Source organism: Oncorhynchus keta, chromosome 36 (genome assembly GCF_023373465.1).
Source record: "Oncorhynchus keta strain PuntledgeMale-10-30-2019 chromosome 36, Oket_V2, whole genome shotgun sequence".
Lineage (NCBI taxonomy): Eukaryota > Metazoa > Chordata > Actinopteri > Salmoniformes > Salmonidae > Oncorhynchus > Oncorhynchus keta.
Genome location: NC_068456.1, coordinates 9,574,845 through 9,646,933, shown reverse-complemented (window position 1 = coordinate 9,646,933; position 72,089 = coordinate 9,574,845). Strand labels below are relative to the sequence as shown.

General features: G+C 43.1%; 1 protein-coding gene and 1 long non-coding RNA gene across 2 annotated transcripts in view; one reads left to right on the top strand and one right to left on the bottom strand.

Moving 5' to 3' along the window:
- Positions 1 to 9,048, bottom strand: part of LOC118369883 (uncharacterized) — a 9,206-nt gene extending 158 nt beyond the window's left edge. Inside the window, exons 1-4 of the long non-coding RNA XR_008095004.1 lie at positions 8,917 to 9,048; positions 2,242 to 2,313; positions 1,914 to 2,138; positions 1 to 1,655 (exon numbers count right to left, since the gene is read on the bottom strand). The exon at positions 1 to 1,655 is cut by the window's left edge and continues 158 nt beyond it. This is a non-coding gene — a long non-coding RNA (uncharacterized LOC118369883). The remainder of the gene's footprint in view (positions 1,656 to 1,913; positions 2,139 to 2,241; positions 2,314 to 8,916) is intronic.
- Positions 9,049 to 29,762: 20,714 nt separating this feature from the next.
- pkdcca (protein kinase domain containing, cytoplasmic a) lies at positions 29,763 to 66,735 on the top strand. Its single transcript, XM_035754071.1, has 7 exons — positions 29,763 to 30,801; positions 46,955 to 47,077; positions 50,948 to 51,222; positions 51,610 to 51,689; positions 53,883 to 53,990; positions 64,277 to 64,450; positions 64,932 to 66,735. Exons 1-7 carry the CDS (start codon positions 30,001 to 30,003, stop codon positions 65,015 to 65,017), a joined length of 1,647 nt encoding a protein of 548 aa, XP_035609964.1. The 5' UTR covers positions 29,763 to 30,000; the 3' UTR covers positions 65,018 to 66,735.
- The last annotated feature ends 5,354 nt before the right edge of the window (positions 66,736 to 72,089 follow it).

Below are 72,089 nucleotides of genomic sequence, written 5' to 3'. Positions count from 1 at the left end.
GTTTAGTTGCTTAATAAAGTGTAAGGCTGGTGAAGTCCCAGCCACATACAGATGGATACATACAGAGGGCGGCTGGTGTTCTAGTGGTTAGAGCATTGGGCCAGTAACCGAATAGTTGCTGGTTCGAATACCTGAGCCGACAAGGTGAATAATCTGCCGACGTGCCCTTGAGCAAGGTACTTAACCCTAATGTTCTCCATTTGCGCTGTACTACTATGGCTGAACCCTGTAAAACAACACATCACTATAAAACATCTAGTTTTAGGGACCCCATAATGACCCCAGTAGACAATAAGCCAATATGAAGTCAAGTTTGGTATTTATGGAACCACGTGGATGGGGCTTAGAGATGAAGAAGAGACGGAAGAGTCATGAAGGAATATGCGGTCAACCAAATGACTAAAGAGATTCATCAAGACTTCTAATGCAGGGATAAGCAGTTGAGACAATAATAATGAAGAGTTCTCCGCACCGCTGTCACAGTAAAAAGCTGTGAGGGATGGGTCTGGAGAAATCGAACCGCTCTCAAATGTATAGACAGAGCCATGGATACAAGGACTGACCATCCATGATGTTATGGTTTTATAATTCTAGTTTTAGCCATGTTTTAAGGCTATATAGTGTTTAAACGCATTGGAGTAAAACAAGCTTATATTTGGGGTTCTGATGGTGTTTAGAACATATATTCTTCAAGAATCAATGGGTACATATTTATAAGTCCAAAACTGGACGTAGAAAATGCAGATTCCCCTTTTAAATGTAAAATGTACAAAAAGAATGAAGAACATCAAGCCAGTGTACAAGGGTGTGACTAAACAGGTGTGTGTTGCTGTATGTTGTGTGTGTGTGTGTGTGTGTGTGTGTGTGTGTGTGTGTGTGTGTGTGTGTGTGTGTGTGTGTGTGTGTGTGTGTGTGTGTGTGTGTGTGTGTGTGTGTGTGTGTGTGTGTGTGTGTGTGTGTGTGTGTGTGTGTGTGTGTGTGTGTGTGTGTGTGTGTGTGTGTGTGTGTGTGTGTGTGTGTGTGCTGCCGGCTGTGTGATTGCTCCACACCCGTGTAATTACGCTCACATGGACCTGAGCGTCGTTGCTGCGTTGCGGTTGGGTTGGGGGCGGTGTCGGGTTCCCCTCTGTCACTCTCATATTTACAACCGTCCACTTAGCAAGAGAAGGCCGTGCCAGGGCTGATGCTGATAGCTTTACCAGGAGCTCCCAGAGCCTCGAGGCATCCAGTGGAAATGCGCCGCTGGCGATTTTCACAGGAGCTACAGTCATTAAAGAGCTGTCTGCTTGGAGGATACCAGGAGCCCCACTGCACTAGCCAGGAACGTTCAGGGAGCGCAGAGAGAACGTTGTGGGGAACGGCTCAGGGACTCAGAGATGCAGTGTTTAGGGAATAGACTGTGAGCATTTCTACTCATGTTCCCACTATGTGAGATGTGGAGACCAAACATTGCTAATAGGGTCAGAGGTATGGGCACTGTACACCTCCCATAAGTTCATAACAAGTGATCTCTTTTAAAACCAGACAGACGTTCATAATTTGACCTGCAGCTCTTACAAACTCAGGCTAAGCAAACTGTAACACAGTCTCCCTTGCTCCAGCAGAGCTCAGGTTAAAGGTGACTCTTCCCAGAGGCAAACACCTGAAAGGCCAACCTGTAAAAAAATAGAGACATTTTTGGTTCACTAGCACAGTAGGCTACATGTCCACACACTCAGAAACCCATTGACTAGCAATCCTATACTCTCACACACACACACACACACACACACACACACACACACACACACACACACACACACACACACACACACACACACACACACACACACACACACACACACACACACACACACACACACAGTCTCTGAGGTTGTCTCTTAGAGCCACAGTAGATCAGAGCTGATGGATACCTGTCAGTCAGTGCAGGAGGGCCCTTCCTGTTGTGCTGGCCACGCCCTTTGACTCTTCCAACCCAAACAGACAGCAGGGGTCCCAGAGGCCCTGACAGCCCAGCTTCCTGGAGCCCTGGGCTGGACTGACCCCAGACTGACCCCCCCCCAGCCCTGAACACCCTCCTGGGGGAATGGAGAGTAGGGTGTACCCTCCTGACACGCTGAGGTGGGGGGGTAATGATGCTGTGAAAATAAGGCTTTGAGTTTAGACTGGCAGAAAGTTGAAAGATGAATAGTTCACTTACAATGGCCATCATCAAGAGTTCAACATCCCCAGCCAACTCACCATATTCTCTTTGTCCACATACTCCTTGTCAGGATCTTTGGACACGGTCTCGTCACGGCACCCACATGGGACCTGAGTGTGAAATGTGATGCATCCCTTCAAGTGTGTGTCTGCGCATGTGTGTGTATGTGTGCCTGATGCGTTTGTGTGAGCTGCACAGTGCTGTTACAGACCTGCTTGCATAAACACAGACAGAGCCCTGTGTCTGAGCTGCCAGATTGATATCGTGTTTGCTTTGGGTTGTCTTGTCTGTTTGAATGTCACTAGTTTTAGAAGCACTCATAAAAGTGATGAAAAGTCCAACAAATGCTCCTGGGCAGAAACACATGAATGATAAATGATATATATATATATATATAATGACATGAATGATATATACAGGTACCCCCTGTATAAAGCCTCGTTATTGTTATTTTATTGTGTTACTTTTTACTTTAGTTTATCTCGTAAACATTTTTTAAACTCTATTTCTTGAACTGCATTGTTGGTTAAGGGCTTGTAACTAAGCATTTCACAGTAAGGTCTACACTTGTTGTATTCATGTGCATGCAACAAATAGAATTTGATCTGATTTGATTGTGTGACAGAAGAGAAAGAGAGTGTGGGCCACCAACCCCACCACCTGGAGCCAGCAACTAGTGTGGGCCACCAACCCCACCACCTGGAGCCAGCAACTAGTGTGGGTCGAATATGCCGAATATCAGCATGCCCACGGACCAGATGTTTGTCCGCCGCTGTCATTGTACCTGGAAGGCTCTTCTTAAGACCACCTCCAGGTATCGACAACAAGCGGACCGCCACTGGACCCCGGCTCCCCTATATCGTCTCGGGAAGAGGGTATGGCTGTCCACTCGAGACCTGCCCCTTCGGGAGGAGCCCCGTAAACTTTCCCCCGGGTTCATCGGCCCTTTCCCCATCTCCTATGTTTTTCGCCCCTCTGCTGTTTGTCTTCTGTTACCCCGTACCCTCTGTATACAGCCCACTTTTCATGTGTCTAGGATAAAACCCATGTCTCACAGCCCTTTGTCTCCTGACTGTGAAAAGACCCCTGGTGGCATGTCTGGTGGGTTAAGTGTGTGTGTCGGAGCTTATAAAAAGAAGGGATGCAGTCAGTCTCTCCTCAACTCTTAGCCAAGAGAGACTGGCATGCATAGTATTTACAGTACATTAGCCCTCTGATTAAAATAAAGAGCAAGACGTGCAACTCTGTTCTGTTCCAGCTAGAACTTAACTAGAGCTGTGTTAAAATACCCATGCTAACATACTGTATACTATATACTTAATGGGTATACACCACATACTATATACTATTTGTTCGTTTTAGTATACTGTAAACAGAACAGTAGCCTTTCAGTTGAGCGTACTAGCTCTTTGCCGGTCTACTGGAAGTTGATGCTGTTGCTATGCAACCTCTTGCTAGCTAGTTAGCATAACAAATGACTAGTTAGACATTTTACGACTTCGGGTGTGTTCTTAAATTCAATCTGGAATGCCAAAGTGCGCTCGTAAATTCAGAGCGTTGTCAGATTGTCCTTTGTTAATTCAGAGCGCTTCGCTCTCGGAGCGCACACTGGACACTAGGTCGGAGGAGTAGGTTTGATTTTAGCGTTATGACCTTACAACGGCAGTCAAGCACCCAAGCTAACTTTGGCTAGCTTGCTAGCTACTTCCAGACACAAATGAGAGTGACCACTCTAACCATTTTCCTCACCCTAGCAGAGCTGGTTAGGCAGTTTTCATGTTATCCAGAGCGTTAGCGACTATTTTGCTGGCAACAATTTAATTACGCTCTTTTGCCAACGTTAACTGGCACCAGCCACATTCAACCAGTGTTGAGCATTTGTAAATTCATTATTCTGCGCTCTGGTACACTCAGACGAGAGTGCCCTGAAATCGGAGTAGGTAGCCAGAGCGAATTTACGAAAGCACCCGAATGTTAATTGAAAATGCACAATGACTATACCATTTAGCTAAGCTAAGAATGACGGGAATAATCAAGTCAATAACCGTTGTGTATTTAGTTAGATAACATATAGTTAATATGCTGGCAAGCTTGATATATAAGTAGCCAACTAACGTTAGGGAGCTAGCTAACATACTGCTGTAATGATATGCTATGTGGTTCGTGAGGACAGTGTAGCTAACAAATAGTCAGCCAACAACGTGTAAGGTAATGTATTTGAAAATTAATTATTACATCGCTCAACATTTTGTTAACATGTCTCAAAGTTAGTTAAAGCAATGAATTTGTATCCGCTATTGTTGGACTTCAGCTGCATATTTTCCGCCATTTCCTGAAGCACATTTCCTGAATAAATGCATTATGGGCCATAAAGTACAGAAATAGTGTCCTCTGTTTGTATACTTCATATTTTGGCGAATTTAGTACGACATCCGGGAACTTTTGGCATACTAACTCTATCCATACTATGACCAATTGTCACACCCTGACCATAGTTTGCTTTGTATGTTTCTATGTTTTGTTTGGTCAGGTTGTGATCTGAGTGGGCATTCTATGTTATATGTCTAGTTTGTCTATTTCTATGTTTGGCCTGATATGGTTCTCAATCAGAGGCCGGTGTTAGTCATTGTCTCTGATTGGGAACCATATTTAGATAGCCTGGTTTGTGTTGGGTTTTGTGGGTGGTTGTCTCCTGTGTCAGTGTTTGTACCACACGGGACTGTATCGGGTTTTCACGTTGCTTGTTTTTTGTAGTTTATTCATGTATGGTTTCATTATTAAATAACCATGAATTATAACCACGCTGCATTTTGGCATACTATATACTCATTCACGTCACAAATAGTTTGGTTAGTGTGGGTTGTATGAGTATTCGAACACCGCTTAGGTCTTTCCTTGCAGCACTCTACCACACGACTGGACAATAATCAAGATAAGACAAACCTAGAGTCTGCAGGACTTACTTTTTGGAGTGTGGTGTCAAAAAAGCAGAGCTTCTCTTTCTTAGGGATGGACCTCTCCCCATCTTTACAACCATTGAATGTATATGTTCTGACCGTGACAGTTTACAATCTAAGGTAACACCTAGTCTTTTAGTCTCCTCAACTTGTTCAACAGCCACACCATTCATTACCAGATTCAGCTGAGGTCTAGAACTTTGGTAATGATTTGTACCAAATACAATGCTCTTAGTTGTAGAGATGTTCAGGACCAGTTTATTACTGGCCACCCATTCCAAAACAGACTGCAACTCTTCGTTAAGGGTTTCAGTGACTTCATTAGCTGTGGTTGCTGATGCATATATGGTTGAATCATCAGCATACACGGACACACATGCTTTGTTTAATGCCAGTGGCAGGCCATTTGAAAAATAAAAAAAGATGTCTATGCTTTCTATGCCAGCTAAACCCCATTGTATCTGAGGGGCCTCTTAGTCACGGACAGAGAAACCCTTTGGCCCCTGGTCCTAGAGCAGCAGTAGACAGTAGAGTGATGGAGGCGGACAGGGATTGGCACAGAGGTGGGAAACGGGAGCAGTGCAGGGAGGGAGGGAGAATCACTGTGGTAGTAAATTTCAGCAGCCTGTTTACGCAGACAGGGCACACTGCTCCCACCACCTCTGGAATTCTCCCTCTCAGCTTCACATAGCAGCCATGGAAATGCAGTGGAGAAGTGCTTTAGTTTCCGCTATTGATCGACCTTTTTTCTCTCACATGCAAACGCACATACTGTATGCATTCCCAGATGTACACACACACACACACACACACACACACACACACACACACACACACACACACACACACACACACACACACACAGTCTTGTACAGCTACACTTTTGGGGACACATAATTCAGTTCTATTCAAAATCCTATTTTCCCTAATCCCTAACCTTAAACATAACCCTAGCTCTTAACCCTAAAATTAACCCTAGCTCATAACCCTGACCAACATAATTCTAACCCTAACACTAATTCTAACCTTAACCCTAAACCCCTTAGAAATAGCATTTGACCTTGTGGGGACTAACAAAATGTCCCCAGTTTGTCAAATTGTTGTTAGTTTGCTATTCTTGTGGGGACTTCTGGTCCCCACAAGAATAGTTAAACACGTCCACGCAGAACACATTGTGTGTATAACAACCCAAGGGGGAGTGATTCTTTGTGATTCACACAGTATTTTACGATCTGGTTGATGAGACATAGCAATGGAATTACATGCCTTGTTACTGCACTTGTCAAAACCCCCTGAGTGCTTTAGTCAGCAGCTTTCAAAAGATCCAGTCCTATAGATATCTCAGTAAATCATCAGGGAATGCAGACCTTTCTTAGTGGTTCAGACATCACACAGATTGTGGGTACATAAAATGCAGCTGCACCTTCATCTTGATGATCAATCATAGACTTGGTAAGGCTTTAATAAAGAAAAGAGTACTGTAAACCACAACAAAAGCCAAAGGCCTTTTAACTGTAGGATATGAACCCACCTCATTGCAGCTCATTGATTCTTGGTTTGATGTACACTACCATTCAAATGTTTGGGGTCACTTAGAAATGTCCTTGTTTTTGAAAGAAAAGCATTTTTTCGTCCATTAAAATAACATCAAATTGATCAGAAATACAGTGTAGACATTGTTCATGTTGTAAATGACTATTGTAGCTGGAAACGGCTGATATTTTATGGAATATATACATAGGCATGCACATTATCAGCAACCATCACTCCTGTGTTCCAATGGCACGTTGTGTTAGCTAATCCAAGTTAATAATTTTAAAAGCCTATTTGGTCATTAGAAAACCCTTTTGCAATTATGTTAGCACAGCTGAAAACTGTTGTCCTGATTAAAGAAGCAATAAAACTGGCCTTCTTTAGACCAGTTGAGTATCTGGAGCGTCCGCATTTGTGGTTTCAAAATGGCCAGTAACAAATAACTTTCTTCATAAACTCCTCAGTCTATTCTTGTTCTGAGAAATAAAGGCTATTCCATGCGGAGGCTCTTCCAAGGCGAAGGCTATTCCAAGAAACTGAAGATCTCGTACAACGCTGTTTACTACTCCCATCACAGAACAGCGCAAACAGGCTCTAACCAGAATAGAAAGAGGAATGGGAGGCCCCGGTGCACAACTGAGCAAAAGAACAAGTACATTACAGAGTCTAGTTTGAGAAACAGATGCCTCACAAAGTCTTCAACTGGCAGCTTCATTAAATAGTACCTGCATAACACCAGTCTCAATGTCAACAGTGAAGAGGCGACTCTGGGTTGCTGGCGTTTTAGGCAGAGTTTCTCTGTGTTCTTTTGCCCATCTTGGTCTTTTATTTTTATTTTTAAGTTATGGCTTTTTCTTTGCAACTCTGGAAGGCCAGCATGGAGGCCAGCATCCCGGGGTTGGCCATGTCATGGGCAGGTATCTTATCTACTACCTCTAGCAATCTCTTTGACTTCACCTCATGTTAACGTACAGTCTGCCTCTTTCCATTAGGTCAGTCTGGGAGATAACTGGGCTTTAATGTGGACCAGCAGTTTATGATTGGCCTGGATTCAATCCATACTAGAATCTGGCTTCCATCCACCACCAGAAAGAGTATGTGCATGTCATTTTATCTCCTATAGGCCTACATGTTATGAATTCAGGTTTTTCTTAAAGCTGAATTTGTCTATAGGTAGTGTGTGTGTGTGTGTTCGAATTTGAGAGTGTGTGTGAGTATATGTACAGCATACAGTGTGAGTGTGTGTCAGTGGGTGCCTACTGCAGTGACCCGGCGGGGTGGGACTCCATGTGGGGTGTTGGTTATCCATCACAGCCTTCTGCTCTTTGGTAGCCGTATGCTTAAACAGAGCGTGTAATTTCACCCCCCTGGGCCCGACCCGGAGTCGACAGTCAGAGAGCAGCCATCACTCTCAAACCCTTGCCCCATCACACCCTCACCCCTCTGCCCCAGCTGTGCCACATCCATCTCTGTCCCCCTTACTGCTTCGCCGAAAGGAAAACCCCCACTGGAAGCAGTAGGGGAAATCGGGGTTGGTTGTCACACTTTTAACTCTTGCGTGTATTTCTCAACACCAGTCTACCTTACAAGACTCTTTTCAATATTGAAATGGGGGCCCTTTTTTACATTTACATTACATTTAAGTCATTTAGCAGACGCTCTTATCCTCAGATCTTATTCTTTCATGGGATTGGATGTCACACCATATGGGGTTGGTTGTCACAATGTTTGCTAGCAGCTTATTCCTTTTTGTAACAGGAAGTGAAGCAATATGCCAAACCTTTCTTTGATCAAACGAGGTTCCTATCAAAATTCTGCATTTTATGCCTTGAGAATAACATATTTAATATTTTGTACATTTGTGTGTGTGTACGCTTATGTTTGCACATATACAATATGTGTGTGTGAGAGAGGCAAGGAAGGGAGCTCTTTATAGCACAAGCACAATGGAGCTTGGGATTTATTTTATACTGGTAGTGGCAATGTTGATAATGACAACCAACCCCACATTCCATTTTACAACCCTCCCCAACCGACCCATGGTAATTAAGATATAGTTACCACATGAGTTGATCTAAGTAACTCTGAAATATGTTTGACATATAGTTCTCCCTTTCCAACAAACATATTTGTTCATGGATACTGCCATAATTCAAACATTTACAAAGAGAACACCAATAATTGATTTTATGTTAATCTATGAAACACACAAATTCCTCTCACCTCATTGTTTTGTCATGCTGACATTAATTGACCAGGTGGATGAGTTCTTTCAAAGAATTCACACATTTTACACAGCACCATTTAGATTGGTAGTAGTTAACACCGTAATAGTGGTGCCCGAGTCAGCTGTTTTGCTCATCAGCACCCACCTGCAATTGCTAATACCCCATCCGCCTCCGCCCAACTATATGTGATAAAGTGAATATCTGAGGCCCACACCCGAACCTAACCAGCTAATATAGAAAATGTGTTGTAGGCTACAGTCCGTTTTCTGCTTATAATTCCTGACATTTTGGTAGACTGTTAGTCAACTAGTCTATAATTAGATACATGCAGCTTCTCTTTTGTCATTATATGTTGCCCTAGAATACTAAATAAACACATGCGCACCAGAATGTCAGAAATCGAAAGAATGAATGCCTAAATCTAGTTGACGGTAAAGTTCTGTCATCTCTGCTTCTTTCGCAGAGCAAAGACTTTAGGGACCAGTGAGAAAATGCAAAAATATGCAAATGTCATCAGCTTGACCGGTTGTAATGAAATAGAAAGCTGTGAAAATGACCCAACATGTTTCTGTTAAGATTTCAGTTCAGCGTGGATGCAGATTTGTGGTTGAAATAATATCAGCTTCTATGTTGCTGATAAAGATAGCACCTTTACAGACGGTCCCTAACTGCATTCTTTCAAGATGCTGTGAGAAAAACCACATTTCTCCACTACTGTTCCCGAGTAAAAAATGTAGCCGACATTTGGTGTACCATTTTACTGCAATAAATCGTTCATTCTATGTGAGGTACTAGACCTACCGTCAGTGTCCAAATGTCAGTTTTCATTTAACGCATTTGAACAGTAGGCTACAGTTCCCTTGACGTGCCATAGGCCTATTTGAATTAGTCTTGTGACTGACGAATTTGTTTAGCGCCTCATTATCATCAAACATAACCGGCACTGCTAGCAATCTTTTTACCTCTTCGGCAAATCAACGTTTGTCACGTTGGCATGAAGGATAGGGAGACAGCTATTGTGCATTCCTGCGCCTTTTTTAAAATGTTTTATTATACCCCAAATTACGGCGTGCCGTGTAAAGGCACGGGGATGAAGACCAAACAAACACGTAACAAAAACACAGGGTTGAAACCCAAACAAAAGAGCGAGGAGTACCTCGAATAAATAACAAGCGCAGAATGATTAACCCACGGGACGAGACCCGTAATCATCTGCACAAGGGCACGAAAACCACAGGTGCTCACACGCACAAATGGACATTGTAACAATAATCAACCCCCAATGGAAACCAAAGTGCACATATATACAAATACTAATCAGTGGGAATAGGGGACAGGTGTGCGTGATGAAAGTTCCGGACGGATCCGTGACGACATTACTTTTCTGGCTCCCCCTTCTCTTTATTTTCAATTCTCCATTTTGCAGCTTTTCTCTTATTGAATTAAACAATGACATTGTCCTTTTTGCCACCATGGATCAACTAACTTTTTCATCCCGTTTTCAAAAGCATTTGGCGATTGGCGTGTAGACTATTTGGTGCGCATAGCCTACAGATAAAGCTTTTACGCACTAATGCCAGATAGCCTAAAATAATGACTCGAAAAACCTCAGTCTAGACTATAGATTTAAATTCCACAAGAATTATACATTTATGTCATTTTTAAGGTAATATTTTCTCTTTATTCAACCCGCCCTTCATCCACACAATATTTAATGACCCTAAACCCGCCTGCTCCTAACTGCGGGGACTGCGGGTTAAGAGTCCAGGTTGCAGGGTCAACCCACGCATCATCACACTGTGACAACCAACCCATGAGACAACCAATCCCGGTCTCCCCTACAGGTTCTTAAACTCTGATTGACAGACAGTTGAGTCACGAGAAAAGCCCTTGTGTTGTCTGAGCTGAGAACCTGGTGTGTCACGCAGTCTGCAAACACTACAGTAGAGTACATTCGATCTCTGGTGCCATCCCAACAGCTGAGCCTGCACAGTGGGGAAGCCCACTCTCCCATATCATCTCACTTCCCTGACCTCCTCAGCCCAGCACATCTATACTGAGCAAAAAATATAAACACACCATGCAACAATTTCAAAGATTTTTACTGAGTTACAGTTCATATAAGGAAATCAGTCAATTGAAATAAATGCATTAGGCCCTAATCTATGGATTTCAAATGACTGGGAATACAGATATGCATATTTTGGCCACATTTTAGAGTGGCCTTTTAATGTTCCCAGCACAAGATGCACCTGTGTAATGGTCATGGTGTTTAATCAGCTTCCTGATATGCCACACTTGTCAGGTGGATGGATTATCTCGGCAAAGGAGAAATGCTCACTAACAGGGATGTAAAAAAAATTGTGCACACACTTTGAGAGAAATACGCTTTTTGTGTATGTATGGAACATTTGTTCAGTATAGTAAGGCAGGAGTGGAGAGGAGGGAAAAGGAGAGGAGAGAGGCGTCTCTGTCTCTGTCTCCGTCTCTGTGTCTGTCTCTGACCTGTAAACTGAGCCCAGTTCTGGCATTAAGCATTTCAGCCACTCTTCTGATGAATGGCGAGATGGAGACAGACTGTATTGGGCATGCAAGGGGGGGTTGGCGTCGCGCTGGGCGCCCTGACAGCTCACACTACGGTGGCTTAGGCTGATTTGGGCACCATGTTGTTGCCAGATGTGCAGCCAGCTAGTACTGGCCTCAAACTGAGATGCCTGTTCACGCATACATCCAGGGCCTGGTGACTGGGGTGCAAACCATGCAGAGGTTTTGTGGGTAAATTCAGCCATTGAGGTGCAGTGCCTTTCATGACCTGAATGTATCATACAAATAGTGATAGGAAAAAATGCATTGAGAATAAACATACACAAGAACTAGTCATTTATGGGGACATAATGTGTCTTTTTGGCCTTGCAATGCACACCACAGATCTCTAGAACTCACATGGTAAACTAACCCCTGCACCATGGCTCCAGTGTGTGCATGTGTGCTTGTGTGTGTGCGAGTGTGCGTACATGCATATCTTTCAGTGTGTGTGTGTGTGTGTGTGTGTGTGTGTGTGTGTGTGTGTGTGTGTGTGTGTGTGTGTGTGTGTGTGTGTGTGTGTGTGTGTGTGTGTGTGTGTGTGTGTGTGTGTGTGTGTGTGTGTGTGTGTGTGTGTGTGTGTGTGTGTGTGTGTGTGTGTGTGTGTGTGTGTGTTTGTGCATGTGCGTGTGTGTGTGTGTGCCATTTCAGAGCCTCCAGCTTCTAGCCATGAAGTGGAACCACAGCCATACTCATATGACCAGCACGTCTTAATGAGGGACATTCCTCCAGGAATTCTGAGGGCCAGACAAAGAGGCTGAGAGACAGTGGTGCAGTGGGGCAGAGATGGGGAGGAATGGGGGGAGGAGAAAGAAGAGGTGGGGGGGGGGGGTGAGAGATCAAACTCCCCCTGAGCACCTGTGTTCCCCAACTCCAAGAGCCCAGCTAGCACATTTGGTTCCTTGAAAGTTGTGGGAAAGTATGTTATTAGTTTCACATTGGTAATGGGAATGATGTCATACGTTTCCTGACTACTAAACATTTTCTGTTCTGGGGAGGTTTATTTTTGGGTTGCAGGGAGGTTCTGAGAATGTTTTACTCTGGTTCCGTGAAAGATTTCCTGGTAGGTTTTTATTAACGCTCTGAGAACTACTCTCGAATAACTTCCTTAAAACATTCAGACAATTTGAGAACATTACTTTAGTTTATCAGGATCCCTATCAGCTACCGCACATGCAGCAGCTACTCGTCCTGGGGTCCACATAAAACATTCAAATACATGACCAAGTACAGAACAGTAGCAGACAAGAACAACGTAAGATATGACATTAAATAAATAAATAAACATATATATATATATATATATATATATATATATATATATATATATATATATATATAAAAGAGTACATACAGTACCAGTCAAAAGTTTGGACATCTTCTCGTTCGAGGGTTTTTCTTTATTTTTGCTATTTTATGCATTGTAGAATATATATATATATATCTTCACAAAGGCAAAAAGGTCATTTTTAAACAATGGATGGGCTTTTCTTAGTAATCTACTTGAGAACCATTTATGGTTCAAGTAAAACTTTTGAATAAGTGAAGCTTTAACGACAGATACGGCTGTAACTAATCACCCCGGCTGTCAGAGAGTGTGAGGCAAGCCGGGCGATACATCCTCCGACAAGATCACTCTTCTTTACAGCCAGGAAGAAAACAGGCTGTTTTATACTCCCTCCCTACCCCCATCTTGGCAGGAAAACTGTCCCCTGGCCAGCTCTCTGTAAAAGGTTCTACCTGGAAACACAAAGGGTTTTCCTACAAGGAGAGCTGATGGACCCTTTATGGTTCTAGATAGCCCCTCCCTTTCTAAAAGTGTAGAGGGACAATATGGAGTTCAGGGGACAATATTAGCATGACATTTTATTTCTGAGATTCTTCAAAGTAGCCACCCTTTGCCTTGATGACAGCTTTGCACTCTTGTCATTCTCTCAACTAGCTTCATGAGGTACTCACCTGGAATGCATTTCAATTAACAGGTGTGCCTTGTTAAAAATTATTATTATCTCTCTCTCTCTATATATATATATATATATATATATATATATATATATATATATATATATATATATATATTCACTGCTCAAAAAAATAAAGGGAACACTAAAATAACACATCCTAGATCTGAATGAATGAAATATTCTTATTAAGTACTTTTTTCTTTACATAGTTGAATGTGCTGACAACAAAATCACACAAAAAATATCAATGGAAATCAAATTTATCAACCCATGGAGGTCTGGATTTGGAGTCACACTCAAAATTAAAGTGGAAAACCACACTACAGGATGATCCAACTTTGATGTAATGTCCTTAAAACAAGTCAAAATTAGGCTCAGTAGTGTGTGTGGCCTCCACGTGCCTGTATGACCTCCCTACAACGCCTGGGCATGCTCCTGATGAGGTGGCGGATGGTCTCCTGAGGGATCTCCTCCCAGACCTGGACGAAAGCATCCGCCAACTCCTGGACAGTCTGTGGTGCAACGTGGCGTTGGTGGATGGAGCGAGACATGATGTCCCAGATGTGCTCAATTGGATTCAGGTCTGGGGAACGGGCGGGCCAGTCCATAGCATCAATGCCTTCCTCTTGCAGGAACTGCTGACACACTCCAGCCACATGAGGTCTAGCATTGTCTTGCATTAGGAGGAACCCAGGGCCAACCGCACCAGCATATGGTCTCACAAGGGGTCTGAGGATCTCATCTCAGGTACTTAATGGCAGTCAGACTACCTCTGGCAAGCACATGGAGGGCTGTGCGGCCCCCCAAAGAAATGCCACCCCACACCATGACTGACCCACCGCCAAACCGGTCATGCTGGAGGATGTTGCAGGCAGCAGAACGTTCTCCATGGCGTCACCAGACTGTCACATGTGCTCAGTGTGAACCTGCTTTCATCTGTGAAGAGCACAGGGCGCCAGTGGCGAATTTGCCAATCTTGGTGTTCTCTGGCAAATGAAAACGTCCTGCACTGTGTTGGGCTGTAAGCAAAACCCCCACCTGTGGACGTTGGGCCCTCATACCACCCTCATGGAGTCTGTTTCTGACCGTTTGAGCAGACACATGCACATTTGTGGCCTGCTGGAGGTCATTTTGCAGGGCTCTGGCAGTGCTCCTCCTGCTCCTCCTTGCACAAAGGCGGAGGTAGCGGTCCTGCTGCTGAGTTGTTGCCCTCCTACAGCCTCCTCCACATCTCCTGATGTACTGGCCTGTCTCCTGGTAGCGCCTCCATGCTCTGGACACTACGCTGACAGACACAGCAAACCTTCTTGCCACAGCTTGCATTGATGTGTCATCCTGGATGAGCTGCACTACCTGAGCCACTTGTGTGGGTTGTAGACTTTGTCTCATGCTACCACTAGAGTGAAAGCACCGCCAGCATTCAAAAGTGACCAAAACATCAGCCAGGAAGCATAGGTTGAGTTCAATTTCAAGGCTCATCGCAAAGGGTCTGAATACTTATGTAAATGTATTTAATTTTTAATAAAAAAGAAATACATTTGCAAACATTTCGAAATACCTGTTTTCACTTTGTCATTATATGGTATTGTGTGTAGATTTTTTTTATTTAAGCAATTTTAGAATAAGGTTGTACCGTAACAAAATGTGGAAAACATCAAGGCGTCTGAATACTTTCCGAATGCACTGTATATGTATATATGAAAGACACCAAGAGACAACAAAAATACAAAAAATACACTATTCATAAATACATATTCATATTCTTATATACATTATATTAGGTCTTTAGAAATACAAGATGTGACACAAGATGGGGTTTTTAATTTTTACTAAAGCTTAACTTGGTTTTTGCCTGAGTAACCTCTGGTGGCAGAGCATTCCACGATGACATTGTATAACTGAGTGATGCATTCAATCTGTTTTTGGTTTGGGTACCGTAAAGAAACCCATAGTGGTGTGTCTGGTGGGGTGTATATGTCTGAAGTGAATGTATATCGATTATATAAGTGGTTAGGCATTTTCAACACACAAATGCTTCTTTAAAGACTAGAAGAGAAGTAGTCCATTTCTCCTCAACCCTCAACAGTGAAAGACTATCCCGCATGTTGTTGATGCTAGTTCTGTGTGTGCAGTTAAGTGCAAGGTGGGCTGCTCTGCTTTGAGACAGCTACAGCTTTGCCAGGTCTTTCTTCACTGCACCTGACCATATTACCGGACAGTAATCAAGATGGGACAAGATCATAGCCTGAACAGCTAGTATAGTTGATATTTTATGTCAAAAACGCAGAACATCTTTTTGTAACAGACATACCTCTCCCCGTCTTCACAACAGCTTAGTCAATATGACTCGAACCACGAGAACTGACCAACCAATGTTGCTCCTAGGAGTTCAGCGTCTTCAACGTGTTCAATGGTCTCACCCTTTATACACAACTCCAGTTGAGGTTCAGTTCTAAGGGAATGCTTTGAAACCAATTACAATGCTTTAGGTTTTAGATGTATGTATGACCAGTTTATTGTTAATTACCCATTCTGACACTGACTGTAACTGCTTGCTAAGAGTGAGCTCACTGGCTGTAGGTGCTGAAGTTTAAAGTGTGCAATCATCAGCATACATACCAATTTTAACTTCTTGTAAGACAAGTGGCAAATCATTTGTAAAAAATAGAGAAGAGTAACAGCCCAAGGCAACTGCCCTGAGAGATTCCTCACTGCACATCTCTCATTTAAATAGAACCATGACGAAACCTGTAGGAAACGTAACGCTGAGGTACTGAAATTCCCACAGAAGAACGTTATTTCGCAGCCCTTAATACTCATACCCATATACAGGTTGAAAATGGTAGATTTGGGCATTAATAAGTGCCTAAATTGGAATGTAGTGGCTGTACAGTAACATGCTATACATGACGTCAGAGCTCTGGTTCTGCGCTTCACAGGGCTGTGTGGGTTTTGAACTTGAGCACCGCACGCAACAAGAAGTTTCCCCAATCCCTGCCTATAATTGGCCTACTTTTGCACATTTGTTGTTGACTGGGTGAGGGAAATGCTGTAAATGACAAGGATTTGACGTATTTTCAAAGATGAGACATTGAGGATGATAATAAATACAGCTTTAATGTCATACAAAGCAAGCCAAACACCTGTGAGTCCATTTTCACATCATACATTTCATGTAATATACAGTGTCCACATCTACGATCACTGTGTTTGATGTGGAGTTTACAAGATGACACGGCGTTATACCCTGGGTTGTCCTGAACAAAACGAGCCTGTGTTTGATGTGCTGTGAGGAACATTTGCCGCAGACCTCACATCTGAATGAATTCACGACTCCATTCTCTATACGCGACCAAATTAAGATCTGCCTTCTGAAAGCCTGACACTGTAAGAGCATATTTTATAATTTAGCAAGTCATGTTGGCAATAGAAAAAGCTTTAAAATGATGCAAACATGACCCAGACTGCGATTTATAATGGACCGTTTTTCTAGACTGCGTAAACAACAGTAATTACGTAAAGGCGAGGATGCAGGGCTGTGTCCCAGACAAAACAACTACAACTGTGCTTGCTGTAGTTCCTCAGCAGCACAGCTAGGCGAGCAAAAAAACAAACGCCTTATAGTTGAAGACTCTTCTTTGAGTCATAAAAGTGCATTGGAATTACTTGCACACTTTTGGGAGGTGTGTAGGCACTTGGAGACACCAGTTGGTCCTCTCACTCAAACCCTTGTCATTTTTGGGGGGGGGGTAATATGTTGCACCTACCCCACATTTTCTAGGAATGTTCTTATCGTGTTGCTGAATGTATCCAGAGTATTTTCATATTTTGTTATCAACAAATGCGGTGAAAAGTACAGTAAAAGTGAAGCGCACATAAAATCAACAGTGTAATATTCGGATTCAGTTTAGTGTCAGGTGAACCATTGTGTCCTCACCTTCAGTCTACTAACGTTCCCATAATCTCCAATCTGTTCCATTTTAAATGCTACCATGGTTATGCATATGCTTTCCATATTTATTCTGTAAGGATCTTTAGTTTAGCCTTATCCTTATAGGACAATTGCCACAAGTGTAAGGTGTTAACCTTCTCTGAATGATTTGAGAACATTCCCAATGTCAAACTAGTTGGAGAACAGTCCTAGAACATTACTGCAATGGAGACACGGGGAGTCAGGAAGCGTGTGCAGTTGGTGCATTTAATAATAATGAACATGGCGCGATACAAGCCGAGAAGTGTCTGAACAGAACCAATACTGCCTGATGAGAGAGGCTACAGAGTGCTAGATAAAGGGGAAGTAATCAAGATGTTGAAGTCCAGGTGTGCATGACGATGGGGTGCAGGTGTGCGTAATGATGGTTGCCAGGTGTACATAATGATGGGTTGCCAGGACCGGTGGTTAGTAAACCAGCGACGTTGATCGCCGGAGCTGGAGAGCGGGAGTAGACATGACAATTACCTAAATTGAAATGAAATGAAATGTAACAATGTTTTAACGTTTAGGAAATGAAATGTAACAATGTTTTAACTTTTAGGAAACGTTCTGTTAAAGTAATGAAATACCAAGAAAAGCAAGTTCCTTAAATGTGCTGAGAATGTTCCAAAGCCAAGCATCTATCCTGCACCATTCCCAGAAAGTTGTGGGAAGGTTGTACACAAAATAGCCATAGGATAACCACACTCTCACCAAGCTCTAAGAAACATATGGTTCCCAGAACGTTATGTGCTAACTGGGAGAGGTCTTCTATATAGACTATGAGCTAGAAGGGGCCATCTGCCTGCCCTGATCCTGCTCTTTTACCCCCACTGACTCCCATAGCGACAGACTGACGGACAGATTCATTATCCTTGTGATGCCTCTCACTTTGACCAATCATACTTCTGTAGCTCAGTTGGTAGAGCATGGTGCTTGTAACGCCAGGGTAGTGGGTTCGATTCCCGGGACCACCCATACGTAGAATGTATGCACACATGACTGTAAGTCGCTTTGGATAAAAGCGTCTGCTAAATGACATATATTATTATATATATATATACTTCACATAATGTTTCTCTCTTGGTATCTCTCTAAATATTATATTACTTTCATCCATGCTTATTCACCCAATGTCTTCATCACAAGTGCTCCCTACGAACCTGTGATCATTTCCCTACCCTCTCTCTCTCCTCCCTCTCTCCTCTCTTTCTCTTTCTCTCTCGCTCTCTCTCACTCTGAGTGCCTGTGCGTTGGGTGACAATGGTTCTCTCTCCCTGGGCCCTGGGCTGGAACGTCCTCCCATCTCTCTGCTGAACAGCTCCATTGTGAGGCCTCTGCTCTCCAGGCGCCCGCACTCACGCTCCACACTGGAAAGCATCCCGCCAGATCGGGTTCCCTCGCCCTCTCTGCCGCCTGGCCCTCCAACCAGCCACTGTCCCAGGAAAACGGAGGCCCCCGACGCGGCCCAGCGATCAGGGCCATCTGACAGCGTAAAGTGCACCGCGTCCATCTTTCAGCACTCGGGCCAGATCATTTTCTGCTGGGCCACTCTGGGTGGTGTCTACATGGTGCTGAGTGGGGTTGTCAGGGGGATATGCTAATGCTAGCTGTCTAGCTACTGATAATACACAACACAATCTCACACTCAATTCGTGCAAATATGTAAAAAAAAAAAAAAGTATTTCAGCAGATTTAATGAATTTGTGTGAAAAGTTCCCAAAAATTGTGCGACTTAATTCGTAGTAGAAGATACACATTTTTGTGCGACTTCATTTATAGGAAAACATGTGTGGTTTTTTTCAGATAATACTTAGGGATACTGGTGCAGAAAAGCCCTTTTTTGTGTAGGCAACAGTAGGCCTACACAATTTTCTTCATAACGCTTTTCATAGTTCATGGAGCCTACATTACACAATTTTCCTCATCATGCATTTAATACAAGGCTTTGTGTACATTACACCATTTATTTTATAATGCATTTTATACAAGGCTATGTCAAATTTTATGAGGGTTAACAGATCGGAGAAAAAAATACAGATTTGTATTTTTGGTGAAGGTATTTGATTGGGGAATGGGGATACATTTTTAAGATGGGAAATGATCATACACACCATAATACACACAGATGCTCAAAAACACTTTGTACTCATGTTATAGCCATCTCTTGACTTTTGTATGAATTCTTTTTTATTAAATATTTGTATCTATTTGTCATGTATTCATTATCTTTCATTGTTTAAATGTTTGTAGTTTGCTTGTTTCAGTTATGATTAACATGGTTAAATAGTCGTCAATCTCTACTTGATTTAGCTTTTGGTATACTTGGCATTTTTATACATATTCTGTATTTCCACTTAAGAAAGCAATAACTAATCAACACAGTACTGTAAATAAATGGACACCACCTGTTATAAAACAAAAGTTGTCAGAGGTGTGGACTCGAGTCACATGACTTGGACTCGATTCAGACTCGAGTCACAAATATGATGACTTGCAACTTGACTTTAACACCAATGACTCGTTACTTGACTTGGACTTGAGCCTTATGACTCGACCTGACTTGATACCCTCGCCAAGCACAAATATAAAAAATGATGCTACTAAAAAGGTGTGCAGCGCATCAACTCTTCATTTAGCAGATTACAGTTTGAATTGGACAGCAGCCAATCAAATTGTGCCAGCTGAGAAAAAGTTGTTCGTGGCAGTGCAGAGGAACGTCGGCGGGTGAATTCAGATGGAGCCCTTGGAAAGATGATACCCCAAATTATTATTTATTTTCAGGTATAAAGACAACGCTGTATTAACAAAAAAACAGATTGCAACTTGCAAAACATGCGGAGAGAAAATTACAGACGGAGTCGCAACAATTTCCAACTTGTTCGACATTTGAAGCTGCACAAAGTCGTGGCTAATATAGCCGACAGCTATATATTTTATTACTTTACTGGGGTGTCATTTAGGCTAATGTAACGTTAAATCAATGAGCCTCCACACAGTCAGTCAGTGCGGGAACGTGATCATTGCACCCCAGATTGAGCTACAACTGGCTAGGCAGTTGGTAGCCTAAATCCAGCCTGATGTTACTACTGTTCCTAAAACCATTGACATACGTTAGCCCACTGTAACCACACACACACAGAGAGAGAGAGAGTCCTTTTTCCCTCTTTCATTTGTGGGTAGTTGTTTTCTATTTAGTGTCTGCACCTGACAGGACTGTTTCGGTTTCCCCTCTTTGTTATTTTGTTTGAGTGTTTTGAGTATTACATTTATCATGAACACTTACCACGCTGCGTTTTGGTCCACTCCTTCATACGACGATCGTTACAGCGATCCTTGATAGTTGATCCCTATTGGGAATATAATGTTTACTTGGAAAGTAATATATATATAGATGTTTTTAAATGGATTCACGATTTGCGTAAATGTAATATACTATTACTCATTAAAAATATGAAATGGTATTACATTTGGTGAAGAGCACATTATGACTTGTTTAGGACTCGAAACTCAAAGTTTAGGACTTGAGACTTGACTTAATACTTGACAGTCTTATCTTGAGACTTGACTCGGAGTTGCCTTCCTTGACTTGGGACTTGACTTGAGACTTGAGTGCTAAGACTTGAGACTTACTTGTGACTTGTAAAACAATGACTTGGTCCCACCACTGAAAATTGCTCTCCGTAAGCCTAGTAGGCCTCTGGGCAGAGGCAGTAGGTCTACAATGCAGACCTACAGACCTTGTATATAACATGATTGACACGACCGTAATAAACATGAAATGGCCTTGGAAGAGCCATAAGTGGAACCCAACATAATTCATTATTTTACATTAACCTGTCTAACTGCATTGATATGGTTTAATTGATCATAGTCCAAACTCCTTATAGTGGCAAATACCATGCAGTTGCAACAGGGGAATTGAAACCAAACAGATTTATTTTGCAGGTCTTCTGTTTCCCCACATTTATTGATGAATTCATTTCCCATCATGAAAATGTATCCCCATTCCCCAATCAATAACTTCATTGATACCACACACAAAAACAGACAAATACAGCGTTTTACTCCAATCTGGCAACCCTCAAAATCCGTCATAGCACCAGTATTCCGAAGTATGTAGCGAAAACAAGCATAGAAAACAGCATTGGCATTAGCATTAATAAAAACAAAAACAAATGTAAGGCTGGATGATTAATGTAAGGCTGGATGATTAACAAAATGTTGTCTATATATATATATGTTTTATTTATTTTATATATAGTTATATATATATAAATAAATGTGGGACACAAAAAAAGGCAAAACGCATTGCTCAAATAATTTTCTAAAGATTGTGCCGAAGTTGTATTTTCCTTGGAATTTGTGCCCTAAAGAACTAAGTCGCACAAAAATGTGTGTATTTTCACGCGAATTAAGTTACACAAAAACGTACAAAACGCGCAACATCTGCTGAAATACTTTTTGTACATATTTGCACGAATTGTACATATAAGTCAAGACCTTGAGGGTCTGTTGGATGATGTTAGTTCCCATGTACTTTCTGCTTAATGAAGGTCACATTTTTAGCGTTGCTTTATCTGCTGTTTTTCACAGCCATAAAAAGTGTGTTATTTCCACGTTAGCGGAGACTGCATTCACGGTACACGCTGCATATGTTGGCTCAGACGCAGATTGAATAGAGCCAGGGGCGTCATGCACCCCAAAAGTCTGAGGGACCACAAAGTACATGTGGATGGTTGGGGTGTCGTCCAGACAAGGGCTAGGGCTTTTTCCTGCAATCTAGAGCCATAATAATTATGCTTAATTCTATGTTAAACAAAATATGTCAATTTTTCTGTCTTTCTAAGCATACCTCTTATGCTCTCTGTATCCTCCTGACTGGTGGTTATTTTTTAAAGAAACCAAATATTCTTCTCGACAGCTCTGCAAAAAATTCTGGGTGAAAGATTGAAAGGAATGTGAGTCTTATTCAGTACATTTAGTTATTGCTAAAGTCTACCAACCTCGCTAGCAGGCATGCCAGCCAAGAAAGTTCTACAGCGGCACCATTGAGAGCGTCTTGACTGGCTGCGTCACCGCTCGGTATGGCAACTGAGCACGGCCCAGTATATCACTGGGGCTGATCTCCCTGCCACCCAGGACCTCTATCCTCGACGGTGTCAGAGGAAGGCCCTAAAAATTGTCAAAGACTCCAGCCACCCAAGTCATAAACTGTTCTCTCTGCTACCACACGGCAAGCGGTACCGATGTGCCAGGTCTGGATTCAACAGGACCCCGAACAGCTCCTACCCATAAGACTGATAAATAGTCCAGGTAGCTAGCTATTTGGTTAACTATCTGCATTGACCCTTTTTGTACTAAATCCTTTGACTCATTACACATACTGCTACTGTTAATTATCTATCCTGTTGCCTAGTCACTTTACCCCTATCTATATGCACAGTACATATCTACCTCAACTACCTAGTACCCCTCCACATCCACTCGGTACAGGTAGCCTGTGTAAATAGCCAAGTTAATGTTACTCATTGTGTGTATTTATGTGTAATTATTTTTTCCCAAAAATGTAAATATTTCTCCTTGCGTTGTTGGGAAGGGCCCATAAGTAAGCATTTCACTGTTAGTCTACATACACCTGTTGTTTACGGAGCATGTGACAAATAAAACTGTATTTGATTTGATTATGAGGTTGGGAGATTGGGAACCTATCTGCGCTAGCTAAAGCCAACTATCTGCGCTAACTAAAGCCAAAATTGCTGGGTGGCTTATTACAAAGAAACAACAAAAAATGTAACCAAAAAAGTATTATTATTTAAAAAAATATATATATTTTTTTTAAGGACAAATCTGAGCATGTGCCCCTGTGACTCCTATGGGCATGACACCTCTGAATTGAGCCCTAGAGAGGAGAGGAGAGAGTCATTTAGACTATTCTAACAGGTATAAAGGTAGATTGAATTTACAATTGTACATTGTACTTTTTTTGATATTCCAAACTTCTTACCTTTGAATCACTGAATCAGCGTGTAAATACTGACTCAGTACATGTGACCTGCTTGCCTACCGTGTGACTCTGTCCAGGAAGTAGATATTTTGATCTGATGAGGAGTCTCTTCTCTTGGTGGAATGCGGTGATGTGCAAGCAGGCTGATGTCAGATGGATGTGAAACACAGAAGGAGTACAGAATACTAGCATCTCCACTCCAAGGCATAGCTGGCATACCACTGCTCAGCTGCATGGCAAACGCACACACAGTGGTGTAAAGTACTTAAGTAAAAGTACTTTAAAGTACTACTTATGTCGTTTTTGGGGTATCTGTACTTGACTTTACTATCTATATTTTTGACAACTTTTACATCACTACATCCTAAAGAAACTAATCTGCTTTTTACTCCATACATTTTTCCTGAAACCCAAAAGTACAGTATTTTGAATGATTAAGCAGGACAGGAAAATCCCTGGTTATCTCTACTGCCTCTGAGCTGGACTCACTAAACACACATGCTAAGGTTAGTAAATGATGTCTGAGTGTTGGAGTTGTCGTTATTACCCTGTTATCGCTAAATTTAAAAAAACAAGGAAACTGGGCCATCTGGATTGCTTAATATACAGTGCATTCAGAAAGTATTCAGACCCATTCCCCTTTTCCATATTATGTTACATTACAGCCTTATTCTAAAATGGATTAAATTAATGTTTTGTCTCATCAATCAACAGACAATACCACATAATGACGAAAACCGGTTTTCAGACATTTTTGAAAATGTTTTATAAAAAAAGAAAAAGAAATACCTTATTTGCATAAGTATTCAGACACTTTGCTATGAGACTCGAAATTGAGCTCAGAGGCACCCTGTTTCCCTTGATCATCCTTGAGATTCTACAACTTGATTGAAGTCCACCTATGGTAAATCCTATTGATTGGACATGATTTGGAAAAGCACACACCTGTCTATATAAGGTCCCACAGTTGACAATGCATGTCAGAGCAAAAACCAAGCCATGAGGTCAAAAGAATTGTCCGTAGAGCTCCGAGACAGGATTGTGTCGAGGCACAGATCCGGGGAGGGTACCAAAAAGGGAGAAGGGCCTTGGTCAGGGAGGTGACCTAGAACACAATGGTCACTCTGACAGAGCTCTAGAGTTCCCCTATGTAGATGGGAGAACCTCCCAGAAGGACAACCATCTCTGCAACCAGGCCTTTGTGGTAGACTACAGAAGGCCAGACAGAAGCCTATCCTCAGTAAAAGGCACATGACAGCCCGCTTTTATTTTGCCAAAATGCACCTAAAGGACTCAGACCATGAGAAACAAGATTCTCTGGTGTGATGAAACCAAGATTGAACTCTTTGGCCTGAATGCCAAGCGTCACGTCTGGAGGAAACCTGGATACATTTATACGGTGAAGCATGGTGGTGGCAGCATCATGCTGTGGGAATATTTTTCAGCGGCAGGGACTGGGAGACTAGTCAGGATCGAGGGAAAGATTAACAGAGCAAAGTACAGAGAGATCCTTGATGAAAACCTGCTACAGGACAACGAACCTAAGCACACATCCAAGACAATGCAGGAGTGGCTTTGGGACAAGTCTCTGAATGTCCTTGAGTGGCCCAGCCAGAGCCTGGACTTGAACCCGATCGAACATCCCTGGAGAGACCTGAAAATAGCTGTGCAGAGACGCTCCCCATCCAACCTGACAGAGCTTGAGAGGATCTGTAGAGAAGAATGGGAGAAACTCCCCAAATACAGGTGTGCCAAGCTTATAGCGACATACCCAAGAAGACTCAATCGTTGCAAAAGGTGCTTCAACAAAGTACTGAGTAAATGGTCTGAATACTTATGTAAATGTGATATTTCAGTTTTTTTTGTTTATAATACATTTTCAAAAATATTTTTTAAACTGTTTTTGCTTTGTCATTATGGGGTACTGTGTGTAGGTTGACTAGGCTTTAAAAAATATCAATTTTAAAATGTGGAAAAAGTATAGGGGTCGGAATATATTTTCTGAATGCACTGTAAGTCATTTGAAATTATTTATCATTTTACTTAAGTATATACTTAAGTATATTTTGCCATTACATTTACTTTTGATTCTTACATATATTTAAAACCAAATACTTTTAGACATTCACTCAAGTAGTATTTTACTGGGTGACTTTCACTTTTACTTGAGTCAATTTCTATTACTACATTTCTATTTCTATCTTTACTTTAACTCAAGTATGACAACTGGGTACTTTTTGCACCACTGCACACACAGATACAAACACACCCAAATGGCAGTGCTCTCTCTCTCTCTCTCTCTCTCTCTCTCTCTCTCTCTCTCTGCTGGCCCCTGAGATCTCACAGTAAGACCCCAGTCCAGGAATTTTGTTTTCTCTTTTCAACTGTATTTCACCTCTCCGGCCACAAGATTTCTCAAACTAATTTGCATCGTATTGGCAAAACGCAGACAAGTGTCCCATTGTGCTCCAAGCCATGATCCACTTCACAACTAATTAGATATGCTAATGTCCATTAAATTGGAAGATTGGAGAGAAAACTGCCATCACCTGCATTGCATTTAACATCTGACTGATAGCCAGGGCTGTTAGGTAAGGCAGGTTATAGATACACACACGCACACACACACGCTGGCATACGGTGGCCCGAGCCTGGGCCGCACTGACAAGTTTCCTAATGGCTCCAACCAACGCACGGGCTTGTTTCAAGGTCATATCCACACTAGTCTGAGGCTCATAAACTCACAGAGTGAGACTGAGTGTTTGCTGGCGGCACAGGCCTCCCTCCAAGGGAAGATCTCAATTGCATTCTCCTCCACTCCTCTCTCCTCGTCCCTACCATCTGACCTTCTCATCCAATGGGGTTTGAGAAGAAGATAAGGAAAGAGGAGAGAGGAGAGGACGTGAGGAGAATGCAATTGAGACCCCCCCCCAGTCTTTCTCTCTCTCCTCCTCTCTCACCAACTCCCTGCTTTCTCAACTAAACAGAACCAGAAGTTCCTCTCTAGAAACATAACCCTTATGGAGTAGAGAACGCTCTCCTTATCACCCATTTGTCTCAGACACTGATATCGGTCTACTCCAATTTTCTGTAGCAGCCAGCAAAAGAGGATGAATAAGAAACCATAGAAACCTCCTGACTAAGGGTTCAGATGGAAAAAGAGTCCATTTCAACTTAAACGGAACATAAAAAAGCTTGGCACCTAAGTGGGAGATTAAATACATGAACAGTGCATTTACAAAATCAAAACCAGGATGCACAGCACATTTAATAGATACTGGACAACATCAAGATACAGTTCAGAAATGTCTTTAGTTCATTAAATACATCTCAAGTTGACTGACTCCAATGTAAATTTAAGCTCTGATTCGGAAATGGCTCTGACTAAAAATGTCTTATTCAAGATATATGGCCAATTTCTTTTGAGACTTTGGGTCCTTGCAATAAAATGTATGCACAAGTTTACAACTTCTATATATTTTTTGGAGACCTTTTCTCCATGGCATTCACTTCTGCAGGTTGCAAATTGCGATAAATACTTTCAGCTCAAACTTGATTAATTGACACGTCATTACTTCGGGTGACATACTGTATTTGGCCTACTAAAGCGCACATTGCCAATGAATGGCCAACCTACGCCCCCATTTTAATTCATGTGTGGTTTACAGTAACAAAGGCATATAATTATTCCCCTCAGAAAATAGAAGTGTGAAATGATTTGTTCAGTCATATACCGCCGTAGGTTGAGCCAATCACAAAGGCACAGCAAATGTAACATTCCTGCGCTGCAGCGGGCTAATCCGTTACCCGCGAGCCAGCCAACTGCCACTCCCGGATTCTCCATGTAAACGGCTGGTCAAATGGAAAGGCCCCAGCACAGTGGTTAGAATACACTGTTTGCCTATTGTCCCTAATAATCCTAGAGAAAATGAAGTTATTTAAGTGGGATTAATGCGTGTTAGCTCCCCCGAGGCGCATTGAGCCTCCCCTCCCGCAGAGCTGTCCGCCCCAAACTAGGCCATGCAAATGACCACTCCACTCACAGTAAGAAATCGGAAATGAAAGCAACAGTTGCCTCACTGACGAGGTAAATTCTTACACATCACTTCTGTTACTGTTAAATGCAGCCAAATAATTAATTCTACGTTTTGAGTTAGGCTATCCTGTCAAAACTTATTGACAGTTGGATTGCAAAAGTACCTCAAATATTTATATTAAGGAATTTACACCACAATGTATAGATTACTTGCTAAATAGGGCAAGATAAGTGTAGTCAATCATTCGGATGTTTATTGGACTATATAATGACGGACAATCAACTCTAATGTCCATTAATATACAGAGATAACAATGATTGAATCCAGTCATCGTGCTTAAAACTGAAAGAAAAATAACCGCCAAACACACAAACGGTTAATTATCGGATAATAATTATAAATTATTATTATTGTCACAATTTATAATCATCACCATCAAAGACTGTTGTCCAGGAGATGGAGCTAAGCTTCTCCACATCCCTCTTGCCACTTGTCAAATGTGTGGACATTAAACAGTCTCAAAGTGACAGATATGATAACAGTTGGTGTGGGATATAGCGGCCATTTCAGCGCGAGAGGTAGGCTATAGTTAGGCTACTGAAATGCTTCAGCTCCAAAGCAGTTCCATCCCAAATGATCCTTCCTGTCAAAAAAGGGACAATAAAATGGTTCCAATAGAACAATATAATATAGGACTAATATAATATAATTATATTTATACTACTTTGACCTTTTAAAAAATGTAACCAAAGCTATTAAAAGGAGTGGACGCGCGCCTCTCGTACAAATTCTCCCTGCGTCTGGCCCCTCGACCCCAGGCCGCCGTGCTGCTGCGCCCGGCTGTCTCCGCTTTGTTTGTTCAGTTTCCAGGTTGATTGTATTTGTTAATTAGTTGCTAACTACATGGTAATGTCGGTTTGATGGATAGCCATGTCACTAGCATTCAGGTCTACACTATCCGGATCTCAAGCAGGGCTCAGGCCGGGCTCCCCGCGTCATCCTTCTGGTTTGTTGGCCTAATGAAGGTATAGAGGCCGCTTGGTCTTGCCTCAGCTGCACCAGAAATAACTAATGTGTCATTATTAAAGTAATCCGATAAACAATGAGAGCATTAATAACATTATTTTAAAGTTCATCATCATTTAGCCTACCACAATAGAGAGCGAGACCCCATGGTGAACTCTGTTTTGGCCCACTTAAAAGGGGTCGTGGTGGCTCATTTTTTAAACGTCGCTGGCACTGCTATAGTATATTTACAGCAGATAAACACGACGGGATTTATTTGGGGGGACGGGGTGCCGGCAAACATGAGATTCCAGTCAAGGAATGCTTATCTCGGCCGAGTTTAACAAAGCCGTACTGGAGCCTATTATTTGATTATTTATACACCCTTTCTCGTAATGTCTGCTTTTAATTTAGAGTTTTACTTCTCCGACCCCAGAGACATAATTATACACATTTTTCTTTCCAAGTAACAGAGGGGCCAGCAGAGCTTCAGCCTGCAAGGAGTCTGGACTTCTCAACCAATTTAAAACAGAGGTGGAAGATTTAAAGCAATCCAAAAGCGTTAGCTAAATGGAATACCCTACTTGCTGAAAGCATGAAGCGTTCTTATGCGTATGCACAGTTGTCTCATAGCGCAATGTTCATTATTCGTTGGAAACATTTCAATTTAGCCTACTTTCCATGTTGTGTATAGACCATCAGCAGAAAATCTACTGGATATAGGCTAGGCTACATAATGTTACTATGCGCAATGGTAACAATTAATCATCCGGATGACATAACCAATTGGCATATTAAGGCGTATAGGCCTATTAGAAAGGCTTTGCAAACATTCAAATAAGGCTATATTTAAAACACATATAAGCCTGGCCATTCAAAATTTGAAATAATACAACACATTAGATAGTAGATATTATAATTAATGTCCATCAACTCATGCGCTTTCCTCACTAACGTCAGTGGGCAGATTTTGCGCGTGCCATTAGGTCTACTCGAAACGGCAGTTCTAAGAAACCTCAAACACTGTTCCACAGCTGCTGGTTTGCTGGAATTGTCTGGATTTTTTTACATTGCACCATGGGTAGTGTGGTTTTAAGATTTTATATGTTCAACGTACCTTAATGGGAAATGGACTTCCTGAAAACTACAGTGCTCACAGATGCATGACCTACGTATGCTGTCAATCACAGTGGCGTCACGGCTGTTTAGTCGCTCAGGGGGCTTCTAGTAGGCTAGAGGACCCCTGCCTGATGCGCTCATAGGCTACAGAAGTGGTGGGTTTTGCAGTGTGTGAAGGCAAGTGTCACCATGGTCAACCTTATATGGGGAGGATCTTAAACCTGTGTGGCTGCATAAATCATATAATTCAAGATGAAGACGTGATCATAGCGCATTCGGCATCGGAATACCATTAAGTTCTGTCGCGCACGAACCTTGAACGCCGGGCACCGCTGCAGAGGTGGTAGACACTTAGGCGGGGGCTGGAGCCGAATACGGACAAATACATTTTATGCTATTAATACAACTGATCACAATGAAGCGAAGAAAGATTGTGGTTGCAGCAGGCTTCTGCCTCTCTTTCTTCCTCGGTACGCTAATGAATTTGCTGTACATACCAGGGTTCGAGCACCATCAGAACCACGACAATAGAGTACATCGGTACTACCACAAAAAACAGCAGCGGGTTACAGGCGATTCACAGCTTCACATCCGCGAGTCAGACACTAAAGCTGTGGCAGAGTCCAATAGTAAAAACGCCGCGGGCAGCAGGCATCACCAGGACTTATTACTGCAGATACGAGAGAGATTCGATGAGGTTGTGCGGTACCGTCGGCGGCAAGGACATGGGTCTGGGACCGGGGACCCCGTCCGCCCGCTGGAGAGAAGGAGGCTCATGGATTCAGAGCCAGGGGACAATTGGGACCATATCAAAGTCATTGAGCGAACCGATAACCAACAGACGCATTTTCAAAATCGGCTTTCATCTTCCACATACATGCAAACAAAATCACGGGAAGATTTAACTATGAATTCGAGGAGCATTAACAGTACACCGATGCTTGACTGCAGCAGCATAGACAACGTGACCAATATTCAGTACCTTGGCTCAGGCTACACAAAGGCTGTCTACAAGGCGGCTCTCAACAACAGCTTGTCCGTGGCTCTGAAATCGGTGGATTTCGGGGGACACGATATGGAAAATTGCGTAAAGAAATATGGTTCACCTGGAGACTGCTACAGACTGGCGTCCTTCAAAATAGTGAAAGAAATGACGCTAATGGAAAAGCTACAGCACCCCAACATTCTGAAGGTAATATATATCTAGGCTAGCTAACAAATTGATGATGAATGATTTTACATTTTTTTAATGTTCGAAATCTGTGTTTTAGCCTATTTCTGTAAATGATTAGCACTATTACTTATTTAGCTATTGGCCTATTCCATACACATTTAAGATGCAACCTATATGTTTTATGTTGCCTACAGACCAAGAACGACAGGATATTTATCTGACATCCATTAATTTAATTATAACGTCATTATAACTAACAGTAGCAGTGGCCTTATAAATCATTTCAGTTTGACTTCAAATTTAACCCAATTTGCGCTTGTTATACATATCGAAGTTACGGTTAATAGCCATTTTGTCTTATACCAACAGCCAAACCATGAATCATTCTTTCCCTAATGACTGAATAACCATAGGTGTGAAACTCTACTCTCAGCGTTTCAAAAGTGACACATGGGTTGAACACTTGGAGCACTGGTGTGTATTCCATTTCCACGAGATTCCTTGAGAAATCAATTCCTGTTGCGTGCAGCGAAAACAAAATAGTCAGCATGAAATAAGTGCATGATTGGCCTATTATTTAATAGTGCTATTTGGATGATGTGTTGTGCGTTTATAGGCTAAACAGTTGAATGAGGGCCATCGCTCCATTGTTACCCTGTGGATTAAATCCGATCAGCAGATTGCTGGCTCTGCATGGCGCACCAGCCGGTGAGATGCCCGAGGCTTTTGTCGCATTCTACCTCGTATTTATTTGCATTTAGACAAGTTCTGTAAACAAGAAAGAAGACATTTTAACTTCTGTAATTATATAAAAGCTTGTCTTTCTACACCTAGGCCCTTTTTGTTCGTGTATTTTCAAGAAGCGCCAGGCAACGTTTTACCACATATTCTAAATAAATGCGTAAAGGACGATTTTACAATTCAAACCGAGATAAATCGGCCAAATGACCTGATCAATATCCACACGAATCATTTATAATTAATCTAAGCCTACAATACAGGTCTACAAATAGTTATGTCTGTACAAGTATCTCTAGAACATGTCATTTGAAACATTTTATACTCACGAATGTCCAATTTTACAATAACCTATATATATTTGAAAATTGTTCTTCTACTATTTCACATGTTTTGCTAATACTAGATAAAAAAAATATAGGGCCATGAAGTACTGGTTACAGTGTCATTTCTAGGCCACAGTATGAGCCTAAATTAGTGCTTGTAATATGCACCGCATGAGGCCCAATTAAAATATCCAAACGATGTTGTTGAGGGAGCTTCCTGCCTTCAATGCAACTTTTACTGAATGGATAGATAAGTAGCCACCAAACAAGTGAAAGACGTGCCTTTATGTTCTGAAATAAAGTTTAGGATAGTTATTATAACTTCATAAATATGGGGTAATTCAAGGTAAGAAATAGTGTTGCACTTTAACCAAGTAAAAAGTGGTATGTTTTCAAGATAGGCCTATACTGTTTTTAGGACGGTACAAAGGAACCAAGACAGCCGCCAAAATAGTCTATACAGAACATTTATTAAAATACACTACGTTTTTATTTTTTTATTCTTTTATTTCACCTTTATTTAACCATGTAGGCCAGTTGAGAACATGTTCTCATTTACAACTGCGACCTGGCTAAGATGAAGCAAAGCAGTGCGACAAATACAACAACACAAGAGTTACACATGGGATATTCAAACGTACAGTCAATAACACAATAGAAACATCTATGTACAGCGTGGTGCAAATGTAATCAATTATACTCCCTAAAAATCATTTTCTGAACAATATTTATTATACGTCTGTGACCTTTTGATCCGAATTTCTACACATCAGTATTTGGTTTGCACATTCGAATGGGAAGGTATCTGTTTAAACATTGAGAAAACGAAACGTGTCACACTTACTTTGAATAAAATCTATCAGCCTTTACATTTTTTTTTGTGCATTGGTGAATGGAGAACAATTTGAAGATAATAATGTATGATAACTGAGGATATAAGAGAAATTTTTTGCAATAATCAAGTTATTTACCCTTTTGAAGCTTTACATGTAGCTTACATTCTTATCAAGATTTAAATTGCATACAATAAAGAAATATCACTCTCTTATGTGTAGTATTGCAAAGGACGTATAATTGTCAAACAATGTTAAACCTACATTAATATTTAATTAAAATACCAAATGAAAATATAGAACCAAGATGATAATGTACATAAAATGTATAGACTGTATAGTAAGGAATAATACATATTTGAACTTGGGCTCCCGAGTGGCACACGGGTTTAAGGCACTGCATCTCAGTGCTAGGGGCATCACTACAGACACCCTGGTTTGAATCCAGGCTGTATCACAACTGGCTGTGATTGGGAGTCCCGTAGGGTGGTGCACAATTGGCCCAGCATCATCTGGGTTTGGCCGGTGTAGGCCATCATTATAAATAAGAATTTGTTCTTAACTGCCTTGCCTAGTTACATTTAAAAAACAAACCAAAAAAACAAACACTTGTTGCAATAACTGAATGTATAATTTGATTTGCATTAAATATTTGGGATATTTCAAAACATGAACTCTATCAAAACTCTCATCAAAACTTGATGACCACTATAACCAGAGATCATTTTTTGACAACAGCATTAAAAACTTTTACATGGGCTGTTTTTCTTCTACGTTATTACACATCCCTGTGTCTTCTACTTTTACTTGGTTTGTTCATTGATAGGAAGTTGTTTTCTTTATATACGTTCCATTGTGGAGTCAAGGGGGAGCAGAGCCAATAGCAGCGGCCCATCTCTCACCGCTGTCGTACAAGGCCATGTTGTGATAGTGTACTTTCTAGGTATATATTTACATTGATATTGACTGTGATACTGGAGTCTTGGTTTGTGTGAGAGTGGACTCGGTCAGGGTCAAAGGTGACACATATGCCCTCTGTCCACTCAGACTTTTCTGTCCATCATGCTGCAATGCACGCACACACACACACACACACACACACACACACACACACACACACACACACACACACACACACACACACACACACACACACACACACACACACACACACACACACACACACACACACACACACACACAGCGTGCACAGGCCTATATATCAAAACGTAGTTCTACACAGACATGTACACGCTAGCACTGCGTGACTGGAAAGTGAACATTTGGCTTTATCCCACTCTCCCATCGTTGTCATAAGCAAATAATAGCAATATTATTTATTTCAGGATAAACATAAAAAAAATAACAAAATTCATTTTCTGGCATGGAAGATATATTGAAGGATTACTGGAATAGCTTTAGAACATGTTAACATAAACTGAAAAGGGTTTGAGATATCTCTTTCAAATCATAGGGAAACGATTATTAATTGTTCATCCCTCTATGAACATGAGGAATATGCAAGGTATTTAAAACAGCACAATGGCCTTAAGGCTAATCCAGGCCCTTTTTTTGTGCACCAGGAAATAATGCCTGAATGACTTCTGGTAAATTCTATTGACATGCTCCACTACCTGTAAAAATGAACAATATATTACATTTAAAACTGAATTACAGCGGCATCTCACTTCGAAAAAAGGAATGTTTATTTTTAGCCGACCTAGGTCCACATTAACTTGACTTACTAGAATCGCAACTTGAAATCTGTCTGTATAACAATATTTTTAACCGTTATTTAGCGTGTTTTAATGTCACAAAGAGCAATTCATGTCCCGCTCAGCCGATCTAACGCATCCTGTTAGAGTGATGAAGTCTGGCTCCGTCTGAGCAAAACAGTCTCCAACACACTGTCTGGTTAGTGTCTGCCTCTGGCCAGTCCCTCACTATGAGAGGAGAGACAGAGGCCCATGCTTTCTCTCACTAGAGATGGTGGGATCTTATTGGACTCACACCCCTTAAACTACCACAGATGGGATCAGAGGTAGAAACCAAAGCAGTTCATCTCTGTTCTCCTAATTCAGCACACTTGTGGTGTCAATAGCCTGCTTGTCCAGGGTAGATGGGGGACGCTCCTTGGGAGAGGAGAGAAGGGGTAGGTGACTGACTGGGCGGTGTAGTTGGATGTGGATTGTGGACACGTCTTTTCACACCAGCACGCGTGGCAGGCGTGGACCGCCTTTCTCTCCCCTCGTCCATGTTAGAGCGAGTGTGAACAAGATGAATTTGAGCTGATCAGAGAGTAAGATAACGAGAGGGGCTGTCGGCCTGCCTGCCTGAGTGTGTGTAGGGTGAGGGAGGGAAGGAGGAGGAGAGGGAGGTGGAAGGGTAAGGGTTATCCTTCAGAGAAATTGTGTGTGTGTCAGCGTACGTACACTTGCATGTGGGTATGGTGGATACAGATGATCTGAGAGTGGTGGGACCTTTGGGCTGCTGCAGGGGTCTGGGCCTGTTTCTGGCCATGTAGTTGGATTATATTTACACGAGCGTGTCATTCTGTCAACCTCTCCCTCTCTCCCCCAGGGCCTGCTCTGTAGATCTCCTCCATTAGTTGGGGAATCAGTAACCAGGTTGTGTTAATGTGAAAGCTGGGTGTCCCGGGCCACAGAGGCCCTGGGGTCAGTTTGAGGATGAGGGGGGTGGGGGGAGTGCAGAGGGGGCGTGAGCTGGAGACAGAGTTGCAATTAAGCCAGGGTTAACACTTTAACCTCCGACTTCCACGGGAAGGAAGCTGGGTGGGGGGGGGGACGCCACACAAATGTGGTCCAATGCCTCCTCTGCCTGCAATACCTCTCTCAGCCCTCAGCCCTGTTTCCGATCAACCCCTGCTGTGGGTCTGGGTCTGTTGGGGCTCAACAGCCCTGCAGCCCCCACACTCTGCAGGGAGAGCAGGGTTCCCCCAAGACCCCTACACCCTCACCACATAAACACAAGCCATTTCTGCTTCTCTTCCTGTTCTGAAACTTTCAATGAATATGCAATACATACATGTCATCCCTTCAAAAGTAATAGTTGAAGTAAAGGAACGATAAGATACGTTTAGAAGTGCTCACAGAATTTCTATGGATAGCTTCGCAGTCTTAAAACAGACACATAAAAAATGATTTGATCAGATGACGATCAATTTGTGTGGAACACTTTTTGATAGGGCCAGCGAGTCTCCCACATCATTTGCATTAGTTAAAGCTCTGTAACTTCTTCCCTTCATTTCCCCATGAGAACATCTTCAGCTCCTGTTAACTGGTAATCTGAAGTTCAGGTATTGATTTGTGCCTAGAGAAACCATTAGATGTGTTTAAAGAGGACATGAGAAGAGGAAGACAACTCCAGAGTATTGGAGTCAATTCTTTCTGCAAAACGCCTCATGCGTGCAGCCCTCTCTGTCATCTCCCTCTCTCTCCTTCCCTGACACCGTTGGAAATGTTGCTTATTTTACTGAACGGCTGGAGAAAACAAGTTGTTGACAGTTCTCATTCATCAAACTTGTTCATATTTCAATATGCTGCCTTCTCTATATTTAACTTAGATAAAGGCACCAAAAACATATTTCTGCCCATTTTACAGTCATCAAAAGAGCACAAAGGGAGTGGTCGAAATATACACAATTGTTACCCGGAGGAAAATGGGGGGAGGGTCATGATTTTTCAATTTCAGTCAGGGGGAGGATTTAGTATTTTTTTGATTTAGTCCAGGGGAGGGTCATGTAATTTGAGACCGCACTCAACAAGCTGTATGAGGCCATAAACAAACAAGAAAATGCTCATCCAGAAGCGGCGCTCCTAGTGGCCGGGGACTTTTATGCAGGCAAACTTAAATCAGTTTTACCTTTACTTCACACACAGAGATGCGTACAACGAGGAGTATATCCCCTCAGTCACCGGCTTCATCAATAAGTGCGTTGACGACGTCATCCCCACAGTGACCGTACGTACATATCCCAACCAGAAGCCATGGATTACAGGCAACATCTGCACCGAGCTAAAGGCTAGAGCTGCCGCTTTCAAGGAGCGGGACACTAATCTGGACGCTTATAAGAAATCCCTCTATGCCCTCAGACGAACCATCAAACAGGCAAAGCGCCAATACAGGACTAAGATTGAATCCTACTATACTGACTCTGACGCTCGTTGGATATGGCAGGGCTTGCAAATTATTACAGACTACAAAGGAAAACCCAGCCACGAAACCCAGCCACGAGCTGCCCAGTGACACGAACCTACCAGATGGGCTAAATGCCTTTTGTGCTCGCTTCGAGGCAAGCAACACTGAAGCATGCATTAGAGCACCAGCTGTTCTGGACGACTGTGTGATTCTACTCTCCATAGCCAATGTAAGCAAGACCTTTAAACAGGTCAACATTCACAAGGCCGCGAGGCCAGACGGATTACCAGGATGTGTACTCAGAACAACTGGCAAGTGTCTTGACTGACATTTTCAACCTCTCCCTGACCGAGTCTGTAATACCGACATGCTTCAAGCAGACCCCCATAGTACCTGTGCCCATGGAAGCGAAGGTAACCTGCCTAAATGATTACGGCCCCATAAATCAAATCAAATCAAATTAAATTGTATGTCACATACACATGGTTAGCAGATGTTAATGCGAGTGTAGCGAAATGCTTGTGCTTCTAGTTCCGACAATGCAGTAATAACCAACAAGTAATCTAACTAACAATTCCAAAACTACTGTCTTATACACACAAGTGTAGGGGGATAAAGAATATGTACATAAAGATATATGAATGAGTGATGGTAGAGAGAGGCATAGGCAAGATACAGTAGATGGTATCGAGTACAGTATATACATATGAGATGAGTATGTAAACAAAGTGGCATAGTTAAAGTGGCTAGTGATACATGTATTACATAAGGATGCAGTAGATGATATAGAGTACAGTATATACGTATACATATGAGATGAATAATGTAGGGTATGTAAACATTATATTAGGTAGCATTGTTTAAAGTGGCTAGTGATATATTTGACATAATTTCCCATTAATTCCCATTATTAAAGTGTCTGGAGTTGAGTCAGTGTGTTGGCAGCAAACACTCAATGTTAGTGGTGGCTGTTTAACAGTCTGATGGCCTTGAGATAGAAGCTGTTTTTCAGTCTCTCGGTCCCAGCTTTGATGCACCTGTACTGACCTCGCCTTCTGGATGATAGCGGGGTGAACAGGCAGCGGCTCGGGTGGTTGTTGTCCTTGATGATCTTTATGGCCTTCCTGTAACATTGTGTGGTGTAGGTGTCCTGGAGGGCAGGTAGTTTGCCCCCGGTGATGCGTTGTGCAGACCTCACTACCCTCTGGAGAGCCTTACGGTTGTGGGCGGAGCAGTTGCCGTACCAGGCGGTGATACAGCCCGCCAGGATGCTCTCGATAGTGCATCTGTAGAAGTTTGTGAGTGCTTTTGGTGACAAGCCGAATTTCTTCAGCCTCCTGAGGTTGAAGAGGCGCTGCTGCGCCTTCTTCACGATGCTGTCCGTGTCGTTGGACCATTTCAGTTTGTCTGTGATGTGTATGCCGAGGAACTTAAAACTTACTACCCTCTCCACTACTGTTCCATCGATGTGGATAGGGGGGTGTTCCCTCTGCTGTTTCCTGAAGTCCACAATCATCTCCTTAGTTTTGTTGACGTTGAGTGTGAGGTTATTTTTCTGACACCACACTCCGAGGGCTCTCACCTCCTCCCTGTAGGCCGTCTCGTCGTTGTTGGTAATCAAGTCTACCACTGTTGTGTCGTCCGCAAACTTGATGATTGAGTTGGAGGCGTGCGTGGCCACGCAGTCGTGGGTGAACAGGGAGTACAGGAGAGGGCTCAGAACGCACCCCTGTGGGGCGCCAGTGTTGAGGATCAGCGGGGTGGAGATGTTGTTGCCTACCCTCACCACCTGGGGGCGGCCCGTCAGGAAGTCCAGTACCCAGTTGCACAGGGCAGGGTCGAGACCCAGGGTCTCGAGCTTGATGACGAGCTTGGAGGGTACTATGGTGTTAAATGCCGAGCTGTAGTCGATGAACAGCATTCTCACATATGTATTCCTCTTGTCCAGATGGGTTAGGGCAGTGTGCAGTGTGGTTGAGATTGCATCGTCTGTGGACCTATTTGGGCGGTAAGCAAATTGGAGTGGGTCTAGGGTGTCAGGGAGGGTGGAGGTGATATGGTCCTTGACTAGTCTCTCAAAGAACTTCATGATGACGGAAGTGAGTGCTACGGGGCGGTAGTCGTTTAGCTCAGTTACCTTAGCTTTCTTGGGAACAGGAACAATGGTGGCCCTCTTGAAGCATGTGGGAACAGCAGACTGGGATAGGGATTGTTTGAATATGTCCGTAAACACACCAGCCAGCTGGTCTGCGCATGCTCTGAGGGCGCGGCTGGGGATGCCGTCTGGGCCTGCAGCCTTGCGAGGGTTAACACGTTTAAATGTTTTACTCACCTCGGCTGCAGTGAAGGATAGTCCACATGTTTTGGTTGCAGGCCGTGTCAGTGGCACTGTGTTGTCCTCAAAGTGGGCAAAAAAGTTATTTAGTCTGCCTGGGAGCAAGACATCCTGGTCCGTGACGGGCTGGTTTTCTTTTTGTAATCCGTGATTGACTGTAGACCCTGCCACATACCTCTTGTGTCTGAGCCATTGAATTGAGATTCTACTTTGTCTCTATACCGACGCTTAGCTTGTTTGATTGCCTTGCGGAGGGAATAGCTACACTGTTTGTATTCGGTCATGTTTCCGGTCACCTTGCCCTGATTAAAAGTAGTGGTTCGCGCTTTCAGTTTCACGCGAATGCTGCCATCAATCCACGGTTTCTGGTTTGGGATTGTTTTAATCGTTGCTATGGAAACGACATCTTCAATGCACGTTCTAATGAACTCGCACACCGAATCAGCGTATTCGTCAATGTTGTTGTCAAACGCAATACGAAACATATCCCAGTCCACGTGATGGAAGCAGTCTTGGAGTGTGGAATCAGATTGGTCGGACCAGCGTTGGACAGACCTCAGGGTGGGAGCTTCTTGTTTTAGTTTCTTTCTGTAGGCAGGGATCAACATAATGGAGTCGTGGTCAGCTTTTCCGAAAGGAGGGCGGGTAGCCATGAAGTACTTTAAAAGGCTTTGAAATCTGTCATCCCAGAAACCCTAGACTCACTCCAATTCGCATACTGCCCCAGCAGATCCACAGATGACGCAATCCCAATCACACTCCACACTGCCCTTTCCCACCTGGACAAAATAAACACCTACGTGAGATTGCTGTTCATTGACTACAGCTCAGCGTTCAACACCATAGTCCCCTCCTGTACTCCTTGTTCACCCATGACTGTGTGGACAAGCACAACTCCAACACCATCATCTATGGTGTAAAGTACTTAAGTCAAAATACTTTAAAGTACTACTTAAGTCGTTTTTTTGTGGTATCTGTACTTTACTATTTATATTTTTGACAACTTTTACTTTTACTTCACTACATTCCTAAAGAAAATGATGTACTTTTTACACCATACATTTTCCCTGACACCCAAAAGTACTCGGTACATTTGGAATGCTTTGCAGGACAGGAAAATGGTCCAATTCACACACTTCTCAAGAGAACATCCTTGGTCATCCCCACTGCCTCTGATTTGGGTGACTCACTAAACACATGGTTTGTTTGTAAATGACGTCTGAGTGTTGGAGTATTCCCCTGGCTATACGTAAAAAAAAATGGTGCTGTCTAGTTTGCTTAATATAAGGAATTGTAAATCATTTATACTTGTACTTTTACTTTTGATACTTAAGTATATTTAAAATCAAATACTTTTATACTTTTACAGAAGTATTATTTTACTGGCTGACTTTCACTTTTACTTGAGTCATTTTCTATTAAAGTATCTTTACTTTTACTCAAGTATGATAATTGGGTACTTTTTCCACCACTGACCATCATTAAGTTTGCTGACGACACAACAGTTGTGGGCCTGATCACCGACAACGATGAGATAGCCTATATGGAGGAGGTCAGAGACCTGTCAGTGTGGTGCCAGGACAACAACCTCTCCCTCAATGTCAGCAAGACAAAAGGAGATTATCGTGGACTACAGGAAAAGGAGGACCAAACACGCCCCCATTCACATCGACGGGGCTGTAGTGGAGCAGGTCGGGAGTTTCAAGTTCCTTGATGTCCACATCACCGACAAACTATCATGGTCCAAACACACCAAGACAGTTGTGAAGAGGGCACGACAAAACCTTTTCCCCCTTGGGAGACTGAAAAGATTTGGCACGGGTCCCCAGACCCTCAAAAAATTCTACAGCTGCACCATCGAGAAGATCATGCCCAGTTGCATCACCGCCTGGTATGGAATGCGACCTTAAGGCGCTACAGAGGGTAGTGCATACGGCCCAGTACATCACTGGGGCAAAGGTTCCTGCCATCCAGGACCTATATATTAGGTGGTGTCAGAGGAAGGCCGAAAAAAATGTCAAAGACTCCAGTCACCCAAGTCACAGAGTGCCCCCATTTGTTTTTACAACTGCTGCAATTATCGGTACCCCCTGTATTTAGCTTCATTATTGTTATTTTATCGTGTTACTTTTATTTTTTAAAACTGCATTGTTCGTTAAGGGCTTGTAAGTAAGCATGTCACGGCAAGGCCTGTTGTATGCGGCGCGTGTGACAAATACAATATGATTTGATTTGATTTGTATTGCTCAGGTTTTGAGAATGATTTGCTTATTGTAGTATCTCAAAAAATTTTTATCCCCCGATGATACACCTCATCCCTGATTCTCTGCTGGGCGCTGCTGGGATGGTATATATGAAAGGAGATTACTCTGCATTACACACTGCAATGGATAGGCGTTCACAATCATGAGCCCTGGCCTGCCCTGCTCTTGTTGATGTAAACCCTTTTGTGCTGCCTAACCAAATTGCAATATTTCTGCGCGTGGACTCGGCCTACCGATGTCCTGTTCAGTTTTTAGAGGGGAAGCGCGGAAGATGACAAGGAGAACCGGATGTAAGCTTGTTACTGTTATAATTTATTTGAATAAAAACAATATGTTTCGTAGCCCATAATGAAGTCTATTTATTAGAATTGTTGAACTCACAATAAGCCATATTCGAGTAATTTTCATGAAGCGGCATCCGCGGGAATAGACAGCGCATGGGTGCTGAAAGTAAGTTAATTCGAGGAGGCCTAATTCATTTAAACAGTCTTCATCTTAATTTGACTTTAGGCTTTTAACAACAAGAGGGCTTTATTGTTGAGCCTACTTCTTCCTATTCAAGAAATAAGAGGTGGGCCTACTTTTTTGACAGATGAAATTATAGTCTACCATCCATAGATTTTGTCAGACAATTCCTTCAGTCACCATGCACCCCTTAAATATCTCAGTGTCACTGAAGAGTCTGCTAAATTAAAACCAGGGCTTGAATTGAGGGGGTATGTGAGGGTATTGTGGCTTTTGTTAAAGAAAATGGCTAAAAGCATAGGCCTACCCCTTGGTAGCTTAAGCTTTTAATGGACCTGATTATATACAGCGATCTAAAACAACGCGTTTGTCCGCAATGCTTTACACTAGAAACAAGCTATACAATGTTGGGGAATATCTTTTGAGATATCTTTAGTTTGTCTCTATGACATTCAGAGGATGCACTACAACCTTCTGTAGCCGAGGAGACACAAATGTAACTTTGCTTTGGAAGTAATGTGTGATTACGTCGCTATCAATTGACGTTCTACATTTCAACAGGCTATTAAATAACACACCAACTCTAAATCAGCCAGGAGCAAGCCAGGTAGCCTAAGAAGGAATTAACATTTATTATTTAGACTATGTTGTTATTATTTCAAGGCTATAGCCTGGCGTTTAGGAAATCGACTGTGACGCATTTGTGACACGCTACAGGCTGGCAGGAACGCTCAGCATTTCAACAACACATCAACAACCGAACTTCAACAATATGCCCATACATGTCGCATTTAGGCTGCATAAAATGTCATTGAAAACATAATTACTTCGAATGACATAATAATGAAACGAAAAAGGTCTTATTAGGCTGTACAGTCATTCTACCGTGCCTATGACATCCCCTTTAGAAACAAGAGTTTGGCCAGTCATTGGTTTGAGGATCATGCAGTGAGCTATGCATGCCTAGTTTGTTCATTTACCATAGCAGCTGCTCTTGTATTCGCGGGCCCTAATCACAGTCAACACAATGATAGTTTCCCAAATGCATATCGGTCTACCTGATGATATGCGGCTGCTGTAGTAAACAACCACTGACGATCAGATACATTTCAGTTGTAAACGCTTCTGTTGCGCAACATTTTTTACAGCTTACAGACGACTTCAACACTGTTCCAAACTTAGACTATCCTCTTTTTTAAACAATAGCCTGTATAGAAATCAAAACGTCTCCGGTTCTGCAGCATGCACTCATTTGTTGTCATGCTCTGTCGTGGAATAAAAAAATATTCTGCTTGTCTCCAATCATGTAAAATGACCTAAAATGGCATGAAATGCGTTTATAAAATGACTTTTTTTTTCTCGGCGCAAATAAGTTGATAGATTCATGCTGTGCTTTTATTTTAATAGATATATTTTCTCCCCTACCCTTGTCCGCGGTGGTCTGCGAATCCGCAACCTTCTGGCTACTTTTTACAAAACGAAGAACCGTTTCTAAAACTGCATATCTAAGTCTCTGGTCTGTCCTGGGAGTGAGGGTAAATGGTAGTCATAATTCTTGTTCTCTGCTATCCAAGTTATGTTTTTTTAAGCGTTCAGGGATGGTCAGATAAAAATATATTTTACTGAAGGGTGGGCCATCCATTTTCATTTCAGAGGTCCGATTTTCTCCGGTATCGCTCATTATAAATAACGTACAGTCCCTAACTTAGCAGTCATACGTCTTTGCTGCCCGAACACTTTCTCCCAAACTCTGTGTTTTCAACCCTATGAAGTCATGCAAATTATATAAGGGGAAAATGTAATAAACGGAGTCTAATCATCGAAACTCAAAACTTTTAAACCCCTTTATGCACCCAAACGTATGGTTTTAACAATTTCACCCTCATTTATTTAATGCATTATAAGTCTCAAATCCATTTAATGTACTAGGATCAATTCACATGGAAAATAAAAATGACATTAGAGGTTTTTCTGCCAGTGGCACTTGGCCCAAGTCTCTGATTAAAACAAGGCATAAGAAATTCAACCATTAACTTCATGCGATACACACACACAGGCTTACATACACACACAGGCTTACATACACACACACACACACACACACACACACACACACACACACACACACACACACACACACACACACACACACACACACACACACACACACACACACACACACACACACACACACACACACACACACACACACACAGGAGCGCTAAGTTAAACCCGTATACTCTACATGCATACTCTTCACACATGGATTTGATGAATTCCACATGAATAATAATCAAAATATTACATGATTTGTGAGTGAAATTAAAATCTCTACCTTTTTATTGGGCCTACGACCTGACCTGGGCTTATAGTAAGTCCCCACCAGCCCATAGCAGAGATCCACAGAGAATCCTGTTCGTATGATAGAGGTACTCTTGTTTGCCTGACACTCAGTCCTGCAGTGACCCTGTCCAACAGAATAGCAGCAGTGTGCTCTGGGCTCTGGCAGATGCTGGGGATTTCATCTCTGGACAAACATGTCCGCCCCGGGGCCGGTTTGATCAGGGACCAGGAGGCCCTCGTTAAAGAAAGTGTGGTGAATGGGGTAACAGCCAGCTCGGCTTGCCTTGCCGGCCCCCGCGTTTATTTACACATTAATAATGTCCCACACAGAAATGCTTTTGTGGAGCTCTGATGTGTTGGCATATTATGACTCGCATATGTTCTCAACTATTTCATCTGCTTCTCGAGCGGGGCAACTGTTCCAGCAGCAGCACCCCCTCTTGGCTGCTTGAAACGTCTCACTTTGACCACTACCCAGTCCCACCTCAAGCAGAACCTGCATGGATTCCTTCTCTTTGTCCATCTTCATCTCTCACTTCTCTATAATATCTCTATACGACTGTCTCAGTTGAAATGTTCATTCCCACTACCCTACATTCGGTTTAGTAAGAACAGAGAGAACTTCCTTCCTTCAACTTACTTCCTGTGTGTACAGCCAATTGTCCAGTGGGGTTAAACCCCAGGGTATGGCCTGTGTGAGTGTATCTGGTCCCTGGGCTGGTGTGTGTTTGTGGCCCTGGCCCTTGGTCCCCTCTCTCTGTTCCTGGTGAGGCCATGCCAAGCCGTGCCATGCTGACTCACTCCTGCCTGTGGCCAGGAAAGGGGAGAACTGCCAGGGGATTGGCGTACCATGCTGACTCACTCCTGCCTGTGGCCAGGAAAGGGGAGAACTGCCAGGGGATTGGTGTACCATGCTGACTCACTCCTGCCTGTGGCCAGGAAAGGGGAGAACTGCCAGGGGATTGGCGTACCATGCTTTGTTCCTAACGTACCTGCCTTTTGACACTTACCTCACCTCACAGCTTCTCAGCCTTTTCACTGGAAGCCACACTCTGTCATGCTCCATATACACCCGTCCAACAATGCAAATAGATAAATCTCTTCTTCCAGCAAAAAAAACGAGACATATCAAAACCTGAACTCACAACAGATCAGTAAAAAAAAAAAACATTTCCCGAAAATATTTCAGTGATGCCTTTCTCAGTAGAAAGACTCTAGCAAGGTGAGGTGAGTGACCTCTGAACTCCAGTCAGACAAAATGGCACCACATTCAGAGTAAACACAAACACTGCCCCAGCATGCGTACAGCTGCTGTCTCACTCAGGACATGTGGAGCTGCCGATGAATCTAGTCTGCCACGGAGGAACAACACTGCCCAGATGCAGTCATGTTCGCATAAGAAAGCCTCTGCTGCACGATACCAACAACTTCAGCACAGGCTGCAGATGTGGTGCGCGCACACGATCTGGGAAGGGAGCTACACAACTGAATGCATTCAACCGAAATGTGTCTTCCGCATTTAACCCAACCCCCTCTGAATCAGAGGGAGATGGAGTAGGGTGATAATAGTCATTAATGTGAATTTAATCTCAGATAGCAAATCTTTGCTGCAAAAATGCACTTTGGATGAATGTACTCAACAAAACACTATTTATAGAGCAATAAAGAGACCACAAAACTAGAAAACTCAACTCTATTAGGCTAAACTCAGTTCAAACTTGCAATTCTCATTGCACAGGGAAAATATTGAATCAGACTTATCCTGGAGGCCTGAATAAAGCTCTAGAAGTGTACACCTACATGACATATTTGTAATTTAGCAGACGCTCTTATCCAGAGCGACTTACACTCATCTTAAGAGAGCTAGGATGAGACAACCACATATCAATGTCAGAGTGTACATTTTTCCTTAATAAAGTAATTATCAGGAAAGTTAGTGCTGGTAGGAAAAGACAAGTGCGAGTGCAAAGAAGGCAAGGGTGAAGTCTTCTCCATGTATTTCTCGTGCAGCACCCATGAGTGGGGTGAGGGGGCACTCTGCCAGCCTTGCCCACAGGCCCTTCTTTTCCTCCCACAGGGTTGGCACCCACTGGGCACCTCACATTTCCTATCACACACCACTGCTATAAATGTCTCTGCATCGCTCTTCACAGATGCACCAAAACTGCCAACAAACCTCAGTCAGACTCCAGGTGTATGAGCCCTTTACTTCACTCCCCGACACGCTACATTCTCACATCATTCACGCGTGAAGCATTTTATTAACCAAAGAACAACACGCAATGCCACCTCCTCTGTTTTGCATAGTCGATGTTTCCCCTTGGTTTGGGTTTTGGTGGTATGGTTGACGGCGATGTCGGTTGCTTAGCTTTTAGATTGAATTTCATGCCCCCTAATTTCAAACGACTTCTTCTGGGCACAAATGATCTTATGTAAATGTTTCTGCAAGCAAAGGGCCAGCCAGATTCTCTAGGAGGCCGTCGCCATGGTAATACAGAGTAGGGTAAACAACTGGAATCGACCAAAAGAAACATTCATCAGTGCCAAAGCTATCTCATGTGTCATTGCCTTTTCAGAATCAGAATGCATGCAATTGACATCCACAAATGTCATCCTCTGATAGAGATTGTTTGCATTTGACCGCTCAGATTTATACCATGTACAGTATGTATACATGAATAACCAGTGTATCTCTTTGTCCCCGTCCAGTTGTATGGTTACTGCTACCAGGACAGCAATGACATCCAGGACACAGTGACAGCCATTACAGAGCTCGGTAGTCCTCTAGAGATGATCCAACTACTGCAGACCTCCTGGGAGGAACGCTTCAGGGTGAGTGTTACAATGCACACACACACACACACACACACACACACACACACACACACACACACACACACACACACACACACACACACACACACACACACACACACACACACACACACACACACACACACACACACACACACACACACACACACACACACACTTCACTTAAACACAGACCCTCACTTAAAGCACTACCAGTATTTCATCTAATGCCACATTAACATGAACACTTCTCTTGTGAGCTTCTTGTGCTTTTCTGTCTCTCACTGAACAGAGTGCAACATGTTTGAGTCAGCAGAGTAGGCTGAATGCTGGTTGGGGTTACTGAGGGACTGAGGGTGGATCACATGCATGAGTGGTCTTACTGAGCCTCCTGTGACTCAAACCCATTACAGGCTGTCTGAGTGCAGAGCGAATTGGCTGTAGCATTGGTTGGCTTGACTTGGTTTATAGGGACACTACTGGTACAGCAGATGGTATTTCCAGAGCCTGCCCAGTTTCCTGCCTCCCTAGCTTAGCAGCATGGGCCTGTGTGCCACTGGGCCGCTGGGGCTGCTGGGCCTGGTCTGCCGATCACTATCGCCGCAGCGCCACACTCTAATTATTCCCTATTGCTTCCTGTGGCCTGGGAGTGTCCACCCGCCTGCCACACAGAGGATGGAAGAGCTCCAGTGCATGAAATCACCAGCAAGTGCTCTTTTTCAGTTGTACAACATTCTAGGTATCCTTTCATTTCCCTCTGGCAAGACTGGAGGAGATTCCCTGAGACAGGCAGCTCTTCTACTGAGAGACGTCCTTCAACTGAAAAGTATAGTGATGAATACGGGGAGGGAAAGTTCAGTTGAGATTGTTTGCTGAATCCAAATTGTATAGCTGTAGGCACTTATGGATCTGAAAGGAATGGATAGATATACAAAAACATAGAATGGATAGATATACAACAACTGTGTTATTAGCTTCACCTTGCCCTCCGATAGGTCCTTGGGCTTCCATATCATTTACATCTATCCAAACCTTTCAGATTTGAATAAGTGCCTGGGGGGTAGGGACTAGGGTGTAGGGGCTAGGGGTGGATTGGGACCTGGGCATGGGGGAGTTATTTGTAGAGTTCCCAGTGTAACCATTGACACATGCACAGCTCAACACGTCCTTGGATGTGTCATCACTGTCATTTATAACACTACACACTACGCGCATCTACATGTCATCACACTAGTTTATGACCTCCTAAAGCATTATTTGTTTCATCCCTTAATCAACACTGTATTTTTCGAGGAGAGGCGAACTTTATCCCTTTCCTGCAGTCAAATGACCCAGTGGCCTCATGGGTGGAATGTTATTCATATATTTCATAGTTTATCATTAATAAACATATAGATTTTTTAAATGCCCAAAATCCAGTGTTTCTATGTCAATGGTTTTGTTATAGTTCAGTCTTCTGTGATGTATATAAAGTGTAATATTGGGATGCATTTATTTTTATTTTTATACATTTCAACTCAATATCTGACATTGTACAGGTGTCTTCTTTTTATGCCCATAACCATGTGTGTGAGGTGTATACTTTTGTTTCAAAGTAGATTTGTTTAAGACCAAGAAACACTGTGTGACAGTGATTTAGTCCACTGCAGTAAAAGGTTAACCAAAGTCAGAGCTGTCTCCTTCGGGGAGGTGCATAGTGTAGTTAGACACATCAAATACATCAGCCTTCTGGTATATAAATCGAGGTAACTTTCCACTGATTTCCTGGACCTTGAATGATAGCCAGAAAGGTTTCTAAGCCACTGTGTGGAAAGTGAAATAAATTCCCCCTTTTACCTTTTAAACAGCAACCATGAAATACCTGCTTTTTAAGACTCCTTCCTAGTGCTGGCTCCTTTTTGTAAGTAGGATAGAGCAACAGCATTCACATAACTTTCATTTGCACATAAAAACCATGCTTTTCTCCAAATGGCTCTGTTAATTTAATGTCTTTGCGGTTCACTCACTGGATCTGAGGCTCAGTTGGGAAAAGGCTTTGTCTTCCTTTGAGAGAAACTATGCATTTACATAATATATGTTTTTTTGTCTGTGTAACTCGATTTTACCGTAATGCAATATCAGAGTATGAGGTTAGAAAAATGTAATGAGATGATCATTTAAATATTTTTACTTAAAGGTGCAATATGCAGAAATTGTTCCGTCATTTCCTGGTTTCAAAAATTTGAATAGTTCGCCCCATTTCAATTTATGTGACAAAACAAGCAATTTATAGTGTAGAGAATCATTGTACCATCTAAACGGCTGTGAAATATATTTTCAATAACCCACATTTTGTATTTTCAGCTGTTTGAAGCTGGTGTACAAGACGCATAGAAATGGAATGGGAAGCATAGAAATAGCACATATAGAACAGAGCTAACTCTTCTTAGACTTGCTTTCAATGAGAAATACAGATCTGTAACTGACTTTTCTATGTGAATTTGGTCATGTCGCCCCCAAAAATTAGATACTGCAGCTTTAATATAATAATAATATTTGACTGGAGTATCACCACATACTGTCTATGGATCTTGATGTGTGTGTTCGTGGAGGCATCAGTGTGTGCTGTTTTTAGTTGCTCCTTTGTTTCCCCACAACATAAGTGTCAGTTATCTTTCCCTATTCTCACCCAAGATCCTTCCCTTGAAATGTGGAGTGCAAAGTGAAGAAAAAACACTTCTTTGCAATTCGCATGAGACATTAATAGACTCTAGGGAGGCCCGCTGTAAACCCACTGAATTTCAAACGCTCCATTTACCGTAAGTCTGTAGCCATTTCCTGTAAGCGTTGATGAAGGCTTTGATGGCCTCGGCCTGCAGCCCCTGTCAGTGAGACAGACACACCCATATCCCCCTTAGCCCCTCCCCCTCCCTCACCAACCACTCCCACCCAGCAGTCTGTCAACCTTCAGCTCATTTACATGTATGGATATTATGAACTAATGGCTGAATTCAATTAAACCCGTACAGTAGAATTTACAATACACAGTAGCACTTTTTACCATGGTCAAACAAGATTAGTTTTGGGTACTAAAAAAAACCTATGACTATCAATCAAATCAACCATTAAAAAAAATCTGATGACAGACGATGAGAAGTTTGTAAGCAAAGACACTGCAACAACCCTGTGACTAGTCTGATTCAATTCCAGCTTTAGCCTCATCATTGTACACAGGGAAGTATCCACACTGAAATGTGGACTATGACCCAGCATTTAAGCACAGTGTGACATAGTATTGCATCCCTCCAGCACTACTCTTCCTTCACTAGGGTAAGAAAGAGACTTCCTTCACACCTCAGTGCTCTGAGTCTGACCTCTCCCACTCACTAATAATCCACAGTACATTAAAAAACGATTTTGTCTTGCCCGAAAATAAATGAGCTGTTCAGCTCCTCCTCTTCACCTCTTTTCTCTCTCTCCGTCTCAATCCCTCTCTCTGTGTGGTTTAGAGTACATCTTCTATAGGTCTCAAGTCCCCCTTTCACACGTCCTCTTGCTACTCTCAGCCCTTACCCTTGCCCCCTAGACACACACAATGAGAGAGGGACACACACACACACACACACACACACACACACACACACACACACACACACACACACACACACACACACACACACACACACACACACACACACACACACACACACACACACACACATAGGGTCCTCTCAGGGATTTTCTCAGGGATTTAGAGAATTACCACATAAAGAAAGTGCAGTTGCTTGCATAAACGAGGAGTTGAATGGGTTGTAAACGATGTGATGTAAATGTGTGTTAACGTTTGATTTCTCTATCTCCCACCTCTCTCTTTATCACTTCTCTCTCTCTCTCCTCTCTCTGCTGTAGATCTGTCTGAGTCTGGTACGTCTTCTCCACTACCTGGCACACTCTCCTCTAGGCTCTGTCACCCTGCTGGACTTCAGACCACGCCAGTTTGTCTTGGTGGCGGGGGAGCTCAAAGTCACCGACCTGGACGACGCCAGCACCGAGGAGGCCCCTTGCTCACCCTCCTCCACCTCAGACTGCGTCATGGAGTTTCCCGCCCGCAACTTCACCCTCCCCTGCAGCAGAGGCCGCTGCCTGGGCATCAACGAGAAGCGCAATCTCTACAACGCCTATAGGTGAGGAGCAAGCTTTTGCCATTTGACAGAAGAATCAAGACCCCCGCCATTTTAGAGGATCATCCAATTAGTTCAGCGAAGACTGGTGGGGAAGGAGTAATCCGATGATTGGTTGGGTTCATTGCATTTCAGCCATGACAATGATTGCCTCCTCCGATTTTAGCGGCCACCAGCCAACTCTGAATTAGTTACGTCATCGTATGAGAGTCAGGGGCACATAAAATAAAAATAATTATCTAGTCGGGTAAATACTCTAAACAGCCTACCCGACTGCTCTGAGGCGTCTGCATGGTCCAAAAATGCAATTTCAGAATGTGGGGGTGGATTTGTTGGAGCCGAAGGAATCTTGGTTGTGGTGTTTGAAACTGCGTTGATTTTGATTTCCAGGTTCTTTTTCACCTACCTGCTGCCTCACAGTGCCCCGCCCACTCTAAGACCCCTACTGGACAAGATAGTTAACTCCACAGGTGAGTGCCCACTGGGCACAGACGTCAGTTCAACTTACATATTTTGTATGTACACTTCATTGAGTTGTCAACTAACGTGAACTTTGAACCATGTCATTGGAGGGGGTGAAACAAATACCCCAAATCCTGAAATTCCTGTACATTGATGACCTTTTGCAAATCCAATCAGTTTTCCACGTTGATTCAACGTGATCACACTATTTTTTGTTGTTGAAATGATGTGGAAACAACCTTGATTCAACCAGTTTGTGCCTAGTGGATGTTTGTTCTCTCTCTCTTTCCCATTTCTCACTAGTTCCTGTTTGGTTTCTGGATGAAGCCACTATAGCTACCAGTATACCTAGTCTGCCTCAGTGCTCTCTACGTTATCTGCTTAAGCTGGATCCCCTTCTATCCACCCTGCCCTCTCTTTTTCTCTCTCTCCCTTTCCCCGTCTCTCTACCCTTCTCTTTGCTTCCCCGTCTCTCTACCCTTCTCTGTGCTTCCCCGTCTCTCTACCCTTCCTCTTTGCTTCCCCGTCTCTCTACCCTTCTCTTTGCTTCCCCGTCTCTCTACCCTTCCTCTTTGCTTCCCCGTCTCTCTACCTTTCTCTTTGCTTCCCCGTCTCCCTACCCTTCTCTTTGCTTCCCCGTCTCTCTACCCTTCTCTTTGCTTCCCCGTCTCTCTACCCTGCTCTTTGCTTCCCCGTCTCTCTACCCTTCTCTTTGCTTCCCCGTCTCTCTACCCTTCTCTTTGCTTCCCCGTCTCTCTACCCTTCTCTTTGCTTCCCCGTCTCTCTACCCTTCTCTTTGCTTCCCCGTCTTTCTCCCTTTCTCTTTGCTTCCCCGTCTCTCTACCCTTCTCTTTGCTTCCCCGTCTCTCTACCCTTCTCTTTGCTTCCCCGTCTCTCTACCCTTCTCTTTGCTTCCCCGTCTCTCTCCCTATTTCTTTGCTTCCCTGTCTCTCACCCTTTCTCTTTGCTTCCCCGTCTCTCTCCCTTTCTCTTTGCTTCCCCGTCCCTCTCCCTTTCTCTTTGCTTCCCCGTCTCTCTACCCTTCCCTCTTTCATTCTCCCCTCCCTCCCCCTCATCCCTATCTGGCTTATCCTCAGGTTAATGGTATGTCAGCCGGGTGTTTGAGATCTGTTTTTCTGGGACACAACAGGCCGTGAAGGCGCAGGCCGCGTGGGCGGGCGGTGTGTGTCTCTGCCTGCGTGCATGTGTGTGTGCATGCATCTGTGTGTTTGTGAGTGTGTGCGCCAACTGGAGGATGAGTCAGGTGATCCTATCTCTCCCAGTCAGCCTATCGGACAGACAGCTTCACGACCTCCGAGCAGCTTTTCCTTTAAGGCGGGTGTTCTCAAACGTTTTGGGGCCAGGGACCCCTTTTGTGATAGCAAATTCATCAGTGACCTCCTCATAATCAGAACAAAACTGGAGTGAGATATTTTTTGTGTGCACAAAATGATTTTTACTAAGACTTTCCCATGACTTTGGCAGTCCATGGCCTGATGAACCAAGTCTCGAGCCCCGGGAAGGAACATTTAAAAGGCACGCCTCTTGGCATCGGAGAGATCATATTTCAGTTTTGAAGCAAATTTACTGCAATTCTACACATTTTGACATGAGGCAGAGTGAAAACTTTGCTGTTTTATTTAAACCTTAAATCACAGTCCATTATGAAAAACATTTTTTTAGTTTTTTTGAGGAATTCAAGTTTTGAGTGCGTAATAGGTGTGGGCACCAATATATCCCTGTGAGCTTCCCAGGCCCAAGTTGCCCAGGGTTAAGAACATACATTCTAGATTAATATTACATTGTATTGTCTTGTATTACACCCTTTAAACTTATTCCATGGATCCCTTGGCCAAAATGGATTTAATCTGTTGTTGTTAGTAGTATTCATAAAAATAAAATAAAAATTCAGATCTGTCTACGTTCCCCCTGCAGTCCCTCTGCAGACCCCACTTTGAGAACCCCTGCTATAAGAATAGCCAACACAGACACAGCTCCATGTCCCTTGATGTTCAAAGACTGAGCGGCGCCTGTTTTGTTTGTGCCATTGTACACGCGTTTCAACCAGATTTTGGTTCAATTGTATGCTTTAATGTCTGTATAACAATGAGTCTTAACCTTGTGATGTGGAATTTTGTTTGAAGGTGTAGAATTGAAACTGTGTTGCACTATCTGAATGTTTCTTCCTGTGTTGGTTTCAGGAGAGCTGATATGGGGGATAGATGAGACACTACTTCAGTTGGAGGAAGTGTTGCACCTGTACAGAAATGGATTATACCTACAGAACAGCACACAGACGCACAGAGCAGGTACATATGCATGCAAACACAAATACATACATACAGTACACACACATGTGCACGCATGCACATACACACCCACCCCCACCCGCATACACACACATGCACGCACACGCACGCACACGCACAGCCAAACACGCATACACACTGTCATACCACAGCAAATCCAGTACATCATTCCTCTGTTCCCATGCATTCCTGTGTAAGATAACAGTCTAATGTAATTAAACCCAGCAGTGCATCCTACACACACACTGTGCCAGATATCAACTCATACGGTAATATAGTTACATAACTTGCTGGACTCTCTGTGTCCTGAACTACCCCTTTCAATTGGCTATATGTCTGGGCTACTGGCATTTATCCCCCCGACGGACACACTAATGCCTAAGTCTGGGGTTGGAACTGCCACATAACAGACTGGAGGGCCCGTGAAGATGGCCATATATGGACTGCCCTTAGAGGGGCTGGTGTGTGTGTGTGTGTGTGTGTGTGTGTGTGTGTGTGTGTGTGTGTGTGTGTGTGTGTGTGTGTGTGTGTGTGTGTGTGTGTGTGTGTGTGTGTGTGTGTGTGTGTGTGTGTGTGTGTGTGTGTGTGTGTGTGTGTGTGTGTGTGTGTGTGTGTGTGTGTGTGTGTAGGTGAGTACGCCTAGAGGCCTAGGGGGGTGAAGTAAGAAGAGAAAGAGGGGTCTGATCAGATATGCTGCGGACAAATGGAATGAGATGAAAAAGATTCCACTTCGTACAACGGGAGGGAACTCATTGGGGGATGGTAGAGACGGACAGCTCTGGTAATCCCAGGGTGCATTTGGGGGTGGGGAAGAGGTTAGACTGAGTGAGCTCTCCCTCTCTCCCGCTCAGTTCTCATCTACTGTATGTTCGAAATCTTTCCTTCTCTATCCTTTCACCTTTCTCCATTCCTCTATCTGGAGGAGGCAGTTTTCATTTTCTAATGTTGACTTGGTGTCCCTTGCTCTTCTTCATTTACTTTCACATGTTCTTTCTTTCTCCATTCCTTCGTGTCGAATCGCCTCCCTCCATTGGCAGTGTAAAGCAGATTCAGACAGTTGTTGACTGACGAGTGTTCGCAGCCCAAGGGCCCAACACAACTGGGTCTACTTAGCTATTCACAAAGACACTGCTGCTCCAGTAGGCCTCTCACTCTCCAGTCCGCACCTTGAGCTCCTCTCTCACTGACACAGAACACTATTACTATAACTATTACACAGGAACACAGGCAGGGTCTTTCTCAGTGGCTACCCAGCTATCACATTTGGTTCCTTGGAAGTTGGGGGAACGTATGCTTTTGGTTTCACATTGGTTGTGGGAACAAAGCCATTCATTTACTGAATCGTAAAAATTGAATATTTTTAAGACGTTCTGAGAACAGAAGTGACAATTTAGCCTTTTCTGGGAATGTTCTTTTTTAGGTTGCCAGGAGGTTCTGAGAATGTTTTACTCTGGTTTCTTGAATGTTTTCCTGTGAGGTTTTATTAACACTATGAAAACGTAATTATAGGTTATTTGGATGTTTTTTTAATAACTTCCTTAAACTGAATGTTTCAATAAGATTTTTTTTTAAACACTGCTATCTTATTCTGGGTTAACTCTTTTGAACTCACAGATCGGACACATAGAAATTCATTTCCTTAAGCATCATGCAACACACATTTTTATATGGCACCAGTGAGATTCAAACCTATAATCTTCTGTTCTCTATCCATGTAATTAGTCCACTGCACCACCAGGATGGAGCTAGCGTGCCATGATGTTATGCTGTTCATTTTAGTCTATTCAAACAGACTCCATTTCAAATCAAACAAGCGCTCATTAAGATCAGGTGTGGCCAACACATTTGAACACCCTTAACAAGATGGAGAAAGTATGTTAATTTAAAAAAAAAATAACATGCATAGAACGTTTTCTGAAAGTTACTGATGTTTCCTTATGGTTTTTATGGACATTTGTATATTTTCTCAGAACATGACTTTAAATAGAACTATGAGGAAACCTGTAAGAAACGTTATGCTGAAGTACTGACATTCCCACAGAAGAACGTTGCTTCTTAACGTTCTTGGAACAATTTGAGAGCATGACTTTGAATAGAACCATGGGAAACGTTATGCTGAAGAACTGAAATTCCCACAGAAGAACGTTGTTTCATAACATTCTCTGAACTATTTGAGAACATTCCCAATGCCAAACCAGTTGGAGAACATTCCTAGAACTTTTAGGAAACGTTCTGTTAAAGTAATGAAATACAGAGAACATGAGAATGTTAAAAAAGCCAAGCAACTATCCTGCACGATTCCCAGAAAGTTGTGGGAAGGTTGTATGTAGGGCTGTTGCGGTGACCGTATCACTGCTACACCTGAAGGCAATCAAATTCTACGTGACCGTTTAGTCACGGTAATTAGGCTTCTCCAAGCTCTGATGCTGCTGCTGGTCATAAGTAGCCTACCAAACTTGCCAACTGCCTGGCACTCAGCACTCTCTAATCACTTTGACATCAATGCAAATGTAATTGGAAATCTAATCAAACACTTCATGAGAGGTCATGAGCACATGTTGCGCAACATTTCTATAGGTTTATGCAATTGCGCAAGAAAACAGTTGATGGCCTCTATTAAAAATAGGAGGATTCCATCAGCTTTCTATAGGCTAGGCCTACTATATTTATTCCTAATATTAAGCACATTGCTTCTATTTAAAACAGGAGTATAGCCTACCTGGCTGGCATGAAAATAAGCCACTGGGAAAAGCGTCCTCCATTCATTATTTAAGTGCAGAGATGACATGTATTTTTTCCCCCTGCCCCTGTTTCGAAACAGGTGCATGATAATGGTCCATTCTAAATCTATTATTTAGTATATGTAAAGACAAGATGAATTCAACAATAGTCTGATGGATGACAATATTAGCCTATCACTGAATGATGACCAGCGTAAGGCAAGGAGCAATGCCTTTTTTTTGTGACTTTATCGAAACATAGCCGCACACCTTATGAAGCCTAGACCATAGGCCTATACAGTATGTTTTGATAAGGTTTGTATCACAACTAAAGTGGCCAAATAACTTCTTAAAATGAAGCACATTAATCTGCTTTACAAAGGGTGTAGAGTCTAACTGGCATACATAGGCGGCACGTGAGTTTCAAGTTTGGGGAAGATCATTTTCACCTTAAAAATGCACCTTTATAATAAAAACATTACATGCATAATCACATTTGTAGTCACTTTTCATAATGGTGTTTTCACGCTAATAGCCTACTCCCGTGTGTTTGCGCTTATAATGTGAATAAATAGCCTAATAGTTTATCAACATTTTAAGCTAAACGTTCTGATCTGTTGCGTCAGCCTCATTGCTTGAAAATGTTTTTTTGATGATAGTGGTTGAATTAATTTGGGATCTATCGCATCCCACAACTGTCCCAGACTACGGTATGTTTGGAATATTTATTTCTCCCACAGAATAGAGTAGGTCAACCTTTGTACTGGGGGATAGTAGATTGACATAGGCTAGTGTTTTTGCTGTTCGTTAGGCCTACTCATCTTGTTGGCTGATGAAAAGTAAATGTGGACAGTTTTTCCAACATCTTCAATATGCACCTCGGAATTGGTTAAGGATGCGTGCAGTTGCGTTCCTGATATGTCTGTCTTCTCTTGTAGCCTGTGAGAAAGACCCGTAGCCATGTGAGTGAGAGGTGGTTCGGGGCATGCACTCAGGGAGAAGGGCTGCAAAAGGCATGGATTGTTTTAGGGTGCATTACGCCCACACAAAGGGGATGCCGTCGGGAAATTCTCAAAATGTGAATGAAAGACTGATGAAGTGTGTACAGCCTGCGCAAAAAACTAAGCAGATCGTCATTAGAATCTCATCATGCAGCCTTACAATGTATTAAAAAACAAAACATATAGCACAACGTTTGTAAAACAACTAAAACAACTAAAGTTACATTAATAAGAAGTATATTGGAATACCTATTTATTTTTGAACTGCTCAACACAGTAGCCACATGTGCGAATTCCCTCAAATCGTTTGGAGAAAATATCCTTTCCATTTTATTCAGCTTTGTTAAATTTAATTCTTCATACTATAAAATAATATAAAATAATGCCATGGAATTCTAAACAAATCTTGTCTGCTAAATGAGCCAGTGTAGCATACAGCCATATGACATAACCAGATCAGGACCTAACATAAGGACAACTCACAGTATCTTATTCTGTTCTTCTGAAATATACTATATTTTCTTCATATCATGTTTATTTAGATCTGTCTAAAATAAATAATGGATTTATTGTGAAGGTGTAGACTATATTACATGGATTTATTAGACTTTCTAAAATATAGATGATCCAAACGTCTGCATCAGTGGCTTGAGGTGGAAGCCAGGAGATGCTAAATGTGTATATGTTAATTAACGGTCAATTACCATGAGACTGACAGTTATTTGCTTGACAATCACCAGCTGGTGAAATTTTGTGACCGCCACAGCCCTAGTTGTATGCAAACTAACCATAGGACAACCACGCTCTCACCAAGCTCTGAGAAACATATGGTTCTCAGAACGTTATGTGTTTGCTGGGGAAGTGTTCGCCCATGCAGGGCTTCCCTGTGGAATGTGGCCTTGCATCATGTGATTTTTCAGCAATTACACACATGGACATGCCTACTTCCTTGCGCCCTCCTTCCCTTCATTCCTCCATCCCTCCCCTTCCCTCTCCCTGTCATGCCATTCCTGGAGCTATTAAGTCCTACATTTGCAGAAAGTGAGAGCTACGTTAAGCATTTAAATATGGCCATAAAGTGTCCAATTGTTGTAGTTATTGATTGTCTGCTGCCAAGCATGCAGGGGGGCCAGCTTGTGTGTGTGTGTGTGTGTGTGTGTGTGTGTGTGTGTGTGTGTGTGTGTGTGTGTGTGTGTGTGTGTGTGTGTGTGTGTGTGTGTGTGTGTGTGTGTGTGTGTGTGTGTGTGTGTGTGTGTGTGTGTGTGTGTGTGTGTGTACCTCCACATAATAAATCGCGGACAGGTGTGCCTGGAGAAACATACTCTCCTTTCCCCCCTCCCTCCATTTAAAGGCCATCTTTCTTCCTCCTCTTCAAACAGGCATGTAAACCCTCCCTGTAAATCACCAGGACTACTCCTGGTCCAGCCAGGCATGACACTTAAAAAAAAAAGAGAAGTAGAGAAACATAGTAGGTAACGGAGAGAGAAAGTGAAAGAAAGAGAAAGCTGGACTCAATGATTCATGCTTCATAGGCTGGGGGGCTTTTAAAGGAGCGGGGGGACTTGCTTTGAGCTGCCCTTCTCATTAGGCCCATTGTCACAGTCCTGTGAAGCTTAGTTAAACCCACAGAAGAGAGGAAAAGTGGATCCTGATTGTGTAGAGGAAGTACAGATGCTAAAACTGCTTCATGTAGTTTGCCGTCTCAGTTAAAATCACAACTTATAGGTTATTGAAATAATGATTTATTTGCTGATTCATGGAGCCATACTAACCAGTACATACATACATTCATTATCATACACATACCGTGCCTTCGGGAAAGTATTCAAACCCCTTGACTTTTTTAAACATTTTGTTACGATACAGCTTTATTCTAAAATGGATTAAATTGTTTTTTCCCCCCTCATCAATCTACACACAATACCCCATAATGACAAAGCACACAGTTAAATTTTTCCCCTCATTTATTAAACATAAAAAAAACTATAATTTCACATTTCCATAAGTATTCAGACCCTTTACTCAGTACTTTGTTCAAGCACCTTCGGCAGCGATTACAGCCTCGAGTCTTCTTGGGTATGACGCTACAAGCGTGGCACACCTGTATTTGGGTAGTTTCTCTCATTCGTCTTTGCAGATCCTCTCAAGCTCTGTTAGGTTGGATGAGGAGTGTTGACGCACAGATATTTTCAGGTCTCTACAGAAATGTTCGATCGGGTTCAAGTTCGGGTCACACAAGGACATTCAGAGACTTGTCTCCTGCGTTGTCTTGGCTGTGTGTTTAGGGTCATTGTCCTGTAGGAAGGTGAACCATCGCCCCAGTCTGTCCTGAGTGCTCTGGAGCAGGTTTTCATCAAGGATCTCTCTATACTTTGCTCTGTTCATCTTTCCCTCGATCCTGACTAGTCTCTCAGTCCCTGCCACTGAAAAACATCCCCACAGCATGATGCTGCCCCCACCATGCATCGCCGTTGGGATGGTGCCAGATTTCCTCCAGACGTCACGCTTGGCATTCAGGCAAAAGAGGTCCATCTTTGTTTCATCAGACCAGAGAATCTTGTTTCTCATGGTCTGAGAGTCTTTAGGTGACTTTTGGAACACTCGGGCTGTCATGTAAATGAGGTATTTCTGTTATTTATTTTAATACATTTGCCAAAAATGTCTAAAAACCTGTTTTCACTTTGTCATTATGGGGTATTGTGTGTAGATTGATGAACATTTTTATATATATTTAATATTTAATCAATTTTAGTATAAGGCTGTAATGTAACAAAATGTGGAAAAAGTCAGCGGGTCTGAATATTTCCCCAAGGCACTGTACATACATGCACAAGCATGCAGGCACACACATACAAGCACACACACACACACACACACGCACACATGCACTCACACACATATGCACGTGCACACACACACACACATGGCTATCCTGCTGACTGGACTGTGTAGAGTGTGGTTTCTAGCCATTAGAACCACAGTGTAATCATAGCCATTTGGGATGAGACAGAGGAAAACCTCACTATTAGCATCCTAAGACCAGCATAACAATGGCCTGTAATCATAGTCAGTGATGTTTCTAACCACTCGAAAAAGTAGCATAGAACAATTGTGTTTTATTTTACTTAACTTCGTGAGAATGACAATTGCCACACATCAATCAAGCTACATATGCAGGATCTTAATTTGATCACCCTGTCGCAGGAGAACTTTCAGGGAATTTAAAACTCGTTGTGTATTTGACATTTAAAAAGGCTTCTGAAGTTTGTAATTTCCACTTAGAAATTTCAGACTTGATTTTCTCTCACAAAAAATGTATCAGCTCCTACAAAAATGTCCATTAATATTAATATAATCCACATAATAATTCACATTTACTGTTGCTGCAGGATTATTTTCCTGCTGTAGAAAACACTCAAATCCAGAGCATGACCATGTATCATATACAATTGTTGAAGTCTGATCATTCAAACTACCTACTGATACTTGTATACGCTTAGTTGCATCTAAGTTGCAAAGACTGTTCCACAGGTAGCCATGCACTCAATAGGATCTTTTCCATCTCAGATCCAGCTAACCATGTCTGGTCGGGCTTAATCAGTAATGTACCCTGGTTGTACATTATGTCTATGTAGTTATTGTTCCACGTGAGAACACTCTGAGAAATAAGACTTGCTCTACTGAGCATAAAACCCAGGACACTAAAACAGGCTATTCTAATAGAGAAAAAATACTTAGCTATTAACAGTTGGCTATTAACAGTTGGCTACCAGCAGTAGTTTGATATGGGCCTGGGCAAAGGAAAACTATTTAGTTCTATTGACTTTACTGTACTTTTGTTTGGTATTTTAGATTGATGTTTTTGCTTTTATTTATTGTTCGTCGACAAACGTACAGTTGAAGTCGGAAGTTTACCTATACTAAGGTTGGAGTCATTAAAACTCATTTTTCAACCACTCCACAAATTTCTTGTTAGCAAACTATAGTTTTGGCAAGTCGGTTAGGACATCTACTTTGTGCATGACACAAGTCATTTTTCCAACAATTGTTTACAGACAGATTCTTTCAATTATAATTCACTGTATCACAATTCCAGTGGGTCAGAAGTTTACATACACTAAGTTGACTGTGCCTTTAAACAGCTTGGAAAATTCCAGAAAATTATGTCATGGCTTTAGAAGCTTCTGATAGGCTTATTGACATCATTTGAGTCAATTGGAGGTGTACCTGTGGATGTATTTCAAGGCCAACCGTCAAACTCAGTGCCTCCTTTGCTTGACATCATGGGAAAATCTAAAGAAATCAACCAAGACCGATTTTTTTTTTTGTAGACCTCCACAAGTCTGGTTCATCCTTGGGAGCAATTTCCAAATGCCTGAAGGTACCACGTTCATCTGTACAAACAATAGTATGCAAGTATAAACATCACGGTACCACGCAGCCGTCATACCGCTCAGGAAGGAGACGTGTTCTGTCTCCTAGAGATGAACGTACTTTGGTGCGAAAAGTACAAATCAATCCCAGAACAACAGCAAAGGACCTTGTGAAGATTCTGGAGGAAACAGGGTCAAAAGTATTTATATCCACAGTAAAACGAGTCCTATATCGACATAATCTGAAAGGCCGCTCAGCAAGGAAGAAGCCACTGCTCCAAAACCGCCATAAAAAATCCAGACTATGGTTTGCAACTGCACATGGGGACAAAGATCTTACTTTTTGGAAAAATGTCCTCTGGTCTGATGAAACAAAAATAGAACTGTTAGGACATAATGACCATCGTTATGGTTGGAGTAAAAAAGGGGAGGCTTGCAGGCCGAAGAACACCATCCCAACCGTGAAGCACGGGGGTGGCAGCATCATGTTGTGGGGGTGCTTTGCTGCAGGAGGGACTGATGCACTTCACAAAATAGATGGCATCATGAGGGAGGACAATTATGTGGATATATTGAAGCAACATCTCAAGACATCAGTCAGGAAGTTAAAGCTTGGTCGCAAATGGGTCTTCCAAATGGACAATGACCCCCCCACCATACTTCCAAAGTTGTGGCAAAATGGCTTAAGGACAACAAAGTCAAGGTATTGGAGTGGCCATCACAAAGCCCTGACCTCAAACCTATAGAACATTTGTGGGCAGAACTGAAAAAGCATGTGCGAGCAAGGAGGCCTACAAACCTGACTCAGTTACACCAGCTCAGTCAGGAGGTGTGGGCCAAAATTCACCCAACTTATTGTGAGAAGCTTGTGGAAGGCTTTTCTGAAATGTTGGACCCAAGTTAAACAATTTAAAGGCAATGCTACCAAATACTAATTGAGTGTATGTGAACTTCTGACCCACTGTGAATGTGATGAAAGAAATAAAAGCTGAAATAAATCATTCTCTCTGCAATTATTCTGACATTTCAGATTCTTAAAATAAAGTGGTGATCCTAACTGACCTAAGGCAGTGAACTTTTACTCTGATTAAATGTCAGGAATTGTGAAAAATTGAGTTTAAATGTATTTGGCTAAGGTGTTTGTGAACTTCTGACTTCATCTGTATATTGTTAGTGGAACCTCAGGGGAACTCTGAATCTGGTTAAAACAATCTTGATCTTTTTTCATTCACTTATACAATTTGATGAAATTTATGTTACTGTATTGCCGTGGTAAATGCACATTTAAATTGCAATTTAGGTCTACACATGTATTGCATCGAAATGTAATCTCATTTGATTTGTATGTTTTAAATCAATCGCCCTTTTCTATTTTAGGGATCCTGAGTAACGCAGCGGTCTAAGGCACTGCATAGCAGTGATAGAGGCATCACTACAGACCCGGGTTCGATCCCGGGCTGTATCACAACCGGCCGTGATCAGGAGTCCCATAGGTCGGTGCACAATTGGCCGTGTCGTCTGGGTTAGGCCGGGGTAGGCGTTCATTGTAAATAAGAATTTGTTCTTAACTTACTTGCCTAATTAAATAAAGGTTAAAAAATATATATACAGTAAATATAATAATATTTGAAAGTGTCCCGTTTAAGATTTAGGATTAGAATGTTAAAAACAGAGAAGACAAATAGAGAGAAGATAAATAATTTTAGAGGTATTCTAGTGTGGTCCTCATTCCTGGGCCCTTCAGACCACTCTCCCTTTATCTCTCTCTCCCCCCTTTCTCTCTTCTGCTCTCTCTGTCACTCCTGAGTTCAATTTGCCCAGGGTCGCGGTTGCCGTGGCAACCATTGTAGAAAAGTGGCCTTTAACAATGTGTGTCAGACAGTTAGTGGGGCAAAGGGAGGGTGAGAGAGGAGAAGGGGAGTGTGAGTGTGTGTGTGCCGTGTCTGTGTGTGTGTGTGGGGGGGAGGGTGGCGTCGAGGATCACAGAAGACATGTCAGCCTCTCACTCCCCAATAGCTCCATGGCACTCCCTCTGATAGACAGACAAAACAGAGCCCCCACGCTCACACAATGACCTACCTCATTACACGCGTGCAGGACCCTCAGTGCATCTACACCCTGCCAGTGACAGACACACACACACACGCACACGCACACCCTTCCTTGCTAACTAAATTCCTTCTCCGCTGCAGACTATAAGCGTGTAGTGGATGCCTCTATTCCTGGGGAGAACTACCGCTGCTGGCCATCCTATCAGCACGATGGATGTCTGCTGTCAGTCTACAGCATCACAGAGGCTATTGGTGTATGTGAGAGCCACGCCCAGTGCCGAGCATTTGTACTGACCAATCAGACAACCTGGACAGGTAAGAGTTAAATGAATGTGTTCACGCTACAGTGTTATCATTGTATTGTACACACACACACACACACACACACACACACACACACACACACACACACACACACACACACACACACACACACACACACACACACACACACACACACACACACACACACACACACACACACACACACACACTTAATTGGAGCTCAGTCTGGAGGGAGCACATCAGCATGGCAATCACTAATCGTTATTGAACCAGGCCAGCACTTTCACATTCATTCTCTTCACTCTTCATCCTCTCCTCCCCTGTCATACAGTATATCTCTCACCGCATCTCTGGCATTGTACGATTGTCATCGCATTCATGCAATTGTAGAAGGGAAGCACGTGCTAGGGTACATTCCGTTCATTTAACATAAAGCCTTCAACTTTACGGTCTCTCCTACTTTTCTACTTTTTATTCACGTTTACTTTTTTTTATTCTTCTCTGTCTACAGGTCACCAGCTTGTATTCTTCAAGACAGGCCCTGCCAGTCTAAACTCTGCCAAGGGACGGGTCACCTACGTCAGAGTGGGCAGCTGAACCAAAGGAGAGGGAAGAGACTTAACTACCAAACCTTCCTCTGATTGGCTAACCTGATCCTGGGGCATGCCCTCACAGCATAGTGAGCCACCCCATTGGATGGGTCGGGCAGAGGGAGTGTAAGAGGGATCCTAGACCACACCCTCCAGTGTGAACCTCCATGGGCCGTAAAGAAGGCTAACCCAAACCAGCTCCTGCTGAAGTGCAATAATAACTCAAGGAGAACATTTATCGTAACATAGATGTTGATGATCTGTCCTCCATTCAATGCTTAAAAGTGACTATTTTTCGAGGTTGTGCAGAGGCTTTTAGCTCAGGGTATGCTGAGGTTACCCTCCTAGCTAAGAGGGGTGAGAATGTATCCCTGTGGTCAGATGCCCCTCCTGTGCCCCCTAGACTACCTTCACATATCTGGTCAAAAGGATCTCCTTCTGGTTTAATCATTATTCTGTGAATGTTTCGAGGCGGCCTCAGTACGAACCATCAGCCAACCATCGAACCATAGGAAAGGTACTCAACAAACACATTCCAGGAAAACGTTCAAATTAGTGTTGGGTTCAATCTGTATCGCTGAAGGTCAGCGCTATAGCGTGATTTAAATGTAAAGGCAGTGTTCCCGCGTGAGCGGAGATTGCATTCCCGTTAAAAACTGCGTATGTCGGCTCAAACGGAAATGACCTTTACATTTTAGCGATACAGACTGAATCGAGCCCTAGGACTAGTTCAATAGTGTGTCTTCATGCCATGTTCAGGCTTTATTCTAAGGTTCAGGCTTTAACAAAGGTATTGGCAAAGGATGGATGTTCCAGTGTTACTGTGACGTCTTAGTCAGTGAATAAGCTCTTGTTTTTTTTAAAATTCTCTGACGCCTGAGTGTTGCTCAGACTTTCTCCCTCCTTCCCGACCCTGCCTCTCTCTCTCGCTCTATTTCCTTTCCCTTCCTCAGTCTTGTGTTAGATCCACAGCACTTTTCCATTAAGTCAAACAGGGGTTCTCTATGCTTTCAAAAAGCAACTCAATAAGCGATCGATTTCTACGTCTTAGTGGCTGAAGAATCTGTTCTTATAGAACAGGGGATTGTAACAGCTGAGTTATCAGATCAAATATCTTTCATTTCAATCCTATGTTGATGAAAACAAAGGCATTGTTCTTGTATGGTAAAATCAAGGATTTGTTTGGAATATTGTGTCATTGTTGATTTTGCATGTTGACCAAATGTAATGTAGTGTAGTGACCTCCTTGAGAGGGTCACTTTTTTGATCATTTTGTATTTATTGAGGACAGTGTGTGTTGGCTCCTGTCCCACTCCTGGGTCGCGTTCATTAGGCACCAAACGGAACAAAAGGGACTAAAACAGGAAGGGATTACCCAAACTTGTCCAAAAGAAATTCTAATTTTCGTTTTCTGTTGCAAAACGCTTTGCAATGGTTTGCCCTAATGAATATGACCCTGGGTTTAGAGCAAACACAGCAGGAAGTAATCTGCATCTATTCTAATTTCCTAAGGAAATGTGACATGAACCTTCAGATAAATAATCAGACAAGTATCAAAGAGCTCTTGCTTTCAGTGAAAGCAGAACATTGTGATTTTTTTTTAACCAAAAGTGAATTTTACCAAAGCTTTAACACTGTGTAGGCTGTTCATTGATGTATATAATGATGACAATGACGAGATGGCTATTTTTATATGGAAAAATACAAAACTTGTGGCAAATGAGACATTTGTGTGTGTGTGTGTGTTGGTGTGTGTGTGTGTCTCTCTCTCTCTTTCTGTGTGTGTGTCTGTGATTATTTGAGTTACAGATCTTTTTATTTAATTGCAGAAAAACCCTATGTAGTATATACAGTGCATTTGGAAAACATTTTGTCACGTTACATTCTTATCTTAAATTGATTAAATATATTCCCCCCTCATCAATCTACATACAATACCCCATAATGAAAAAGCAAAAACTGTTTTTTTTTATGTTAGCAAAGTTATAAATAAATGGAAAACTGAAATACCTTATTTACAGTATTCACACCCTTTGCTATGAGACTCGAAATTGAGCTCAGGTGCATCCTGTTTCCATGGATCATCCCTGAGATGTTTCTACAACTTGATTGGAGTCCACCTGTGTTAAATTCAAATGATTGGACACGATTTGGAAAGGCACACACCTGTCTATATAAGGTCCCACAGTTGACAGTGTATGTCAGAGCAAAAAAAACAACCCATGAGGTCAAAGTAATTGTCCATAGAGCTCCAAGACAGGATTGTGTCGAAGCACAGAACTGGGGAAGGGTACCAAAACATTTCTGCAACATTCAAGGTCCCCAAGAACAGAGTGGCCTCCATCATTCTTAAATGGAAGAAGTTTGGAACCACCAAGACTCTTCCTAGAGCTGGCTGCCCGGCCAAACTGAGCAATCGGGGAAGAAGGGCCTTGGTCAGGGAGGTGACCAAGAACCCGATGGTCACTCTGACAGAGCTCTAGAGTTCCTCTGTGGAGATGGGAGAACCTTCCAGAAGGACAGCCATCTCTACAGCACTCCACCAATCAGGCCTTTATTGTAGAGTGGCCAGACAGAAGCCACTCCTCAGTAAAAGGCACATGACAGCCCGCTTGGGAGTTTGCTAAAAGGCACTTAAAGACTCTCAGACCATGAGAAACAAGATTATCTGGTCAGATGATGCCAAGATGGAACTATTTGGCCTGAATGCCAAGAGTCACATCTGGAGGAAACCTGGCACCATCCCTACGATGATGCATGGTGGTGGCAGCATCATCCTGTGGTGGTATTTTTCAGTGGCAGGGACTGAGAGATTAGTCAGGATCGAGGGAAAGATGAAAGGAGCAAAGTACAGAGAGATCCTTGAGGAAAACATGCTCCAGAGCGCTCAGGACCTCAGACTGGGGCGAAGGTTCACCTTCCAACAGGACAACGACCCTAAGCACACAGTCAAGACAATGCAGGAGTGGCTTCGGGACAAGTCTCTGAATGTCGTTTTCGTGGCCCAGCCAGAGCCCAGACTTGAACCTGATCGAACATCTCTGGAGAGACCTGAAAATAGCTGTGCAGCAACACTCCCCATCCAACCTGACAGAGCTTGAGAGGATCTGCAGAGAAGAATTGGAGAAACTCCACAAATACAGGTGTGCCAAGCTTGTAGCATCATACCCAAGAAGACTCGAGGCTGTAATCGCTGCAGAAGGTGCTTGAACAAAGTACTGAGTAAAGGGCCTGAATACTTATGTAAATGTGATATTTAATTATAATATTTTTTAAACATTTGCAAACATTTCTAAAATCCTGTTTTTTTTCTTTTCTGTATTGTTTGTAGGTTGATGAAGGGGGAAAAAACAACAATATAATCCATTTTAGAATAAAGCTGTACTTAACAAAATGTGGAAACACTTTCCAAATGCACTGTATATAGACGGTAGATAATTGTTTAGTAAACAGTACAGGTTATTACTGTAGGGGTACAGTACAGGTTATTACTGTAGGGGTACAGTACAGGTTATTACTGTAGGGGTACAGTACAGCCAGTGATGGTGTTGATTGGCCTAGTGAATGCCCATCCCATCTGATGTACCTGTCATCTGATGAAATGATTGAGGACACATTTCTCTGGAATCACCTCAGAGTACTGGCCCATTGTGAAAACAAACAAAAGACACAAACACATGGAGATGTGTTTCTCATTCTTCACTTCTAGAGAGGGAAACATGTAAGAGGGAATAATGCAAAGGAAAAAGTAGTCTGCAAAAAAAAGAGTAAGAGAGTGTGTGTGTTTTGAGAACAAACATAATTTTACAATCATGGAACTATTTGGACGGAGTGCGAGTTAAAGAGGCCCTGGAAGCTGGCATGGGCCTGCAGCCCATCTGGACCGGTCCTGGGTCACTGGCTTAAAGAGCTGCACAGAGCCAGGGGGCTGGGGGAGTGGGGGCCTGCTTGTGGGGCTAAGGGCACCCAATGGAAGTCCTGAAGGGGCCCTTCAAGCACCCAGGAAAGAAAACAACATCTTAATGAAGAGAACACACACTTTGGTTTACTCCCCCCAACTCTTCATGAAGTGTGCGTGTTGGGAGGGCCTGTTTGTGTGTGTGTGTGTGTGTGTGTGTGTGTGTGTGTGTGTGTGTGTGTGTGTGTGTGTGTGTGTGTGTGTGTGTGTGTGTGTGTGTGTGTGTGTGTGAGGCTCTTTGTCTGACCGTTCCAGTGGAAATGAGTCCGTGTGACCTTTGGCCCCTGACCTTTTCACCTCAGAGTGGGCAGGACAAAGGGAAAGGCTGTTAAACAGTGAGAGAGGGAGGCCATGGGACCCTGGGAGCATCCTATAGAGGGGAATCCTTTTTCCCATTGAGTGTTCAAAGGCTGCTTGTGTCAACACACACATACTCTCTACAACTTAATCAGTGGGGATTTTGGTCACAGGGTAACTGGGGCAGAAATACAGGGAGTGACAAGCATATGCACATTTACACACACACACACACACACACACACACACACACACACACACACACACACACACACACACACACACACACACACACACACACACACACACACACACACACACACACACACACACACACACACACAGTGTGGAGGACCTTTTCAGAAAAGGGGCAAGGAGGACTCTGGGAAAAGAATGGAGGAGTCTCTGTAAAGCATGGAGCGATCTACTGAAACAACACACTGAAGTGATTGTGCAGGTCTACTCATGTTAATGACAGTTACACAACTTGGTGGGTCGAGCCCTGAATTCTGATTGACTGACAGACGTGGCATATCAGACCATATACCACAGGTATAACAAAACATATATATATATTTTTCTAATTACGTTGGTAACCAGTTTATTATAGCGATAAGGCACCACGGGGGTTTGTGATATATGGCCAAGATACCACGGCTAAGGACTGTGTCCAGGCACTCCACGTTGAGTCGTGCTTAAGAACAGCCCTTGGCCGTGGTATATTGGTCATATACCACACCTCCTCGGGCCTTATTGTTTAATCTACCTCTCCTGTCCCAGGGTTTGCAATGTGAGTAAATCAGTGTGAGTAGATACACTGTAGACATTATTAATCAAATGCGTTCACGGTCTCACTCACACCGCCCCCACTCACACCGACCCCACTCACACCGACCCCACTCACACCGACCCCACTCACACCGACCCCACTCACACCGCCCCCACTCACACCGCCCCCACTCACACCGACCCCACTCACACCGCCCCCACTCACACCGACCCCACTCACACCGACCCCACTCACACCGACCCCACTCACACCGACCCCACTCACACCGATCCCACTAACACCGACCCCACTCACACCGACCCCACTCACACCGACCCCACTCACACCGCCCCCACTCACACCGCCCCCACTCACACCGACCCCACTCACACCGACCCCACTCACACCGCCCCCACTCACACCGACCCCACTCACATCGACCCCACTCACACCGACCCCACTCACACCGACCCCACTCACATCGACCCCAATCACACCGACCCCACTCACACCGACCCCACTCACACCGACCCCACTCACACTGACCCCACTCACACCGACCCCACTCACACCGACCCCACTCACACCGACCCCACTCACATCGAGGACCCCACTCACACCGACCCCACTCACACCGACCCCACTCACACCGACCCCACTCACACCGACCCCAATCACACCGACCCCACTCACAGCAGGTATAGGGCTGTGGTCACGCATGTAGTCCCCCCTGGACTGGAACCACTGGTAGTACTGTTTAATAAACTGGTGTGTTCCAGTGTACCAGCAGCTGTTCTCCATATAGCAGACAGCCTGGGAGTCCAGTAAACCCGGGCCAGCCATCCCCAAAACCCATCGCTCCAAAACAAACCAACCAGCATAATATGTAACGAAATGTGTCTGTGTAGAGACTGTGTCTGTACATGTGTTTTTGTGTGTGTGTGTGTGCGTGTGTGTGTGTGCGTGTGTGTGTGGTGACACTAACGGTTTGTTTAGAGCATGTTTGTCTATCTGGGCTTGTATGTGTTAGCTTGTATGCGGCTGTTGATGCATGAATGTGTGTGATTGCTGTGTATTATAAGCTAGTGGGAAGACTGCTTTCTTTCTTCTGGACACAAGACAAATAAGAAGACACCTGCCATGTGCTGCATATCAAGAGGGACAGGTCTGAAGTTGGTTGATTTCATGTCAGAGGGAAAACGTTGTTGCTTTGGTGCCAGTTAAAAATAGGGGAGGAGAAGGAGAGGGATAGAGTGGAAGACACAGAGAGAGAGAGAGAGAGAGAGAGAGAGAGAGAGAGAGAGAGAGAGAGAGAGAGAGAGAAAGAGGGGGAACGAGAGAAGGAGGGAGAGAGAGTAAGACTTATCCCTAGACTAGCGTCTTTTGTGTGAGGGACAGGAAGAGCGAGGGGAGTGTCTCCAGAGAGAGGCGCAGCATCTGTGTTTTATTGGCCTGGGGGATTAGGGCTTTTCCTGGGGAGGAGCCTGGGGGCCAGGGGGGACTAGAGTGGGGCTGGAGGGGAAGGGGCAGGGAGGGCCAGAGGGCCTCCTCGGGGCTAAAGGCTGCTAATGAGAGACAGACAGATATGTCAGAGACAGACAGGGACATGGCAGCTATAGGCAGGTTGGAGCTAGAGGGAAGTTGGGCATTGGGCGATGGTATTGTTGCAGATCACCATATGAATCACACTTCAATGCAGAACATAATTTGGAGTGTGTGTGTTATGTGTTTGTGGGTGCCTGCATGCATGTACAGTATGTCGTTCTGCCCCTGAACAGGCAGTTAAACCACTGTTCCTAGGCTGTCATTGAAAATAATAATTTGTTCTTAACTGACTTGCCTAGTTAAATAAAGGTAAAATAAAAAATAAATAAATGTATGTGTGTGTCAGGTTGGTGGTACCTTAATTGGGGAGAATGGGCTTGTAGTAATAGCTGGAGTGGAATGGAATAAATGACATCAAACATATGGTTTCCACGTGTTTGACGCCATTCCATTCGCTCTGTTCCAGCCATTATTATGATCCGTCCTCCCCTCAGCAGCCTCCACTGATTT

Coding starts and splice junctions, on each gene's coding strand:
- pkdcca (XM_035754071.1), top strand. CDS start 30,001: ATGCTATTAATACAACTGATCACAATGAAGCGAAGAAAGATTGTGGTT. Junction 30,802..46,954: donor AGCACCCCAACATTCTGAAG/GTAATATATATC, acceptor GTCCCCGTCCAG/TTGTATGGTTACTGCTACCA. Junction 64,451..64,931: donor CAATCAGACAACCTGGACAG/GTAAGAGTTAAA, acceptor CTCTGTCTACAG/GTCACCAGCTTGTATTCTTC.